A 72,089-nucleotide genomic window follows, 5' to 3' on the forward strand; every position below is an offset into this window, starting at 1 on the left:
CCATGGAGGATTACGTTTTAATACATGAATTTTTATGGGACACATTCAAATCATAGAACAGTGTCAATTGAAACTTTTGAGTAAGAATTGTAAACAGCAACATAAAGCCACAATAATCCAGTTGAGGCTTATTAGTTAGTTAAGATGATGATGGTTTGGGAAATATAGAAATGGGAAGGGTTCAGAAGGGTTCAGAAGATATATTGAAATTGATATATTGGAATTGGTAATTGGTTAGTTGGGGGAGACGCGGCATCAGTAGAACTAAAGAATGACTTCCGGCCCCCCTACTAACGCGGTCACGTTGAGCCAGCGCCCGGGCCTGGAATGGGGCCGCCAGCCGCCGCCCACTGACCACGGATCCCCGCAAAGTGAACAAGCTCCGGGCCTTCGTGAAGTTATGTAAGCAGGACCCGAGCGTCCTGCACACGGAGGAGATGCGCTACCTGAGAGAGTGGGTGGAGAGCATGGCAGGTAAAGTACCACCTGCTACCCATAAAGCTAAATCAGAAGAAAATATCAAGGAAGAAAAAACAGATAGTAGGAAGGCGGAGGAGACCATACAGACAGACCAGCCGTCAAGTGAGCAAAGTTATCTAGAAATTGACAATGAAGGTGTAATTGAACCAGACACTGATGCGCCTCAGGAAACGGGACATGAAAACGTAGAGATAACTGAGGAGATGATGGACCAGGCAAATGAGAAGAAAGGGGCTGCCATTGAAGCCCTAAATGATGGTGAACTGCAGAAAGCCATAGACCTGTTCACAGATGCCATCAAGCTAAATCCTCGCTTGGCCATTCTGTACGCCAAGAGAGCAAGTGTCTTCGTCCAATTACAGAAGCCAAATGCCGCCATCCGAGACTGTGACAGAGCCATTGACATAAATCCTGATTCAGCTCAGCCTTACAAGTGGCGAGGGAAAGCACACAGACTTCTGGGCCACTGGGAAGAAGCCGCCCATGATCTGGCCCTTGCCTGCAAACTGGATTATGATGAAGAGGCCAGTGCAGTGCTGAAGGAAGTTCAACCCAGGCCCTGGGGCGGGGGGGTGGCGGCTGGCACCATGGCACAGTAGGTTAATCCTCTGCCTGCAGTGCCGGCATCCCATATGGGCACCTGGTTCTAGTCCCAGCTGCCCCTCTTCCAGTCCAGCTCTCTGCTGTGGCCTGGGAAAGCAGTAGAAGATGGCCCAACCCAGGGCCCAGAAAATTGCAGAACATCGGAGAAAGTATGAGCGAAAACGTGCAGAACGAGAGATCAAAGAAAGAATGGAAAGAGTTAAGAAGGCTGGAAAAGAGCATGAGCGAGCCCAGAGGGAAGAAGAAGCCAGAGGACAATCAGGAGCTCAGTATGGCTCTTTTCCAGGTGGCTTTCCTGGGGGGATGCCTGGAAATTTTCCTGGAGGAATGCCTGCAATGGGAGGGGCCGTGCCTGGAATGGCAGGAATGCCTGGCCTCAATGAAATCCTTAGTGATCCAGAGGTTCTTGCAGCCATGCAGGATCCAGAAGTTACGGTGGCTTTCCAGGTTGTGGCCCAGAACCCTGCAAATATGTCGAAATACCAGAGTAACCCCAAGGTTATGAATCTTATCAGTAAATTGTCAGCCAAATTTGGAGGTCAAGCATAATGCCCTTCTGACAAAGCCCTTGCTGAAGGAAAAGCAGCCCAGATCACCTAATGGATGTCGCAATAATACAAACCAGTATACCTCTGACCTTCTCATCAGAGAGCTGGGGTGCTTTGAAGATAATCCCTACCCCTCTGCACCAAATGCAGCTGAAGCATTTGACAGTGGTTTGTCATTAGGGTATTCATTCAGATGTTTTCCTACTAGGAATTACAAACTTTAAACTTTTTAAACCTTAAAAATGTTTAAAACAAAAAAACAAACAAACAAAAGAATGACTTCCAGGTTTCTGGTTTTAGTATTATTTATAAAGTAGTGTCTTTCATTGAGATAGAATGTTGCTGTAGAGAAGAGAAAAAGAATTCTGTTTTAAATATCTGGAACTTAAAGTACATGTGAGACTTTTAAGACAAGTCCAAGTGGCTCTTGGAATATGCAGATTGAGAGCTCTGAAGAGAGATCTTTTTTTAGCTAGTGATTTTTAACAATTTTCCAGTTAATTTTTTTAGATTTTTTTGAAGCTGTCTCTATAGGCGTTGTTGTTTAAATTTAGGATTTATTGACCATACCTAGCACAGCTCATCAATGTCTTGCCAATGTGATAGTCTCCATTTGCCATCACCGAAACCCCTGTACACAATTAGAAGTATAGATGGAAAGGAGGATTTCACTTCCATTGACATTGTCCTTGATGTCCCACTATTCTTTTTTTTTTTTTTTTTAAGATTTTTATTTATTTTATTTGAGAGTTAGAGTTACAGACAGTGAGAGGGAGAGTCAGAGAGAAAGGTCTTCCATCCGCTGGTTCACTCCCCAGATGGCCTCAACAGCTGGAGCTACGCTGATCCAAAGCCAGGAGCCTCTGGGTCTCCCACGCGGGTGCAGGGGCCCAAGGACTTGGGCCATCTTCTACTGCTTTCCCAGGCCACAGCAGAGAGCTGGACTGGAAGAGGGGCAGCTGGGACTAGAACCAGGTGCCCATATGGGATGCCGGCACTGCAGGCAGAGGATTAACCTACTGTGCCACGGGGCCAGCCCCCCCCCCCAGTATTCTAAACTTCCTCACAACAGGATAGGATGTCCTTCCCTAAGAGAACCAACATTAATGTCTCAGAAACTTCCAGAGTACCATCACAATTCTTAAATAGTATATACTCCTAGGAGCCCTGAGTTATGTTATCATATTCTCCAAAACTTCATATTTAACATAAAGTAAAACTCTAGTTTTTTGTGCATATTTAGTAAATACTGCAAAATGAAAATTGTCCACATCTAATTTTTAGCTACAAAGTGTTGATTCTTCTAAAAGTTCTTGAATCACGTCTTTGCCATGACTATACCACTAACATTCATCATTTGGGTTTCAAATATAAAATTCCGTTTAATGCTTTAATAGTTACTTGATAAATGAAAAGAATGTTTAATGTCATAAGCTGATCTGAAATTTATGAACTACCTTGCTGTTGGCTTTTTTGACATGACATTTCATTAAATCTCTACTACATCCCTGCAAAAGAAGGTGGCCAGTCTCTCTTGTAATGCTTGGGAAAGTTTTGCAGGCTGTATTCCTGAGGAATCCCACTTGGCAGGTCTACTGACAACTTAGTTCCTACAGTTTCAAAAGTCTATGGCAGGCCGGCACCGCGGCTCACTACGCTAATCCTCCACCTGTGGCGCTGGTACACCAGGTTCTAGTCCCGGTCGGGGCGCCAGATTCTGTCCCGGTTGCCCCTCTTCCAGGCCAGCTCTCTGCTGTGGCCCGGGAGTGCAGTGGAGGATGGCCCAAGTGCTTGGGCCCTGCACCCCATGGGAGACCAGGAGAAGCACCTGGCTCCAGGCTTCGGATTGGCACAGCGCATTGGCCGTTTGTGGCCATTTGTGGGATGAACCAACAGAAGGAAGACCTTTCTCTCTGTCTCTCTCTCACTGTCCACTCTGCCTGTCAAAAAAAAAAAAAAAAAAGTCTATGGCAGCAGAAGCAGTCAGTGCTCTACTCAGATCCCCAGCTTGACTCCCAATGGCCAGCATCTGTCTTTTGTCCGATGGCTCTTTCTTGCTACCAGAGCTCACTTTATCCATGTCCATGCTGATACATGTACTTAGGAATATTTTCGATTGCAGCTGTTAAATAAAGACATTTCCCTTTATGACATAGCATGTGTCAGACATCTTGCAATTCCTTAATTTCATACAGATCAGTATTTTGTTCTTCCTTTTTGGTTCTCTCAGATATGAGAGAAGAAAATTCAACCTTAGTTGTAACATCAAACGAAAAAGAATGGTACAAAAAGAAACAAATTGATTATGGTTACTGAAGAACAATCTTATCATTGTTTTTGGTTGAGAAATGTGCTAAGGCTCTAAATTTGTTTTTTTTTTTATTTATTTTTTTATTTTTATTTTTTTTTTTATTTTTTGACAGGCAGAGTGGACAGTGAGAGAGAGAGACAGAGAGAAAGGTCTTCCTTTGCCGTTGGTTCACCCTCCAATGGCCGCCGCGGCCGGCGCGCTGCGGCCGGCACACCGCGCTGATCCAATGGCAGGAGCCAGGAGCCAGGTGCTTTTCCTGGTCTCCCATGGGGTGCAGGGCCCAAGCACCTGGGCCATCCTCCACTGCACTCCCTGGCCACAGCAGAGAGCTGGCCTGGAAGAGGGGCAACCGGGACAGAATCCAGCGCCCCAACCGGGACTAGAACCCGGTGTGCCGGCGCCTCTAGGCGGAGGATTAGCCTAGTGAGCCGCGGCGCCGGCCTAAATTTGTTTTAAAACATTGATTCATAGAAAAAGTATAACACACATCAGTGCTTGATGAGAACAATAAAATGGAAATGTGTATGCTGTATTTTTGAAACATCTAGTATAGAACATCTTGCTAGCAAAATTCAATGCACGCTTTACTTCAGCTTTTGGAGAAAGCAAAAAGTCACCAGATCTGATTGTTAATCTAAAAGGTTCCAGGGACCGGCGTTGTGACATATTGGGTAAAGCCACTACTTGCACTGCTGGCATCTCAAGTGGGTAGTTCAAGTCCCAGCTGCTCCACTTCCAATCTAGCTACTTGCTAAAGTGCCTGGGAAAGCAGTGAAGATGGCCCAAGTGCTTGGGCCCCTGCACCCCCTTGAGAGGCCCACCAGAAGCTCCTGGCTCCTGACTTTGGATCATCCCAGCTCCAGCCATTGCAGCTATTTGTGGAGTTTATCAGCAGATGGAAGACCGACTTCTCTCTCTCTCTCTCTCTCTCTAACTCTGCCTTTCAAATATACAAATCTTAAGAAAAAAAAAAAAAGTTCCAGAGAGGCATACCAGAGATATAAGAAAAGACGTCTGGAAATGTGATGAAAACAAAGCAGCTTTATGCATTTGTTTTTAAATCTAATGAATTTCAACACAGGTGCAAAACTTTATCACTTTCACCTTTCATTTTAATTAGTGTTTTATGCTTAAAATTTACTATATTAAATTGCTTGGAGAGAAATGGAGAAAAGCTTGCCCTCACTTTTTTGTAGCTATTGAGTTAGATGAAAGCTCTCTGGAGAGCTTCCATGCTGTTTTTAATAGCAACTGCTGCAAGTAAGCTCCCATAGAAGAAAAGACAGACAGCTTTTTCATGCCATCTCTTGATCTCGCTCAAATAAGTCCCATACAATTTCAGTCCTCAGTAAAGGATTTTTTTATACTCTTCATGAAAGTGTTGAACTCCCAGAAATATTTAATTTGTGAGGCAGGTGGGGACAAAGAAGATATTTGTTACTAATCACCAATAACTGCTTGAACAGAGCAAAAGCAGTAATGTTTAAAATATTGGCTGCTTTAGATGGCATTGAATCAAAATAAATATAGAAGCTGAAATTGTTGATTTCCATGACAACTTTTGTAGCAGTTAATATAATCATTCACAGTAATGCTACAGGTAGAGTACTTTCTGTGAAATCCATGTATTTGTTTATACCTGGCACTTATTCAAATAGCTTACAATCAGCTAACGTAAAAAGTCATTATTTGCAATGACAAAGCTATACTATTTAGTGTCATGTCTCTTTTATAATGATGCTATAATTTCATCTTGAATTTATATTTCTGATGCTAGTGATACCCTTGGAACTTACTGACAGTTTAGTAGCATGTGGTGTGGGGTGGTGTGATGGGATGTGGTCCCAAGGCCAGAGCCAGTCCTGGCTGTTCTGCTTCAATTCTAGATCCTTGTAAATGCTCCTGGGAAACCAATGGAAGTACTTGAGCCTCTTCTCCCTCTGTGGGAAACCCAGGTAGAATTGTAGGTTCCTGTCTTAGAAGTGAACCTCCATGCCCCATATAATGTGATGCAATGGGGTGGGAAGAGATGGGGTAGGAAGTGATCCCAGTACTTTTCCAAACTTTGGCTGTTCCTCTTCCAAACCAGCTTCTGTTCAGTTATCCCGGAAGACAGTTGAGAACGGTCCCTGTCTGGAATGCAACCTCAGCAACCACAGAGGAGAGCCAAGTGGAGTCGCAGGTTCCTGGCTTCCAACAGGACCCATCCTGAGCAGACATGTTCTGAACGAATGTGATCCCAGTGCTTTGTGGAAACCTGGCCCCTCCCCTCCCTTTCCAGCTCCACTTCCGTGTTCCTAGGAAGGCAGCTGATAATGGCTCCTGTCTCTGACCCTTACCCCTGACCCAGATGTGATAGAGGCCAGGCAGGCAGAGCTTTGGTCCTGCTTTGGCAAGATTGTGGTGTGATGTGATGTGATCTCTGTGTCTTCTGGAACTTTAAATCTGTTGGCTTTCCTTTCTGGTTAAGTTTCCATGTTCCAGATATGGCAGTCAATAAGTGCCCCTATCTTTGGCTCCGGGTCCATGCTTTCTGGAAGGCAGTCGATAATGGCCTCTGTCTTCCTAGGACCACGTGCCAAATGGCAGAGTCAGGGTAGGAGGAGTTTCATGCCCAGGATGGTCACAGGACCACCCAAGTAGAAAGTTGTGGAGGAAGCTATAAACAGGAGAATGTATTCTTGATGATTTAAGGTGAAGGTTTGTTGAAGTTCTGTGTGAGATTAGATTAAAATGAAACTCTTTGAACGTTAGCTCTTTTATTCTAGAAGTCAAAGTTTCTGCATTGCTGTAAATGTTCGAGGATCACCTTAACTAAAATGCTTAGATATGAGTCCCAGGAAACTGAGGCTTAAGTAACCTAAATAACTAGACAGCTGCTCTAGGTGCCAGAGAGAAAATTCAAGTGCAGATCTGTACAGATAAGGAAAGAAAAAAATTCTATAAAAGGACAAGGGAATTTGTGTGTGTGTGTGTGTGTGTGTGTGTGTTACCTCTCCCAGGGTGGGGAAGGGGAAGGTTGAAGGAAGATCCAAATAGGCAGTCATAAGCAGGTAAAACCAGAGTGGTGAAACTGAATCTTTGACCTTGAGGCTTCTAGTTGGATCCCTGGAATTCTCAAAAGATGAGGCTGTCCATTGGGAGAGATAATAACTGCCTCAGTTAACTTATATTGTGCAATATAAAGTTCTGAGACTCTGGCTTACTCACTGTTAATGAGACAGTTACAGAGCAGTCCCATTCCTCCCATGGCTTCATACCAGACATAGCTTGTCCTCTTGGTTGCATGATGGTGAGGGGAAGTGGGGATATATGCTTTCCTGTATCCCCAGCTTCTGACTGTGGCCCCGTCAGCACTGGGACAGGCAGCTGGCTAATATCTCCTCAACCACATTTCCAACTCTGCCCCATCCTCTCTCTATCCAGCCAAAGCCAGTTTATAAGATTAGGCTTAGGACTGGGCATAGAAGAGGGGGGAAATGGGTATCCTAACCCAAGAGGAGGAATGGTTTAGTGTAGTAGATTTAAAAGATGTATTTTGGGATGTTCCCTTAGACCTGGGAAGCAGAGAACATAGGAAGTTAACTGGAAGGAGACTGAATGAAACGGAGTTCCAGCTGAAGGCAGGCTGTAGGTTAATGTGATGAACTACAGTCTGTCATCTCACATCTTCGAGTCAGAGCTAGAGTAGCAGGTGGACTCTATGGTGTATATAAAGTGCATGGGAATCATGGGTGAGTGTTCAGTGAATGGTGTGCCGTAGAAAAGGAAATGTGCAATGGATTGCAGAGTGCTGGTCATCATGTGGATGTATGATATTTTGGAAGATGAAGAATATTATGCAGATCAGCTAAAGGACTATCTTTTACACAGGAGAACTGCAGGCCATGTGCAGGAAGCATGAGCTTATGTAGTGTGATTTGGAGATGGCTGCTCAGGAGTTAGCATGCACGAAGCAGGAATGTGAGGAACTGGCAACCAGGACTGTGAGAACATTCTCTTTGAAGTGAATGATTACCAAGCGCTTCGGACAAGAAATCCCAAAGCAGGGGGGAGCCAGAATAAAGGTGCTAGAACACATAAAGGAAGAACAACAGCTAAAGTCTAAAACTCTGGAAGGCAGAGAATCTGTGAAAAATGCATGGGCTGCTATGGAACACTTCAAGGAACACAAGAACTGTGACTTAAAGGAGGCCCTCATAAGCGATGCAGTCCTGCAGATCAGTATGTGCGTAAAGGGAATTCAAGTTTGGACCAACGCTAAGGAATGTTTTAGCGAGATGTAATCTTGTGATAGGCATTTCTCTTCAAAGTGCCCCCAAACAGGAGCACAAGTAAAAGACCAAATATAATTTACAACCCGTAATAGAGGGGTTAATCAGAGATGGATTCGGCCAAGAATTAAAAAAAAATGTCTTGGAAAAAAAAAAAGTAGAATACATGGAAATCTGTCTCTGCCAAAAACAAAAAGGGAGCTCAGAAAGCTTTGGGGATTGACCCGTTCTTGCAAACTGACATGACAGGATGAAGCTGTTCATGGGGGAAATGTGAATGTGGAAGATTACCTAGCAATTGGTCAGCCCGAATCTGTGCTCTCAACCAAGCTCTCAAACTCCTCGAGGGCCAAGAAGGTCTAAATCCTTCTGGGAAAATCTGGTTAGAAAGGGGCCTTATAGGAAATAGACTGGCAGAAAAAGGAATTATGAGGGACATAAAGGAAACTACTGGGGTCCCAGAGCTTTGTGTGATAGGATAAAGAAAACAAACTGCAGAAGGATGAGCTCCTGGGTGAAGGCCATTTCAAAGTACACCTAGATTTGGCCTCGCAGAAAATCGGACAACGCGACTCACTTTATCATACTCCCTGGCCTCCTTACTTTCAGGAAAAGGACTTCTTACTCAAGCTCTGCCTCTTAAATTTGCAGTTCATCACTTCCAATCAGGTGACTCGGTGTTGGTCAAGACAAGCTTTATCCCAGTTCCCAGTTGGGAAGGCCCCTATCAAGTGGTCCTGACCAACGAGACAGCTGTATGAACTGCTGAAGAGGGTGGCCTCGAGTCAAAGGACTGGTAAATGAGACCTTAAAAGGGAGTAGAAGACCAGTGGGAAGTGTATAGCTCCCCAAAGAGCCTGTCTCGTTGGTTAGGGAGGGAGATCAGCTGGGCCATCTTTATGAAATTGATACAGGGTATGGAAACAGGAACGTCCAAGTAGAATGGTCAAATTTTCAATAAAAGCCCTTAGCCAGACATTTTCAGGCACAGGTAGTCCCGTTTCCCTAGGATGGGCTAAATGCAATGCATGCTGACTCTATACCCGGATGAGGAGGTTGGGGAAACAAAACTTGCAGAGGCCTGTCAGTGCTTCTGCCTGCGCTGTGAAGGTCAGACTCTAGGGTAATTCCCTCTTTCTCCATAGGGAACGTGGAATATTCCTTTTGCCTCTTCAGGCAGGGGGCTGAGTTCAATAAACCCATGGGAGAACTGTCGACCTACATAGGCATCGTGAATGTTCCTGGTGACCCTGACAGCAGTAATTACTCAGCTCTCCTTATACCCTGGGGTTGATGATTGGTGCTATCATGGAAAAAGGACCCTCCATGTCCTGTTACTGTCCAATTGTACTGGGGCTGGCACTTGAGTTCAATTGGCCATTCCCTTCACCATAGCATTGCACAAAATTACCAAGAGAGGTCATCAAAATAAAAATGAAAATGAGACCAAGAATCGTAAAAAGAGAAGGGGTTGTGAGAACTGAAGACATCTGCTTCATTTTCAAAGGTATCTAGCTGTGAGTAGGCAACGAGCTAGCATTAACAGCTTACAGATGTGTAGAAAGTTACAAGTAGCTGGGTAGCATAACTAGGGTACATGCACCTGTTCTTAGGTAAACAGGCTGTTAGGCGTGGCCAAAACAGCTGAAACAAATGCCAAGGAGATTGTAAACCTCCCCCCAACCCCAACACCCTCCACCCCCCACCCCCGCCCACAGTACTCAGTAAGGAACTGGGAGCAAGGCCTGTATACTAGGAAATAAATTGCCTGATGAAACGGCACCTGCTGTGCCTGCTTACCTACCAGAAGCTCCATCTGGCAAGACCCTTAATAAAGGGTTACTTTCCCCACACTTCCTGAGTCTGAGTCCATCCTTTGGACGGGTGAAGCTATTTCTCACAGGAGGAAGGCAGTACATAACCGCCTCTGGCTTCTCGCCACGTGGCAGACTCGGGGTATGCAGAGCCTGAGTCGCCTGGTCTTGACCAGGCCCAACCAGGGCAGGATTGTGATGTGATGTGAGCCCAATGCTTCCGAGACCACTGGGGCACCCAGCTTCCCTCCCGGATCCGCCTCCATGCTGTGAGGAAAGCAGTTGAAGACTGCTCTGCCTGGCTCCTCCCCATCACGTGGCAGATTCCGGCTGGGTGGAGCCCCAGGCGCCTGGCTTGGGCCAGGACACGCCCCTCCTGGATTGTGACGTGATGAAACAGGAACCCAGGGCTTTCCGGAGCCGTGGTCTGCTCGGCCTCCCTCCTGGCTCCGAGACTTGCTGTGAGGCAGGCAGCTAATAGCCTCTGCTTCAGGCCACTCCCCGCCGCCGGTTGGAATGTGATGTGATACCAATGCTTTCTGCAACCACGCGGCCACTTGGCTTCTGTGAAGGTAATGGAGAAAGGCTCCTGTCATCTGTCCCCTCCCACCCACACTGACACCCTCCTGTCAGATTCAGGAGGGTCGGCAGTTCTGGCAACTAGTCCTGGCCAGGCTTGTGATATGCTGTGTGACCCCGTTTCGTTCTGGAACCCTGGGCTGTTTGGCTTCCCTCAGGTATCTGCCATCATGGATCTGGGTAAGGCAGTTGATAAGGGCTCTTGTCATGGGTCCCTCCCCCTGTGACAGAGTGTTGGGCACCTGGCTTCAGCCAGTCCCACCGCCAGCTAGATTTTGATACATTGTGACATAATGTGATCCTCATGTTTACTGTAACTCTGGGCTGCTCGGCTTCCATCCTGGCTCTGTGTCCAGGCTCTGGTAGGGCAGTACTTAATGGCCTCTGACTGTGGCCTACTCATAGTGGAAGGAATCTCAGGAGCTTGGCTTTGACAGGGACGGGCCCTGGCCGGGATGTGATGTGATGTGATGCCAGTACTTTCTGGAAGTGTGATCTACTTGGCTTCCCTCTGGATTCTGTGGCCATGCTCCTAGGAAGGGAGTGGAGAATGGTGCCGGCCATCCGACCTAACAGCTGGCAGCTTCAGGAAGGTGGAAGCTTCTGACACCGGGCTGTGGCTGGTTTGTAATGTGATGTGAACCGAGTGCTTTCTGGAACCTTGGGCCACTTGGCTTCCCTCCAGGCTGTGTGCCCATGCTCCGGGGAAGGCAGTGGATGACCTCCTCTGTCATCAGTCCATGCCCACCACATGCAGACTTGGGGGTGGGCAGAGTCTCAGGTTCCTGGCTTCGGCCAGAACCTGTGCTTGCCAGAAGCGATGTGTTTTCATGTGATCTGTGGGCTTTCTGAAACGCTGTCTGCTTGGCTTCAATCCCCAATCTGTATCCATGCTCTAGGGAAGGCAGTTCGCAACAGCCTGTCTGGCCCCTCCTCCCTATGTGGCAGACCCTGGTTAGGCAGAATCTCAGGGGCCTAGCTTGGGCCTGGACTGGTGCTGGCTTGATTGTGATGTGTTTTGATGTGATATGATCCAGTGCTTTCTGGAACACTGGGCTGCTCAGCTGCCTCCTGCTCTGTAGTACTCTGAGGAAGGCAGTTGATATGTTCCCCTGTGGTCCGACTCCTCTTCCCTACCCCCACATGGTAGACCTGGGGCAGGCAGAGTCTCAGGCCCATGGCTGTAGCCAGGGCACTGGGAAAGCTGTGGGCGATTCACCAAATCCTTAATCTCCCTGTCTTCAATGGGTGGATCTGGCTGATTGGATGTGATGATTCGGGGAGAAGGGCAGAGACAGTGAGAGGGCTTCCATCTTTTGGTTCACTTGCCAAATGGTCACAACAGCCCAGCTTAGCCAAGGTAAAGCCAGGAACCAGGAACTCCTTTCAGGTCTCCCATGTGGGTGGCAGGAACCCAAAATACTTGCAACATGCTCCTGTTTTTCCAGGCACATTAGCTAGGAAGCAGAGTTGCCATTGCTGAGTGTCAAACCAGTGCTATGAAGTGGGATGCCAGGATTATAGTTATGGGTTAACCTGCTACACCACTCCACTAGCAAACAGTTATTAAGTATTCACCCAATAAGATGAAATTTTGTATGTATACAAACTTGAAAACAAATGTTAATTGAAGTCATATACTTCAATTGGTGAGTGAATAAACAGACTGGCACAGATATACAATGTAGTATTTGGCAAAAATAATCAAAAGCAATGAAAACACATGTGAAAATTTTAAGTGGATAGTGGCCTAGGAAAGAAGCCAGTCTGAAAAGGCTACAATTTTTATGACTCCAATGATACAACATATGGTAAAAAGGAAAACAAAGATCTGTGACTATAAGGGTTTTGCTAGAGTAGGGAAGAATACATAGGTGAAGAACAGTGTTTTTATGACAATGAAAACAACTTGTATGAAATGTTAGGGCATACCTGATAGTATTTCTTTATTAGACTCATAGAATTTTATAGTACATAGGGTGAAGTTTAAGTGGGTATTTCAAAAAGAGATTTAGGGGATTCCAGGAAAGTTATTCTATGCAGACATAGAATAACTGTACTATCCATACCCGAAACACTCTCCCTGAAGTGGGTGGATGAACAAGATGGTGACCAAAGCAATTTAGGAAATGAATGGAGGCCAAAGGACTTGCCCACACTACTGTGCAATTAATAATGTTGCTTTCTACAGGGGTTAATAACTCTGATACTGTTGTACATGTATACTGACATTGAGTATTTAAGTAAATGGATAAGTAGATGGCGGGGGGGAGTCAAGTTTCTCACTATTGTAATGAAGTCAAAAGCAAGGAGAATAGGCTAGAATAATCCATATGGTAGTGAGTTAGAGTTGGATATGTCAGAAAGAACTCATGCTTAATTTAAAATAAATACAGATGGTTACATAGACACATTTGTTCATGTGTATATACACATAAATTATTATGCACACAAAGATTTATTTGATCCGTCAGCTGAGGGCCCAAGAAAAAAGAACGATACCTTAGAAGCAATGAACAAAATTTGGGTCCAGATGTTACTTTCTATTACTACTCTTCCTTAAAAGGAGCCAAGGCTCCTTTGAGAAATGGCTGATACTAGGACAGGGGTAGTAAATACATAAGATGAGCCTGGAGCATTCTAGTAGTCCCAGAATATGCATATTCAAAGATAACTTCAGTGTAAGTAGGCCAAAGGGAAACAAAAGTCAATTGAAAAAATTCCAAATCGCCAAACCATTCATAATTTGATCAACACAATAACAAAAGCAAAATAAAGTAGTTTAGATTTTGTCTTAAACTTTTCACTAAGATGAACATGTTTATACTGCAATGAAGGATTGAATAAGTGAGGAAGTGACAAATCTCCCATCCAGGACTCCAAATAATTCACGTAGCTATTTTACCCTTAAAGAAATAGAACATTACTCTCCACATAGTGATTTCATTCCAAAGTATAAAATGTTAGTGGGTTAAAATTTTATAGGGGAAAACCTCTGACAAATACTATTCCAGCTAGATAAGCTCAACATCACTGATAATAAATGAAGTATATACCTAAACATAAGATGTAGATTTTTTTTTGAAAGTCAGAGTTACACAGAGATAAGAGAGGCAGAGAGAAGAGGGGTCTTCCATCTGCTGGTTCACTCCCAATTGGCCCCAACAGCTGGAGCTGTGCCGATCTGAAGCCAGGATCCAGGAGCTTCTTTCGGGTCTCCCATGCGGGTGTAGGGACCCAAGGACTTGGGCCATCCTCCACTGCTTTCCCAGGCCATAGCAGAGAGCTGGATAGTAAGTGGAGCAGCTGGGACTCGAATCGGCACCCACATGGGTGCTATCACTGCTGGCAGCAGCTTTACCCACTACAGCACAGTGCTGGCCTCAATGAAGAGTCCATTTTATCCCTGGATCTTCCTACCCAGGATACGTAACATTAATCATGAGAAAACATCAGGCAAGTCCTAATATTAGGGCAGCCTACAGTTTATCAATGAGAAAGAAAAAATTATTCAGATAATTGTTACATTAGTATTAAGGGAAACATTTTGAAGGATTGGCTCATGTGATCATGGAGGCTAAGAAGGCCCATAAGCTACCATCTGTAAGCTGGAGGGGCAGGAAAGCTGGTGGTATAGTTCCAACCCAAGTCAAAATTGGGGAACCAGGGAAGCCAATGGTCCCTTCTGTCTTGAAGGCCCAAGAACCAGAAGTGCTGATATCTAAGGGCAGGCAAAGATGCATTTTTCCAGCTGTAGATGGAGAAAACTTGCCTTTCTTTTACATTTTTTGTTCTGTTTGGGCCCTTAATGTATCTGATGATGGCTGCCTATGTTGGTGTGTGTGATTTTCCTTACTTAAGTACTCTAAGATGCTAATCTTTTGGAAACACATTCAGACACTCAAATGCTTTACCTGCTATCTGGCATCCCTTAACTTAATCATGTTGACACATAAAATTACCCATCACACTTGTTAAATTAGTAGGACTTTATTCAGGGCTATTGCAATAGATGTTAAGACTACCACAATAAGGAAGAGGGAGAGTGCTCAAATACGTATATAGCAAAGAGAGCTGCGGAACATAGCCAACAAGCAAATTCAGAGGGGCAATGGATAGAACGTGACCATGGATTAGGGAGATTCTTGCTGAATCAACAGGTTTTTGCTGAAGGCAGGCAAAGGGGATCAGATATCATGGGTGAGAAGTTCTTCTAAAGTGATTTAGCAGTATTCTTGCTAAAACAGGACAATGTCGGCCTGGCAAAGACAGAGCCTAGTAGAGAAGAGGGCTAAGAGAAGCTTGACTAATGTTTTGTCAAGGAGCATCTTGGTCCTCAAAATCTAAGTAACCCAAAGAAAAATCAGACAATGTCAAACCCAAGAGGAGCCTAAGGAAACATCCAAATGTAATTTGGTATCCTGGATGGAATCCTGAATCAGGAAGAGTGTATGTGAAAACTGTTTTAATAACCGTTTAAAGATGCTTGTTAATAAAAACCTTAGTTAACAGTTTAGCAACTTTAGTTTAAAAAGCATATCAGTGTTCATTCATTATAAAAAATGTGCTTACCATTTTAAGGTAATAGGGGAAACTAAATCCAGGCTTAGGGAAGTATATGGGAATTATTGGTTCCATTTTTCCTGGAACTATATAGCTATTCTAAATAAGTCTGTTAGGAGAAGTGACAAAAAGCATTTGATTAACCTGATGGGTCTCCTAAATTTGGGTTTATTTTGTTCAACCGAGTAATTCATTTATATGCCTTACCCTATTCAAAATTTTGTGGAAGCTTCAACAGATGCAAACCATGGCTTCTGCCCTCAAGACTCTTGAAATCAATATATCTTCATTTTATACTTATGGATTATGGATGCAGCAACAGGCCAAAGAGATCTAAGAAATTTTGCCTCTTTGATGCCATACTCCCTCACACCCTCCTTCTAGCCTGTGTGCATACCTATTTTTTTCCCCTGACTTCCCATGTCAATGTTCATGTTAATTAACACCATCTGAGACTGGAATAGCTGGGATATGATACTCCCTTTCCCGCTTTTGACCTTCAACGCTGGATTATTTTCACTAGTGGGATGTGCTACTCTGTTTTAATGTTAGATAGGAAGATGGAAATTAGCTTATGTTTGTGAAAGGGGCCTCAGGCAAGGAAAAAGATATAGCGGTATACACATGGGGCTCAGGGCCCAGGACAAGCAGATCCAGATTGCCACAGGTCAGAGAATAACTCAGAGCGGTTTGTGGGTTTATATCTCCTTTACGCACAGTGGAGGTGAGAAATGTGCGAGGAACAGCCACTTGCCCTTGACGGTTGTGGGGCCACAGGAGATACCCACCTTTGTGTCAGGGGTGGCAGTCACACACACACACACACATACACACACATATCCAGAAGCAGCCGCATCTAGCCATTCCCTCAGTTGCTTATATGGGTTTATAGACAGTAGTGGCCCAGAGCCAAACCATTACCTAACAGGGCTATGGGCAGCTAGGCATGCAGGTGGGCCTGTTGCCGCAGCTCCTGGCTTTGGATCAGCCCAGCTCAGGCCGTTGTGGCCATCTGGGAAGTGAACCAGCAAATGGAAGACCTCGCTCACTCACTTGCTCTCTGCTTCTGCCTCTCTGTAATTCTGCCTTTCAAATAAATAAATGGATTTAAAAAAAATCTATGAGGAATTTTACATATTTAACATCTAGGAAACTCTGTCCAGGAGAAGAGGATGGGGGGGGGGGGAGGGAGGAGATATGGTGGGGAAAAAGGGGACCCTACTCCCTTTTATAAGCTCCAGTCTAAATGCAAACTGATTTCTCAGTTCTTTGCTGAGATGCCCGCCTGGCCTAGCAAGTGTATTCTGTCCATTACACTTTGTAACCTTGCTTACCCTAGTCTGAATGACTGGGTACTCTCAGATCTGTCTGGAGAGGTGCCCATCAGTTCTGATGGGTGCACTACCTCATTAAACCTTGCTTCCTTGCTTATTGCTACTGTGTTACACATCGGAAATTCTTTTCTTACAGAAAAACTGGAACTTCTCCAGCCACTTCCGCTAACATTACCTTCAGCATGCTAAATCTCAGTGAGTGTAAACACTTTCTATTCATCTCCATTTTAATTTCCCTCTATGTTGTGCTGCAGGGTCCCAAGGTCTAAGAGGACTCATGCATAATACTTACCCAGAAGGAATTTCTTGGAGGTCTGACTGGGAGACACGTGAATTTAGTTGACTCACCGAAGGATCCAAGGTGGCCAGTGAGTCAGCGATCCCCTCTGTCTTTGGTAAAGTGCATAGTATTAAACAGTAAGCAGTAAACAAGCACAATCAGCTTGTGATCAAAGTAGCCAGTGTGTTTCTCATTGCCTATAATGCTATCAACTCAAGGACATAAGCCACAGCTGTGTTGGGCTTACATTCGCTCTCCCCACCAGATTCTACCTAAGATGTTTACCCTGAAGTGGCAGGCTAGACCAAAGGCCACTCCTGGGACTAGAAGGGCAGCATTAAGGGCCTTCCCTACAATTTAGTATTGTTTTCCCTCTTTGCTAGACTCTGGGCCTTCAAACCTAACAGTGCCTTACTCTAGCTTCAACTGGAAGAAAATAAAACAGCAGAGGTGAATGTACCAGAGTAAAAAAAGAGAAGCTATTCTCTGACAAGTAACAGTGCAATTTAGGTAATTACTTTCGAGGCCTGTGGTATCTGGGTAGAGGTTATATCTTGGGTTAATTATACTTGTGTGGTGGCTTTTATATCCCCCACTTAGTTGAGTGCCTACTCACATGTGCACAGGAACAGTTCTTTATGAGTGGTGACAAAATTCCCAGATTTTCATATTAAGATAGATCAACATCTAAAAATATATGATAATCAGTGTTCTTCTAATGTTCAGGTTCAAAGGGAAAACAAATCATTTGCTTGGAAAAAACAAATCGTTCGACTTTTTTCTTTTTGTGAGTAATGTCAGCTTTTAGCTATTCCAGTTGCATTGACATTGAAATTTTTTTAAAAGAACTTACACTAGGAATATATAACTGAAGATATCAGGGTCATGGTGTTTTTAAAATACACAAAAATGGAACTATAAGTCTGGAGTTTCAGTATTGCTTTGTTACTGTGATAAAATCCTCACAGAAAGACTAAAACAGCTTCATCCCCATGGGGTCCTTTGAATGACTCTGCATGTGATTTTTATTTTCCTCTAGCTCTCAACCTAGCCTGGCAGGGTGTGTGTGTGTGTGTGTGTGTGTGTATGACACTGTGTATATATATATATATATACATATATATATATAGTAGGGGATACCTGAAACTCTGAATGAGACAGATTAGCCTTATCTCCAAGAAGGATGTCAAACTCGCAACATTGTCATATCTGCCCTTCCTGATGAAGCTGGATCGGGAAAACTATTTTAAGTCATATAATGAGGAAATTTTATCTAACATCAAACACCTATTGAGTCAGAGACAGATTTTCCCTTTGCTCTAAGAAAAGAAAAAAAGCTATACACCACAGCTGTTTCTCATGATAAGTAAAGAAGAAAATCCAAAACCATGAAGATAAATAATGACTAAGCCTCCAAAATAGCTAATGTCTAATTTATAGGTCAGTTTCTTCAAAGAAATAACTCCTCTAGTAATTACAAAATTAATGAAGAACTTTCCATTTTAAGAAACACTTTATTACTTTACTCCATTACTCTACTTGAACCCACATAATGAATCCACCTAGGGAAACTAACCTTAAAAAATCAGTTTTCTTACTTTCTCTTGAAATCATGGGTTGAAATATAATGAAAATAGAAAAGCTATAATGCATTGATTGCACAGTCAATGCAACCGTATATACATATTACTCATGATTCCAGTAATGGGTCATTTTCTCTGTCAAACCATCATTTGGGGGCTGGTGCTTTGGTGTAGCAGCACCTGCAGTGCTGGCATCCCATATGGGAGCCGGCTCGAGTCCTGGCTGCTTCACTTCCTATCCAGCTCTCTGCTATGGCCTGGAAAAGCAGTTGAAGATGGCTCAAGTCCTCGGGCTCCTGCACCTGTATGGGAGACCTGGAGGAGGCTCCTGGCTCCTGCTGCGGCCAACTGGGGAGTGAGCCAGCCGATAGAAAATGTCTCTCTCTCTCTGCCTCTCCTCTCTCTGTGTAACTCTGATTTTCAAATAAATAAATCGTTAAAAAAAATCATTCATTGTTTTGAGATCCTAAAGAAACTGCAGTATCCTGGACAAATGTCTTATGAGTACTTTTCTTATATTAGGTACAGGTGGTTTGTGGGGTCTTGGTGGAGAGGGCAGCACAAATGCAGGTGAATTGGTTGCAGGCCTAATTACAGACCTAAATCCTGTTACTCTCCAACTAGCTTACCTTACTGTCTGTTACTCACACATACTAAATTAATGAGCTTTCAGGAGCGAAAAAGGGTCTTTTAGTGTAGTGTAACTTAACTACTTGGATCCACATGTGGATTTCTAGGTAGCAGGCAGAGCACGCAAAAACACAAAATACCTCATATCTGTAAGTGTTATGGCACTGAATATTATAACTCAGATATAAAAACTGAACTTAGGTCTTCTTTTCTCCTCCTTATTTTGAGGTTTAAATACAGTGTAAGACCACATTAAAAAAAAAAAAAACTAATGTAGTGATTAAATTGAAATATGTTCCACAATCTTTCCAAAACTTAAAGGTAAGCACTTAAAAAGGCCACTTTCATCCAACTTTCCTTCTTGTCCCCAAGAGCAACCAAACCATTAATATGAAATATTTTAAAAAGCAGACTTTTAACAGCAGTGTTTCATGTTTCATAAAGTAGTTCCATATTCAGACCACACTCAGCACTTTTTCTCTACCTATTTTCCTCTCTTTCTTTTTTTTTAGACTTATTTATTTATTTATTTGAGAGTCAGCATTACATAGAGAGAGAAGGAGGGGTAGAGGTAGAGGTAGAGAGAGAGAGAGAGAGAGAGAGGGAGAGGGAGAGAGGTCTTCTATCTTCTATCTGCAATGGCTGGAGTTGTGCTGATCCAAAGCCTGGAACCAGGAGCTTCTTCTGGGTCTCCCATGCGGGTGCAGGGGCTCAAGGACTTGGGCCATCTTCTACTGCTTTCCCAGGCCATAGCAGAGAGTTGAATCGGAGGAGGAGCATCCAGGTCTCGAATCGCTGCCCATATAGGATGCTGGCACTGTAGGCTGCAGCTTTACCCGCTATGCCACAGTGCCAGCCCCCTATTTTCCTCTTTAAAGCTCACTAGTTCTATTTATGGATAGAATCTTCTATTAGATGTTAATTTTTTAAAAAAAATATTTAGTTATTTCAAAGAGTTAGATCTTCTATCTGCTGATTCACTCCCCAAGTGGCCACAATGGCCAGGGCTGAGCCAGGCTGAAGCCTTCATTCAGGTCTCCCACCTGGGTGGCAGAGGCCCAAACACTTGGGCCTCCTTGTGCTGTTTTTCCAGACCATTAGCAGAGAGCTGGATCAGAAGTGGAGCAGCTGGGACACAAACAGGTGCCAATATGGGGTTCTGGCATCACAGGTGTTAGCTTTACCTGCTACAGTCACAAGGCCGGCCCCTAAATGTTAATTTCTAAGGGCAAGACTTACATTTTCTTTATCAATACACCTTCCACAACTTGTAGTAGCATGGGAGGACCTCAGCACCAGCCTCTTAAGATAATTTTTTTTGAGATTTACATAATTTGACAGGCAGAGTTACACACAGAGAGACTGAACTCTCTGGTTCACTCTCTAAATGGCCACAATGGCCTCCAGCGGTAAAGCTGAAGCCAGGAGCCTGGAACTCCATCAGGGTCTCCCACGTGGATGACAAAGGCCCAAGTACTTGGGCCATCTTGGACCGCTTTCCCAGGCGTGTAAGCAGGGAGCTGGATCAGAAGGGGAGCAGCCAGTTCTCCAACTGGCACTCATATGGGATGTTGGCATTGTAGATGGTGGCTTAACCCATTGTGCCAACTCCATACTAAACATTATTGAAAAAGACCAACATATATTAAAAATATAATACACCCAATACTAATTAAAGGTGGAGACCAAGAAGAAAAAAAAATGCAGAAATGAAAGAGACAACAAGGATCAAAAACAAAGTTGGAAGGAAAACACATAGAATAGCACAAAACAAGATTAAAAAGGCAGAGGGATTAAGCCATTAGATGAAAAGAGAAAAAGAATAGGACTATTTATCAAAAGCTAGACTCTAGGAAGTGGACTTCCTTGTATTATCTCTTCATTTAATAAGTATGCACTTGCATGCTGTTCCTACTGAGTTCCACATAGTGTTCTAGGTACTAGTAATTAATTAGCTTTTAGCAGTTGCCATTTTGTGCAGGAAGGCAGGTAATGGGAAAAAAAAAAATAAGGAACTAGGAAAAAAATAGGATAGTAATAAATGATGTATAAAAATTAATAATGTGATATAGTAAAGATGAACTGGGACCCTAAATGTTAGTGATGGTCCCTCTGAGTAGGTCACATTTATGAGACATCTAAATGGCAAAAGGATCCAACAGTAGGACAAGCAGTGGGCCAGTCCAGGCAGAAGAAACAATTACTTCAAAGGAGATAAATTGGCACATCAGTTTGATATATTCTGATGGAAAAAAAGTCAGTGCTGAGATACAAGGGGTAAGGGAAAAAGTAGTTCAAATCAAAGTTGGAGAAGCAGGCAGAGGCTGATTATGGGGTCTGGGTAAATAATTTCTTGTTATTTCATAATGAAAGAAGACAACAAAGGGTTTACAAGGCCATGGTATTTACTTACACATCTCCTGGGAACATAATTCACCTAGTATTCCCTGTGAATGCTTTTCCCTGGACATGAAAGTGTGTTGGATAAAGGAGTCCAGAACACACCAAGGCAGCATAAAAATCATTTTGAGCCCAAGGCATGTGTGTTTCAGAAATCTCTTACCTGCCTAAAATCAGTCTCTCAAAAGAACACAAAAGAACTCAATTGTCATACATCCCTTCCCCGGAATCAGTGGGGGGTGGTGTGCAGACTGAGTCATCACTCGGGATAAGAAGTCTCTAAGCCACACCTAAACAGACAGCCACAAAACTCTGAGCTCCCATCTGCTCGCCTAAGGGCCCGTTTATCTTTCCTAAAAGTCAGTTGTTTTCCCATAAGTGCCTTTCTTTCTGCTCCCACCTTCCTCGTGCGTTAAGAAGTCATTTGTTTTCCTGTAAGTATCCTTCTCCCCCTCCACTTCCCCTATTAAGATGGTATAAAAGCCCTAGATTCTAAATGCTTTTTTGAGTCACATTTTTTCTGTGAACTCCCATGCAGAGTATATGATTGAATAGGTATTGTCTTGATCTTTTATCAGTCTAACTCCCAAGCCCTCAAGTTAAACCTAAGAGGGTAGAAGAAAAATTTTTTTCTTCTCAACACAAGTCTGCTAAGCTTAGGCATGACACTTGATTTATGACTGTGTTTTTTTTTTTTTACTTAAAATTTTCTCTTGCTGCTCTGTGGAGAAAGGCTTATAGAAGAAACAGACCAGTTAACAGGATGTTGTAGAGAGAAAAACATAATGACTTAGACTAGAGTGATCCCAGACCAAGAAGAAAGTAGAATTTTCAAATATATTTTGGATATAGAACTGACAGGATATCCTGATGCATTGGGTATGGAGAGTAATGAGAAGAAAAGAATTAAAGATGAATTCTTAGTTTTTTGGCTTGAACAATGGATAGAAACCTTAATGGGAAGAGAAATTGAAGCACTGCACATTTTGATATTTTGGACAACTTTTTACAGACTACAGAAAAATATCCCATTTTAATAAGACTTGTACATTATAACTTTGACAATTGGAAGCATTGTATCTTGAAGAACTTGATGTTTTTTTTTTTTAATTTCCTAATTCACAGAAAGGTACAGTAAGAGTTAAAATCAATAGTTTTGTTCTAATCATACTAAATATATCTAGTAGGTATTCGAGGAAAAAATGCCAGTTCTGGAACAGGTAATAGATAGGGGCTATCCTTCTAGACAGGGAATCCATAGCATATATAAAGCATTTAAAGCCTGGGAAACAGATGAGATTACAAAGGGAGAAAACATAGATGTGACATATCCATCAATTTTCATATTTCTTAACCTTCTCTAATTATAGAATAAAATCCTAGATGTAGAAGGAAGCCTAGAGGGCATCTCCATTCAACTCTGAAATGCTTGAATCGTCATCACAGCATCCCTGAGACGGAGTGATACTATCTTTGAGACTTTCACATTGCAAGGAGCTCACAACTGGTATGGCAGCCTATTCTAATTATTGAACTAGTAGAATTCTTAAGTTCTCTTCACTTTCAGGTTCTACATGTGTGGCACCAGATACTGCCTGGAATGTTGGATGAAATCAAAGGCTTTTGACTGGGTTTTAGCTCCTGTAGCCTGAATTAATGTTTGCATAAACTTATGGTCAGGGAGTAAGTGCTGTGGTACAGTAGGTTAGGCCACCATTTAGAATACCCACAATGCATATCAGTTCTGGGTTTGAATCCCAGCTACTGCATTTCTCATCCAGCTTCCTGATAATGTACTTCCTGGTAGGCAATAGGTGATGGCTCAAATAGTTGGTATTCCTGCCACCCACGTGAGACACCTTGAGTTCTCAGTTCTGGCCCAGTCCTGGCTGATGGAAGAAGAACAGAAGTTTTAGATTTATTTTAGTCCCCTGCCTATGTGAACCCAGACCCTGCTCTATGGGGATACTTCCCCCGTCATCCTTCTCAACCAGTGCAACTACATCCCTGCATTCCTGAGACACCTCCCTTGCTCTCTCCCGGGCCCTGCTCAGTCAGGATACCCTAGCTTGCTGAAGAAGAGACCTCTGACACCGCAGAAATGCTCTTTCCCTGCTATCATTTTTTTTAAAAAGATTTATTTATTTATTTGAAAGTCAGAGTTACACAGAGAAAGAAGGTGAGGAAGAGAGAGAGAGAGGTCTTCCATCCACTGGTTCACTCTCCAGATGGCCACAATGGCTGGAGCTGTGCCGATCTGAAGCCAGGAGCTAGGAGCTTCTTCTGGGGTACAGGGGCCCAAGGACTTGGGCCATCTTCTACTGCTTTCCCAGGCCACAGCAGAGAGCTGGATGGGAAGTGGAGCAGCCGGAATGCAAACTGGCATCCATATAGGATGCCAGCACTGCGGGCAGTGGCCCTACTAGCCCCTCCCCCTGCTAGCTTCTGCAAATACCAACCCCAGCGACTGAAGAAGTAGACCTCAGTCCTGGGCCCCCTGCCCCACTGAGATATTCTTGTCCTGCTCAACTTCAACCTCATCCAGCTCAACTTCCCCCTTGACCGTTGACCCCCCAGAGGAAAAAAGAAAAGCCCCCACAAGCCAGCTCAGCAGTACCCTCCCCTTTACAGCACTTAGTTGGCTTATATGATATAAACCCAGCCTGCAAATAAATTCTTGCTGTCTGCCACATGTTCGCCCTGTGTGCATGCCAGCTGTTAGCCCCTCTCAGGTTTATTTTTTCCCTTTATTAATAAATGTGTTCTGGCTGTGAATTTGTCTCGTGTCTCCTCTCTGTCCTGCTCTTATTTTCTTACCCCTGCCATTGTGGCTGTTTGGGGGGTGTTCCCGTAGATGAAAGACCTGTCTATATTACTAGGCCTTTAAAAAATACAAATAAACATTTACAAAAACCTCTCAGTAAATAATTAAGACTTTGGAAAGATACTGACTCACTGTGTCTTTTTATTAAAATCAAAGTTTACTTACTATTAATAGGGTTTTCCTATTAAGACTTTATTCAGGGGCCAGTATTGTGGTGAAATGGGTTAAGCTGCTGCTTATGATGTCAGCATAACATATCAGAGTGCCTGTTCCAGTCCTGGCTGCTCCACTTCCAATCTAACTCCCTTAATGCACCTGCAAAAGCAGTGGAGGACTGCCCAAAGTCCTTGGGCTCCTGCCACCATTGTGGCCATTTGGGAAGTGAACCAAGGGATGGACAATTTCTGTTTCTTTCCCTCTTCCCCTCCCTCCCTCTCTCTGTCACTTTGCCTTTCAAATAAATCTTAAAAAAAAAAAACTTGAGTCCATAAAAGTATTCTTGTATTCACTTAGTATATTTTAGAGCTGTGCTTTAGGATGAATCATACTGCCCAGCCTGGTATAAAGCACAACGTGGATAGGTAACAGTGTTCACTTTATTGCATAATGCCTTTTGGTATTGAGAGAATATACCGGCCTTAGAAATATCTAGCAAACTTGCTCTCTAGGTATTCAGATTGGGGAAGGAATTCATTTTATTTATTTATTTATTTTTTATTTGACATGCAGAGTTAGACAGTGAGAGAGAGAGACAGAGAGAAAGGTCTTCCTTTTCTGTTGGTTCACCCCACAGATGGCCACTATGGCTGGCGCTGCGCCAATCCAAAGCCAGGAGCCAGGTGATTCTTCCTGGTCTCCCATGCAGGTGCAGGGGCTCAAGCACTTGGGCCATCCTCCACTGCCCTCCTGGGCCACAGCAGAGAGCTGGCCTGGAAGAGGGGCAACCGGGACTAGAACCCGGCACCCATATGGGATGCTGGCACTGCAGGCGGAGGATTAACAAAGTGAGCCACGGCGCCGGTCCAGGAATTCATTTTATATAATTAAAATCATTCAGTGCAGGGCTTCTGGAGGCTGTCTCGGCAACTCCTGCTCTGAAATCAAACACATGACAAGAAATGACCCACACAGGGGTCTATGGCTGCCCAGACTGCCCTGTACAACTCCAAGGGTACCATTCTCATAAACTATGACAGGAGTGTTGACCCCAGAGTTTTGCAATGCAGCAGACCTGAACCCATAAAGTAATCAGTCTTTCTAAGCCCTAAATACAGGAAAAGACAGAAAAGTGGATAATAACTGGTAAAAAAGTTGAACTCTGCCTCAATTAAGGAAATGCTTTGCCTTGACATTTTTTATTTACTCCTCTCAGCTATCCTATAGGGTAGATGTTTTCTCAGTTTCACATGCAAGGTGAGAAACAGGTATCATATGACATTCCTACTGACAAATTGTTCACATTTGTGAGTGAAAAATTCCTTTCACAAATAATTACAGTGCAATGTATCTTTTCAAAATCTATTCATTTATTTTTGTGTGAATGCAGGGAGAGAGAGAGAGAGAGAGAGATGACAGAGACTGGAGATGGAGGTCTTCCATCTACTGGTTCATTCCCCAAATGCCCACAACTGTCAGGGCTGGACCAGGATGAATGAACCCAGAAAATGAGAGCTCAGTGTTGGCCTCCCACATAGGTGGCAGGGTCTCAAGTACCTGGGCATTAGAACCCAGGCATTCTGATATGGGATGCAGGTGTCTCAGGTGGTGTCTTTCCCCCTGCACCAAATGCCCACCGTGATGTATTTCCTTTCATCATAGCAGAAATTTCTAAATCATCTCTCTCACACATACTTAGTGAGTTCTTAGTTCTTATCAAAAGCACCCACATATTTATTACTTTCTTTCTCATCTCTCTACATTCAATGTCATTGCCACAGTTCTGCCTTTAAAAAAAATATTTATTTTATTTATTTGAAAGAGTTACAGAGAGAGGTAGAGCCAGAGAGAGAGAGACATCTTCCATCCCCTGGTTCGTTCCCCCAATGACCTCAATGGCCAGGGTTGAGCTGATCCGAAGCCAGGAGCCAGGAGTTTCTTCGAGGTCTCCCATGCGGATGCAGGGGCCCAAGGACCTGGGCCATCTTCTACTGCTTTCTCAGGCCATAGCAGAGAGCTGGATCAGAAGTGGAGCAGCTGGGACATGAACCAGCGCCCATATGGGATGCTGGTGCAGGCTGGGACTTTAACCTGCTGCGCCACAGCTGCAGCCCCTATTTTTGCCTTTTCTTAGTCCTTGTCTTATTGATGGTAGTGTAATTTTTTAGCATTCTAGTTCATTTCCTTGCCATTAATTTCTCTACCTGAATCTCATCTCATTACTCTCAATATGGTTGTTCAAATATCTGAATGTCAATTAAGTATGGTAGATCGACTACAGCATAAATCAGTGGTTTTCAAAGTGCAGTCTTCAAGAGCTAGGGGTTCCCCAAAGTATCTTGGAGAATCTTTGAAGTTGAAACTCTTACCTAGTACCACTGCCATGCTCAGTTATTGGCTAAGATCAGTCCAAAGAATACAAAGCATCAGGACAATATAGGTGGTAAATCGAGGGCCGGCAGCCGGAGAAAACAAGTAACTATGCTTAGAGCCAGCCATCTGAACAATGGATTTCCATGGTCACAACAATGGGAGAGGAAGAGTATGTATATGCTAGAGTCAGGAATAGGGAGCTTTCATGTTGTGATGATGGTGGTGGTGGTAAGTGAGCAATAGCCTTATCTTCTATAGAACGTAGTTAATACATCATCTACAGCACTGAAAACTCAAGGCTACCAGTATAAACATGCTACTATAAAATGTTAGCAGTACAAACCATTAAAAATATAGCTGAAAGTTTTTAAGTAGCCCTTCTAATGAATTTTTAAAAATATATCTATGGGGCCGGTGCTGTGGCTTAGCATGTAAAAGCTGCTGCCTGCAGTGCCCGGCATCCCATATGGACTACAGTTTGAGTCCTGGCTGCTCCACTTCTGATCCAGCTCTCTGCTATGGCCTGGGAAAGCAGTAGAAGATGGCCCAAGTCCTTGGGCTCCTGCACCTGCGTGGGAGACCAGAGGAGGTGTCGCTCCCCCTCTTCGTGGAGGAACGACACTAAACCCTGCCTAGGCTTTCTATCCGAGTCACGGCACCATTATGTCACTCCCCGTCTTCATGGAGGAACGACACAGGACCCTGCACTGTTCTTTCGTCTGCTCGGCCCTCCCCGGGTTTGCTGCTGGTTCTTCCCGGGTTGGCTACCGTCCCTCCACCTCCGTGGGGGGCAGGCCCCCTGCCACTTTCCCCACTTCCACAGGGGAGCGGCACACCGCCGGCCGGCTCTCTCGGGGGCTGCACAGGTGTTCCTTCAGATAGATGTTCCTCGGTGCATGTTGTCTCTCTCCTCCTTTATAGTCCTCTTCCACCAATCCCAACTCTGCTACCCACACGCCGAGTACGCTGCTCTCCTCCAATCAGGAGCAGGTCCTACAGTTTATTGGTTGAACTGGAGGCAGCTGTGTAGAAGCTGTTTCCTCCTCTCCCAGCGCCATATTGTGGGAGAGCAGATGCATAGAATAAGTCTTAATTCCAGTAACAGTCTAGTCCGAGTTGCTCCCAGTTGCTCCCCACAAGGAGGCTCCTGCCTCCTGGTTTCCCATCGGCCCATCCACTGTGGCCATTTGGGGAGTGAACCAGCAGATAGAAGACCTCTCTCTCTCTGTAACTCTGCCTTTCAAATAATGAGTAAATAAATTTATATATATATATGTATGTATCTATGCCTTAGGTATGAAATAAATGAAGCATGTATGTGACTGATGAGCTCTCAATGTTTCAGTGACTCTCCATCACTTGCTGGATAAAATCTAAACTTCTTGAAGGTGGTAAATGGGCATCTAGCCCCTGCCTCTCTTTTGAGCCATCATCACTCTCCATCCTCCTGTGACCTAAACACATGCCACTCTGAAATGTCCTAACCATCAAATCACACTCCCCTGGCCCCCAAGCAATAGTATCATTTTGTATATATGAGATTTTTTTAAAGATTTTATTTATTTATTTGAGAGGTAGAGTTACAGGCAGTGAAAGGGAGAGACAGAGAGAGGTCTTCCGTCTGCTGGTTCACTCCCCAAATGGCCACAATGGCTGGAGCTGTGCCCATCTGAAGCCAGGAGCCAGGTGCTTCTTCCTGGTCTCCAACGTGGGTGAAGGGGCCCAAGCACTTGGGCCATCTTCTACTGCTTTCCCAGGTCACAGCAGAGAGCTGGATTGGAAGAGGAGCAACCGGGACTAGAACCGGCACCCATATGGGATGTTGGCACCGCAGGCGGAAGATTAACTTACTGCACCAAGGCACCGGCCCCTATATGAGATTTTAATCTTGGTATTCAACTTAAAATATTTTTGTAGTTAACCATTAAACTCTTTGATAAACTGCAAACAAAACAAGGTTGCATATTAGCCTTTCAATATAGGAATGTGTAGTTTTAATTTTCAATCAAATCTGATATCATATTCTTTGCTTTGGTGCTGTACATCTTATACATCTTACATCTTATCTCTTCCCTGAACACCTGCTGGTGAAACTTATTTACACTTATATCAAATGTTGACCTTGAGGAATGGGAGCATTTATGTTCCAAAAAAGATCACAGTATGACTTAGCCACATAATTACAGTTACCATTTTAGAAAATGATGGATATTATACTATATGGGTCAAATGAACACAATCTTCCAAACAGCCTTATTTCAGATATTTTTAACCTATTTTTGGATGCATCAAAAAGTTGAATCTTTGATTTCAGTGTTTTCTTTTAGAACATTCAGATAACAAAATAAAATGAGGTCATTCATCTCAAATAGTCGTTCAGACTGATGCCTTTGGAATGTTACTTGAAAGCTCGTCACTATCTGAAAGAATCATAATCTGCTTTATGAAATGCTAATGTGGTATTCGTTTTTATAGAACTCAATTATTTGCTGATACCTTCTTCTTCACACTGCCAAAGCCATTTCCAGTATTCTCTAATTTTGTTCATTTAATAACACTATATGCAGTAACAACTCACATCCAGTTCGTTTACTTTGTAGGGAAGTTCAAACTTGCCCTCTGAAGGTTCCATATTTGAGTCTACTGAAATATCTTGGCAATAGACTAACAGGAGAAAGGCCTGTTATCAACTTATTTGATCATAGTTTTATGTGACACAGGAGCCTTCTGAAAAATCCAAAGATCCCAGGTGAACTATTCACCAGTATGCTTAGGTTTGAGGAAGCATGGACAGCTGTATAGAAATGATTGGACAAACAGGGATTAATCTTACAGTGATAGACTGAGGGGAGGGAGACTCAGCAAGGCCTCTCTGTTCAGACTTTTCTTGAACTCTCTATGCAGCATTCCTTTCATTTGAAGGAGACAGTACCCTCTCTAGAATGGGAATTTAAAGGCCTACATCAAACAAGGTAGGTCAGAGAACCGCTTTGTGTCGAACTCTTAACACAGTAAGACGAGGGAAAGTGAGAGTAATATTTTTAGGTGTTACGGTTGGCTTGAGGAAAGAGGGTCTGGCTTGGATGACCTTCCTTGGGAAAGAGGAATGCTAGTTTCTGTGACTCGACTCCTGGGAGAATGAAGGTAAGAGATAGGAGGGAAGGAGAAGCTCAAAGAAAAATTGTGCTTCGGAGGCTGCTTCTGAGCCCCAACAACTTAAACTGAACTGCAGAGACACGCTGTTTCTTCCGCTCTGTTTCAGCACACTCGAATTTCTGGTATTATTCAAAATCTATGGATCTGCCTACTTTGAACTAAAGGAATACAGTGTATTAAATCTACACTCTTGAAAAGGAAAAAACATTACCCTGTGGTGTGCCTGTTTTCTTCATAATGTATCCATTTAAATGCAGATGACCCAAGATAATAAAAAAATGCCTTTACCCAGATGGGTCATATATATGATAATGATAGAATGATTAAGATATTGCAACTTGTGCCTCATTGTGTCAAGCTTTTTTTTTCCCCAAAACCTATTATCTTTGTCTTTGGTGCTTCATTTACATTAAAACTAGTAGTTGAAAAGGGTTTTTATCTGATTTACAGTTTAATAGAATAAAGAAGAACTGAGCATCAGCTTAGTAGTTGTGGCTACAACTCTAACAATGGATAGAATGTAACCACAAATCCTATACTGCCTCCTACTATGTGTACAAGATCACCAAACTGCAAGATGAAGGCTTCTAGGAAGTATGACTATAAAAGAATAATGAGGGGCCCGCACCGCGGCTCACTAGGCTAATCCTCCGCCTGTGGCGCCGGCACCCCGGGTTCTAGTCCCGGTCGGGGTGCCAGATCCAGGCCAGCTCTCTGCTGTGGCCCGGGAAGGCAGTGGAGGATGGCCCCAGTGCTTGGGCCCTGCACCCGCATGGGAGAACAGGAGGAAGCACCTGGCTCCTGGCTTTGGATCGGCGCAGCGCGCTGGCCGTAGCAGCCATTTGGGGGGTGAACCAATGAAAAAGGAAGACCTTTCTCTCTCTCTCTCTCTCTCTCTCTCTCTGTCTAACTCTGCCTGTCAAAAAAAAAAAAAATAATAATAATAATGAGGATCAGTCACTGAGAAGAACCATTGATGCGATGTTGGAACAGCAGCAGTGTTGTCTGATACCCTTTTGTAGCACACGGTAATTTTTGGAAGTAAATATAATTTTTTAGTTCATGCCTTTTTCATTTGGTTATTCTTCTAAAAGCAAAAGCTACTCTTATTATTAAATGGTGGATATTTTCATCTATATCAATCAAAAACTATCAGCATATATAAATCAAATTGCTCTTTCATGTGTTACAGTCGAATTAGAGTTGAATTGCTCTTGCCACCCCAAAAACGCTCCAAGAGACCTTCTCTCATGTAATTAACAAAGGGTAAAGTTTATTGATGTTCCGACATGTCGGGGCCCCCGTCCCAGTACAGGCGAGCGGCCTCGAATAGTCTTGGGTTGGGGTTTTTATACACGTTTAAACAAAGAAAATCAATCATTGCATAGAGCAGACAGTGGTATAGAGTAAACAATTGATACAAGTTAAGTGATTTTACAACCAGTTGATTTATGAATACAGGGAGTGATACCTAGGAATGCAGCCGAATGGCGATAAGGGACACATGGTGGAGTCAGGGGTCCAGGAGGCAGAGATATATGGTGACTTCTTCTATCTCACTTAGGTGAAACTGAGGTTACGCTCACATTGGGGTAATTTACTGACTAATGGCTATGCAGAGCAAGTCTAACAAGGTCAGGAAAGTTCACCAGAGGAGGTTGGGGGGGAAGCGGCTTTTAACTTTTTAACCCTTCACATGTAGACGAGTTAGGAACCTAGCTATGATACCAACAGATAGCTGCCACTGGGGGAGACCCTTATCGATAATTCAAGAATAATAACGTTCATATGCCTACTAAGAAGAGGAAGTTCACCTTTCAAGGATGTTTCCATAGAAAAAATAGAACTCAGAGTAAATGTTAATCATTTTGAACAATTGTCCTCAAGTTTTTTCTTTTTAATATTCATTTATTTATTTGGAAGGAAAAGTGGGGTGGGGTGGGGGGAGACAAAGATCTTTCATTTGCTGGTTTACTCCCCAAGTGGTTGCAACAGGCAGGGCAGGGCCAGGCTGAAGCCAGGAGCCTGAAACTCCATCCTGGTTTCCCAAGTACTTGGACCGTCCTTTGATGCCTTCCAAGATGCATTAGCAGGGCACTGGATTGGAAGCTGTGCAGCTGAGACTCCAACTGGCACTCTTATATAGGATGCTAGTGTCACAAGCAATAGTCAACCTGCTGTGCCACAATACTGGCCTCATGTTTCCTCATGTTTTAAATGTTCTCTGGAATTGATGCTAATGACTTGTGGCTTTTTGTGTTACTTGTATCTTCGGTTTTTACTATTGGTCAAATAAATCCATCTGGAGGTTAGTTCTTTCCCTCAGTAAAACAATGTTCTATCCTGTTTTTGTATCTGTTTTAAGATTATTAAAGCGGGACCGGTGCTATGGTGCAGTGGGTTAAAGCCCCAGCCTGCAGTGCTGGCATCCCATATGGGCATTGGTTCAAGTCCTGTCTGTTCCACTTCTGATCCAGCTCTCTGCTATAGCCTGGAAAGCAGTAGAAGATGGCCCAAGTCCTTGGGCCCCTGTACCCACGTGGGAGACCCAGAAGAAGCTCCTGGCTCCTGGCTTCAGATCAGCTCATCTCTGGCCATTGCGGTCTTTTGGGGATTGAACCAGCGGAATGGAAGTTCTCTCTCTCTCTCTCTCTCTCTCTCTCTCTTTCTCTCTCTGTGACTCTGTCTTTCAGATAAATAGTTAGTTTAAAAAAAGATCATTAAAATTAATTAGTATTAGATTACGTTTGCTTCTATATTCTCTGTTTTTCTACAGCATCTTATGTTTATGGTACAAATTGTATATAAATGAAAAAATGCATTTCAAAATTACCTTTTAGGGCTAACATGAAAGAGTTTTCTGAGGTGATGGAGTTGCTATATAAAGACCCCAAACTGTGTTCGCTCACATGACATGCAGAAAACCTATCACTGACACTGGGGTGATGGAAGTATTAATTGCCAAGTGCAGAGAAAAGAGTTAGGCAGCTATCGCTTAATTCCCAGGCTTCCTGAATGCTTACGGGTGAAGGTTCTTTTAGATTGAAGTCAGGGCTGACAGGTGCACGTCCAGTTCATGTCCACATTCCTGGTTGGTTGGCGGTACTCACGGTCTTCTTTTGATTGGTTGGTGATACCATGTTCTTTAGGGAATTTTAATGGTGGCAAAGTGGGCACCAGTCAGTCTAGAGGCTACGTGGAGGTGGTAGTTACCTTTTGCCCAGGGTCTGTGGTTTCTGAGAAAGAAGCCTCTTGAGACAAGACTGAACATCAGGATGTGATCTATTGGAGAAACAAATGACCCCATAGTCCAGTTAGAACCTTGTAAGCCCAGTTATACCACTCCTTCAATTCAGTGAGTTCATTTTAGTAAATGGTTGGTATGCTATCAAAAAAGACAGTGCAAAGGTACTTGGAGGGAGGGCGATTAGGAGCTTAGGACCTAATCAAATCCAACATCTGTTTTCAAAGTGCTGTAATAGGGTATTGATTTCAAAGATGGTACTGTTCTTATTATAGAACACCCTCAAAATGTGTTGGACTATTGCTATAAAACCCTCAAAACTGGGTCCATTCACTTGAAATGTAGAAAGGCAATTGCTGACACTGGGGTGGTAGAAGAAATTAGGTTTTTACTGCAAAGCATAGAGCAAGAAGCCAGCAAGTATTCCTTACTTTCTGGGCTCTCCTGGGGGTTAGGGGTAAAGCTTCTTAGAGATTGAAGCAGGGGCTGAGAGGTTCATGTTTAGCCAGCGTTCAAGCTCCTGACTGGTTTCTTGTGTACATGGCTTTCCTTAGATAGGTCTGTGATAGCATTTTCTTCAGGGAACTTTGACAATGGTAAAGTGGGCAGTCTAGGGGCTATGTGCAGGTGGTAGTTACTTTTGGCTCAGGGCCTGGGGGTGCCTGGAAAAGAAACCCCTTAAGACAAGACCAAACATCAAGATGGTATCTATGGGGGAGATAAATGACTTCATGAGTCTTGTGCTCAGGGAACCTGTAGGCCCCTCTCAATTCAGTGCTTGATTTGCCATCAGGACAGCAGGGTGAGGAAGCTTTGAGCTAAGGCAGGGAGCCTGAGAGACTGTGAGAGTCTAGGACCTGAAGATGTCAACTCTCTGCATCCAAGGCATTTGTATAGGGGCTCCCTTTCATTCTGTATCCATCCTGATTGTGAAAATTTATAGATAGGGAGCAGAGAGGGTGGGATTGGTAGATGGAAACTAAGAAGCATCAGGGTTGGGGGAATTCTGGCTCAAAGTGCCCAACAGGGTTCTTGCTGAAGGCAGGCCAGGTGATCAGATGTCACAGGAGGACAATAAGCACTTGAAACCTAATCAGATACACAGGGAGGGGGGTTCTGGGTAAACTGATTTAGCAGGATCCTTGCCAAAATTACATAATGCAGACAGAGAAGCCCAGATGTGAAGACCTAGTTGGGAGGACGATTCAGAAGGGCCTGACTAAAGTTTGGTCAAGGTGAAACTGTCAATATCAATAAAAGATCAATATTAATTGTGATAATTTTTTTAAGGATAAAATTTCCTTTTTTTTTAACTTTTATTTAATGAATATAAATTTCCAAAGTACGGCTTATGGATTACAATGGCTTCCCCCCCATAACGTCCCTCCCACCCACAACCCTCCCCTTTCCCACTCCCTCTCCCCTTCCATTCACATCAAGATTCATTTTTGATTCTCTTTATATACAGAAGATCAGTTTAGCATACATTAACTAAAGATTTCAACAGTTTGCTCCCACACAGAAACATAAAGTGAAAAATAATAGATGATTTTTTAAATGATGATGAAATCAGATCAGACCTATTGTCATGTTTAATCCCAGCGAGAGTCAAGTTGGGAATTGCTAATTTCTTTTTTTTTTTTTAACAGAAGATCAGTTTAGTATACATTAAGTAAAGATTTCAACAGTTTGCACCCCCATAGAAACACAAAGTGAAATATACTGTTTGAGTACTCGTTATAGCATTAAGCCTCAATGTACAGCACATTAAGGACAGAGATCCTATATGAGGAATAAGTGCACAGTGACTCCTGTTGTTGACTTTACAAATTGACACTCCTGTTTATGGCATCAGTAATCTCCCTATGCACCAGTCATGAGTTTCCAAGGCTATGGAAGCCCCTTGAGTTCTCTGACTCTTATCTTGTTTAGACAAGGTCATAGTCAAAGTGGAGGTTCTCTCCTCCCTTCAGAGAAAGGTACCTCCTTCTTTGAAGACCTGTTCCCTGTTCTTTCCACTGGGATCTCACTCACAGAGATCTTTCATTTAGGTGTGTGTTTGTTTGTTTGTTTGTTTTTTCTTTTTTTTTTTTTTTTTTGCCAGAGTGTCTTGGCTTTCCATGCCTGAAATACTCTCATGGGCTTTTCAGCCAGATCAGAATGCCTTTAGGGCTGATTCTGAGGCCAGAGTGCTGTTTAGGACATCCGCCATTCTATGAGTCTGCTGAGTATCTCGCTTCCCATGTTGGATCACTCTCCCCTTTATTTATTCTATCGGTTAGTATTAGCAGGTACTAGACTTGTTTATGTGCTCCCTTTGACTCTTAGTCCTTTCATTATGATCAATTGTGAACTGAAATTGATCACTTGGACTAGTGAGATGGCATTGGTACATGCCACCTTGATGGGATTAAATTGGAGTCCCCTGGTATGTTTCTATCATTTGGGGCAAGTCAGCTTGAGCCTGTCCCAGATTGTACATCTCTTCCCTCTCTTATCCCCACTCTTATGTTTAACAGGGATCACATTTCAGTTAAATTTCAACACTTAAGAATAACTGTGTATTAATTACAGAATTAAACCAGTCATATTAAGTAGAACAGACAAAAAAAAAACTACTAAGAGGGATAATGTATTAAGTTTTGAAAAACCTGTTTTATAACCCATTTTCATTTTTGAAGGAATATAAATACAACTTACTCCCCTGAATCTGTAGGAAATTGAGTATTTAGGTTAATTTAATATTCTCACATTTAGCAGTAGCTAGATAACTCATCTATAGCCAATTTCTACTGGTCTCAGCATTTCTTAGGAAAACTTAGCTTAATTTTGGTTTTGGCAAATTATATTATCAGGTAATATCTCTGTTACTCTTTTCCTAAGAAAATAGCCAGGATAAGTGGTGACTTAAATTGTCTTCATCTCTGTAATTGCAACTATACTATATGTGTACATGTATAAGTATATATGCACATATGTATGCAGCCACTCTAATAATTTATATTATCTAAAATATTCAGATAACAAAAATAAAGAATATTATCTGAAAATGAGTAAAATAATTTTTATCTCAAAATAATTTAAAAAATGAATTTGAATATTAAAATAGCTTAATTGATTTATCAGTAACCAAATGTAAAACATCACTGCCTTTTCTCTATTTCATCAATTATCAATGGAAATGGTAATTGAAGGGGCCAGCATTGTGGTTTAGTGGGTTAAGCCACTGCCTGTGATGCTGGCATCCCACATTGGTGCCAGTTCAAGCACTGGCTGCTCCACTTCTAATACAACTTAATGCTAATGTGCCTAGGAAAGCAGCAGAAAATGGCCCAAGTCCTTGATTTCCTGCATTCATATGGGAGACCTAGAAAGAACTCCTGGCTTTGGCCTGGCCCAGCCCTGGCCATTTGCAGAGTGAACTAGCTGGTGGAAGATTCTTTCTCTCTCTCTTTCTCTCTCTCTCTCTTTCTCTCACTCTCTCTGCAACTCTGCCTTTCAAATAAATAAAATTTTTTTTAATTATTCTTAATTCATTTAAGTGCAACTTTTTTTTTTTTAAAGATTTATTTATTAATTTGAAAGGCAGAGTTACAAAGAGGCAGAGGCAGAGAAGAGAGAGGTCTTCCATCTGTTGGTTCACTCCCCAAGTGGCCACAGAGGCCAAAGCTGGGCCTCTTGATCCAAAGCCAGGAGATAGGAGCCAGAAGCCAGGAGTTTTCTCCAGGTCTCCCATGTGGGTGCAGGGGCCCAAGCACTTGTGCCATCCTCTAATGCTTTCCCAGGCCATAGCAGAGATCTGGATCGGAAGTGGAGCAGCCAGGCCTCGAACCGGCAACCATATGAGATGCCAGCACTGCTGGCGACGGCTTTATTTGCTTGTTACGCCACAGCGCCGGCCCCTTAAAAAAGAAATTTAATTGAGAAAATAGCACATTGGCATTAAGAACTAAATTTAACTGATTAGGTGTAAGTATCATCTTAAAGAGAAATATAGGGGCTGGCGCTGTGGCGTAGTGGGTAAAGCCACTGCCTGCAGTGACGGAATCCCATGTGGGCGCCTGCTTGAGTCCTGGCTGCTCCACTTCTGATCCAGCTTTCTGCTATGGCCTGAAAAAGCAGTAGAAGATGGCCCAAGTCCCTGAGCTTCTGCACCCACATGGGAGACCAGGAAGAAGCTCCTGGCTCCCGGCTTCATATTGGCCCAGCTCTGGCCATTGCAGCCATTTGGGAAGTGAACCAGGGGATGAAAGACCCCTCCCCCTCCCCCTCCCCCCCTTTCCCCTCCCCTCCTCTCTCGTCCCCTCCCCTCTCGTCCCCTCCCCTCCCCTCCCCTCCCCTCCCCTCCCCAATTGTCATCAGGATTTCATTCCTCTTGCTTCCTTCTCTTTGTTATGGGGTTTTCAAGGACACCAGTCTCATAGCTCTATAGTTCCAGAAACAGCAAGGAGAGATTTTCAGCAGCAAGTTCAGTTTGTAAAATGAATGGAAATTTGACCCACCTTAATAGATTTCCTAGGGGCTGGCACCATAGCTCACTTGGTTAATCCTCCGTCTGCGGCGCTGGCATCTCATATAGGCACCGGATCTAGTCCCGGTTGCTCCTCTCCAGTCCAGCTTTCTGCTGTGGCCCGGGAGTGCAGTGGAGGATGGCCCAAGTCCTTGGGCCCTGCACCCACATGGGAGACCAAGAGAAGCACCTGGCTTCGGCATACTGCCAGCCGTAGCAGCCATTTGGGGGGTGAACCAATGGAAGAAAGACCTTTCTCTCTGTCTCTCTCTCTCTCTCACTGTCTAACTCTGTCAAATAAATAAATAAATAAAAATAGATTTCCTCATGAAGTTTTACTGAGCCAGAATGGCAAAGTTACATAAAGCAATGGAAAATTCCACTCAAATGGAAAGTCTACCAAAAGGATGAAGTAAAATACACATGGCTACTAGGAGGATTGTGGTAAGCTAGATAACCCCCCAGTTTCTGATTATTGTATACAGAGAAGTTGCATATTATGAGTATGTAAATGCTTCAAAATCAATACTTTAATGCAATTTCATCAGATATTTGTGGCAGTAAGAAAAGGATTTAAAACATGATCCTATAGCGCATTTGGAAGAATATACAATGTGAACTTTTGTATCATAAGAGCAGATCATTACTTTTTCAATTCTAGGACATGAGAGCAACTAATATATGACAAATGCCACGGCTGAATTTAGCAAAGATAAATGCTTCTATGCAGTGTGATGCCATACATGAATTTCTACCCACAAATAAAAATGAGCCCCTCGTCTTATAGAGGAAACAAAAATGAACTCCAGATGTACTGAAAATAAAAATGTAACATTTTTTAAGTCTTGCAAAAAGAAACTGAAAGATTACATATAAAATTAAAGGATTATGGAGACTCTCCTATCCAAGATAAGACTCCAGGAGATAATAAAATTAAAGGGATATTTGTTTGATTAAAAAAAAAGACACCATAGTTTTCTTCTCAGATAATTTACTCCTCAGCTGTCTCTCTATTTTGGTCTGTAAACTCTGATTAGCCTGGAGGTATTGGCTACTCAGACTGTGTGAATTTTTCAGAGCCAAAGACAGACCTGGAGTGGGGAAGTTAACAAGTTATACGGTGAATAGCCCAGATTCTATAAAACAGAGTTAATCACTCATCTCAACAGGCAATTCTTCAGGTTTGGGTTTCACCTTCAAACCCTCAGGAGATAATTATAATCCACCACTTCCCTTGGAGACTGGGAGGGGCAAAGCAGAGGCTGGTAAGTGCACACCTGTTTCTTGCAACCCTTCACCTCAGCAAGGTTTTTTTTTCACCCTGCTCTGATGTTAGCTCTGTAATCAGAATCATCTGATAGGCTTAGTATAAACAGTTTACAGAGTACCACTACCAGAGTTTCTGGTCTACTAAATCCGTGGTGAGGTCCCCAAATTTCCATTTCCAATAATTTTCCAGGTGACCCTGATGTTGCTTCTCTGGACCCACATTTTGAGAAATATCACTGGATTTTATACTTTTTTATTTATTTTTATTTTTTAATTTATTTGACAGGTAGACTTACAGACAGAAAGGTCTTCCATTGATTCACTCCCCAAATTGCCTCCACGGCTGGCGTTGCACTGATCCGATCTGAAGCCAGGAGCCAGGTGCTTCTTCCTGGTCTCCCACGCGGGTGCAGGGGCCCAAGCACTTGGGCCATCCTCCACTGCCTTCTCGGGCCACAGCAGAGAGCTGGACTGGAAGAGGGGCAACCAGGACCAGAACCGGTGCCCATATGGGATGCCAGCGCCGCAGGCGGAGGATTAACCAAGTGAGCCACGGCGCCAGCCCCCTGGATTTTATACTTTTAAAGCTGCTGGCTATAGACAAAGCCCTCCTTCCTACAGGTAAGGTAAAACAAGCTTCTGTCAGCCCAGGGACTTTCCTCTTTGTTGTTGCTGATTATCTCATTTCAGATTCTGTCTACAGTTCACCACCAGTGTTGATTTTTTTGTGGAGGGAACCAGGAGCTCAGGCTAAGATACTTTTTTGTCAGATATCAAAACCGCCCTAGAGAGATAAAAGCTTAATTCTATAATGTAAAAGTACTTCTTAAAAATTAACAAGAAAATATTGAAAAGGCTCAACAGAAAGAGAAATGTATAAGCATACCCTTTTCACATGAGCAAATCAAAATGTTAAACATTCACATGGAAAGTGCTGAAGAAGTCAAAGAACTACAAATTGAAGTGATAATACATAATTCCATTACCTCCTTCCAAGATAAAATAGTAAAAATAACATCATAGTATTGAGCATTTGCCTTAGCAGTTAAAGAACAGTTTGGGGGGGCAGCGCCGTGGGATAGCAGTTAGAACTGCTGCTGGTGACACCGGCATCCCATATGACTGCCCGTTCCTGTCCCCTCTGTTCCACTTCGGATCCAGCTTGCTGCTAATGGCCTAGGAGAAGCAGTGGAAGATGGCCCAAGTGTTTGGACTCCTGCCATTCACGTGAGAGACCTAGATGAAACTCCTAGCTTCTGCCTGGCCCAGTCCCAGCCTTGGCAGCCATCTGGGAAGTAAACAAGTGGATAGAAGATATGTCTTTCTCCCTGTCTCTCCCTCTCTGTAACTCTGACTTTCAAATAAATCTTTAAAAAAAAAAAAAAAAAAGGACACAGCTTGGGACACCTGTATCTTATAGAAGAATGCCTGGGTTGAAGTTCTGGTTCTACTCTTGATTCCAGCTACCTGGTGTTTTTTTTTTTTTTTTTTTTTTTTACAGGCAATGTGTACAGTGAGAGAGAGAGAGAGAGAAAGGTCTTCCTTTTCCGTTGGTTCACCCCCCAATGGCCACTGCGGCCAGCGCACCGCACTGATCTGAAGCCAGGAGCCAGGTGCTTCTCCTAGTCTCCCATGTGGGTGCAGGGCCCAAGCACTTGGGCCATCCTCCAAGGCACTCCCAGGCCACAGCAGAGAGCTGGACTGGAAGAGGAAGCAACAGTGAAAACTAATATAGTTGGGTCCTTGCCACCCATGTGGGGCATCTGCCTGTGAGTTCTTGGTTCCTGCCTTTGGGTTGGTCCAACTCCAGCTGTTGTGGACACTGAGAGAGTGAACCAGTGGAATAAGGTATCTTCCCCTCACTTGCTCTCTCTGCCTTTCAAAAAAAATAAAATTTAAAAATAAATAAATAAACTAGTAATGCATTTATCATTGGCAGAGATGTAGGACTCTCTGAATTTTAATATCTTGTTAAAAATTTGAAGTTAGGTACCAATCTGTAAGAGCATATATACAAAGATATTTATTGCAGTATTGTTTTTGGGAGCCAAGAACTAAAATAAAATGACTATATTTCCAAGATAAAGCATGTAAAATAAAATTAGGGAGTAAAAAAAGCTTAGATATATAGAGACCAAATAGATTCTGATTGCTTTATACTTCTTAATTAAAACAATTCATCTAATTTTTAAGTTCATATAGAATTTATTGAGTTTATAGTATTCGTTGCTACTTTTCTTCAAAACTGGTTTATGAAACAGGCTTCATTGTACATACTGAATTCTTAGTTCTCACATCTGATAGATACCCCCAGCCTCACTAATGTGGACTTTCTAACCATATAAATAAAAGTAAACAAAGATATTTTGAAAAATTTTAGAAATCAAAATTTTATGTTTTATGTCAGAGGTCACTGTGAACTAAAACCTCAAAGAAGGAAATGAATAAAGTTTAAATATTATATATCTCTATTGGTCATTTGTATAGTAAAATCAAGAAACTGGACATTGATGAGATCAACTTGAACGATGTTACATACATATGATAAAGTCATAGAGCTTGAAATGTAATTGATCAAAAATAAGTACATTCATAGGAAAAAGGAAATGTAATTGATCAGAATTAGGAACTGTTGAATCTAAATTGAGTGCTATGGGTGTTTCCAATAATTCCAGAAAATGTGATAGCATTATTTATACAAATGAAAGGATTGTATAATTAGCTAAATCACTTCTTAAACATTTATTTAAGCTTTACTTAAATCATTAGATACAAACACCATGATGTTTATCCAGGGATTGTTCCTCCTCTTTAATTCTGTTATGGAAATGGCGAGATTTCTCTTACCTTTTTCCCCCTCAGTCATTAAATACAGAAAGAAAAACTTGCCTGAGAAGACAATTCTCTGAAGTCACAAACATTACTGAAGACACTGTAGGACTGAGACTTCAGCATAAAAAAATATAGTCATGAATTCAATTTTACTAGTTAAGTGTACCTGCAAAATTCCCTAGGCTGAAAATGGACATCTGAATTTTCCAATGATTTCTGTTCTTTAAACAAAAGCAGCATGTAGCGGTAATTGCATTATTATAGAAAAAGTCATCTAAACTGAGTCATTAAATAGTAGTAACTATTGCTTGGTTGCATTTAGCTTCCTATGAAAAGATACAATTTGAATTAAAAAAAAGGAAATTATAAACAATTATCAATCAACTTCTGATGATACCAAATTCATGCTTTCCATAGAAGAGAAAGGCAACTCCAATTCTAAACCTAGATAATTATGTTGATTAACTTTGTCATTCAGTTGATCTAGAAGGAAGAACATTCTGAATTATATATAATTGTATGAGTTAAATGTGATTGTTATGCCTCTGTATCTACCTCTCCTCACAGTGAGTGAATTGGTTACTTTTAATGACCTTTAAATAAATAAGACAACTAGAAAGAGTTGAAACTTTTCAACCAACCTCATAGTCAGTTCCCAAGTGTCTGTCCATCAGAGAAATTGAGAAAATTGAGGCAGCCTCTTCAGGGATAAAGAATGTTCACCATCTGGCTTGTGACTTGAGGCTTTGGAATCAATTCTAATAAATTGCATTTACAGTTAACTAACCATTTCAGAAAGAATTGAATTTTACCTGTCCTTCAATTGCCTTTTACTTATCAACCTACTTTGATCTAAAGTGAATATGTGTTGAAGAATATACAATGTTTCTAACTTTCATCTCTCAATTGCCTCACCTATAGATGGGATAATAGTAGCTAACACTACAATATCTATGTAAAAAACGTAACACTGGGTCTAGTACGGAGTAAGCATTCAGTAAATGCTGGAATATTGTTGTACATTACAGTGTAGCACAGCAAGGCAGTTAAAGGACATCCAAGGTTCTTCCCCAGCATTTAACGGACATCCAAGATTGTTCCCTTAAGCCAGAAAGGCTCGTCCTGGGATCAGATCCAATTAAAATAGTCAATAGTGGCTGTCGTTTAAATCAGAATGGGAAATACCTAGAACACTTGCCACTGCTAGCCACCTTCCCAATCATCTGAATGTGCATAGAGCGCTTTGCTATTCAGCACAGACAGGATCTCCAACTCTTCTCTCAACTTAGTATGCCACTATTTGGAGGTGCAACACAAAATGAAATTATTCTTCAACTCCTGCTTAAATGATGCCATGGTAATATGGAAAGTGAAACCCACAAAAAGGAAGACAGCTAGCTAGCAAATATTAATGAGCTATTAATAATGAATACTAATGATGAATTAATAATGGATCCATTACAAGAGTCTTCTCACACACTCTAATGTAAATGTTTTAAAGCCTATGGGGAGGAGAAAGCTTAAGATCGAACAAAAGGAGGATAAAGAGAAGACAAAAAAGAAATAGCAGATTAGCAAGAAGTGTAAAAGAAAAGCCAGAAAAAATTTCTTGGAATAGAATGTCAGTCTTCTGTGATATTCTAGGGGGTATTTCAACTGGATTGAGATGAAGAGTCTAAGAGTAAATATTTCAAAGGAGTTCATATTTTATTACCTGGCAAAATATTCTTATTGTGTTTTCTTATTATGTGAAATAATTATCTTTGGGACCTGCATACGTCTATTTTATGTTAGTTTATTTTTGTTTGGGTTTTCATGTCAATTTGCCAAGCCTATCTCATTATTGCAGGCTTCAGTGTGACCATCTGGGGAGTGAACCAGCGGATGGAAGACCTTTCTCTCTGTCTCTACCTCTCTCTGTAACTCTTTCAAATAAATAAAATAAATCTTTTAGAAAAAGAGAGCTCTTTAACATAATTGGCATAACATATTCAATATAGTATATTGGAATTTTTATTGTTCAGTATTTGGATTATATTTTTTAAAAGATTTTATTTAAGCCAGTGCTGCGGCTCACTAGGCTAATTCTCCGCCTTGCGGCACCAGCACACCGGGTTCTAGTCCCAATCGGGGCGCCGGATTCTGTCCCGGTTGCCCCTCTTCCAGGCCAGCTCTCTGCTGTGACCAGGGAGTGCAGTGGAGGATGGCCCAAGTGCTTGGGCCCTGCACCCCATGGGAGACCAGGATAAGTACCTGGCTCCGGCCATCGGATCAGCGTGGTGTGCTGGCCTCAGCGCGCCGGCCGTGGCAGCCATTGGAGGGTGAACCAACGGCAAAGGAAGACCTTTCTCTCTGTCTCTCTCTCTCACTGTCCACTCTGCCTGTCAAAAAAAAAAAAAAAAAAAGAGTTATAGAGAGACGTAGAGACAGAGAGAGAGAGGTCTTCCATCTGCAGGTTCACTCCACAAATGGCTGCAACAGCTGGAGCTGAGCAGATCCAAAACCAGGAGTCAGAAGCTTCTTCCGGGTCTTCCACAGGAGTGCAGGGGCCCAAGGACTTGGTCCATCTTCTACTGCTTTCCCAGGCCACAGCAGAGAGCTGAATAGGAAGTGGAGCAGCTGGGTCTTGAACCAGCACCCATATGCGATGCCAGCACTGCAGGAAGCAGCTTTAGCAGCTATGTCACAGCACAGGCCCCACAGACTTTTTTTTTTTTTTTAAGATTTATTAATTTATTTGAGAAAGAGAATTACAGACAGAGGGAAAGACAAAGAGAGAGGTCTTCCATCTGCTGGTTCACTCCCCAAATGGTTGCAAAAGCCAGAACTGAGCTGATCCAAAGCCAGGAGCCAGGAGCTTCTTCCAGGTCTCCCATATGGGTGCAGAGGCCCAAGCACTCGGGCCATCCTCTGGCAGAGGCTCATCCTACTATGCCACAGCACCGGCCCCCACAGGCATTATTTTTAACTTAAAGTTTTGTGAATATGAGCCTGAAAATGGGAAATATTGGTGAATGGGGCGTGGTAGGTTGGTATAACAGGAGAAAGTATAGTTAATATTTTTAAATCAGAGAATTACATAGTGACTTACTCCATTAGAAATTTTGGTTTTTGTTATGTGACATATTTCCAATGGAAAGATGACCCTCATAAGAGAACCAACCTTACTTGTTCCCTCCCTCCCTCCTTCCTCTTCTTCCTTCCTTCCTCTCCTCCTTTCTCTTCTTCCTTTTAGAAAAGAGCTTGGACATTGGCATTAAAGAGACTTAAGTAAGCATTTAAGCCCTAGCATTTAAAAGCTCAGTTATTTGGATAAATTGTTAGCTTCTTGACTAATGTCTCTACGCACTAGGGATAATTATTCCAATCTCAGAGGGTAGTTATGAAATTTATATAAGACATAGTATACACAACATGTTACAAATTATAGGTGGAAAATTAAACATTCCTTCTTGTTCTTTTGAAATTAAATTTTGGAAGGGAGCAGAATCTAGGATACTTCACTGATGATAATTAGAAAAGTTTGGCTGCTTTTCAGCATGGTTGTGAAGAATAATTTTGCTTCACAGTCATTTGGCATTAAAAGGTAATGACCATCCCTGCCTGTGTAAAATTTCCGTTAGACTCAAAAAACATTTGTTAAATATATAGTGTGGACGGAGCACTTTCTTAGATAACTGGGGGAAAAGAAGACATGAATAATAGCTCCTCAAAGCTTGCTCCCATAAACTCTATAAGCTTATGATTTTAAAAATCTCAACCACTCACTCATACTAGAGCTTCTGGAATATATATTTTCAATTGACTCAGCTTATAATAGCATAAAAAATAATCCAGGTTCCTAACTTGTATATCATATATATGTACGTGTGTTTATAAGCAGTGTATGTATATATATATATAGTTTTTCCTTTGTATACATACCCAAACTTTCATGTCTATAATTTATTCATATATATGTATATGTATACAGATTGTGTCTAACATTTTGGCATTATTTTACTAAGATAAAGTGTTTTTATAATTATTATAGTGGATGACTAGTTCGTTTCATGTATTTTTTAATAATAAAGCAATTTTTTAGAACTTTGACATAGGATTATATGTCCTTGGACCTCTTTCATAGTAGTTCAGATAATATTTTCTTTTTTTAAGGTTTATTTATTTGGCCATTTGGGGAGTGAACCAGTGGATGGAAGATCTCTCTGTCTCTACCTCTCTCTGTAACTCTGTCTTTCAAATAAATAAAATATTTAAAAAAAAGATTTATTTATTTGAGAGGTAAAGTTACAGAGGCAGGGAGAGATGAGTGAAAGGTCTTCCATCTCGTCTAGCTCACTCACCAGATGGCCTCGATGAGCTGATCTGAAGCCAGGAGCCAGGAGCTTCTTCCAGGTCTCCCATGCCAGTGCAGGGGCCCAAGCACTTGGGCCATCAGCAGGGTGCTGGATTGGTAGTGGAACAACCAAGGCTTGAACCAGTACCTATATGGGGTGCTGGCACCACAGACAGAGGCCTAACCACAGTGTCGGCCCCTCAGATAATTTGTGTGTTAGAAAGGATGTGAATATACTGAGTTTTAGAAACATTCATAATTGTGTGTTCAATAATTTCTAGGATGATGCTACATTATATGAGAATGTTAACTAGCATTATGGCTGTCTTTAATTTACTCATGCATTATTTGTTACATAAAGTTATAGGATCAAAACCAGTTGACAAAAGCACAAGCAAGCAGTGAAAAAATAAATAAGGCTTAATCAATATAGAAACCATTTGTAGTGTATACAATACCATCATGAAGTCAAAAGACAACATTTGTAAGCCATGTATCTTATAAATGTCTAGTGTATGGAATATACAAAAAATCTTTATAACTCAACAATAAAAAGCCAACCCAATAAAAATGAGCACTTTTTTTCTGAGAATAAGATGTGCAAGTTGATGGAATAAAGACATAAACCTCAGCCATTCTTGCTCATTGCCCAAAAGATAGATAAACTTTGGAATGTATTCCTTGCCCTTGAATCTCAATTGGGTCTCATACCCTGTTGCCTTCATACCCCACCCCCTAAGGCCACTTGAAAGACCAGTTGCTGGAGTTCTAAGAATTCACCTCAGCCTGCTGCTCCCTACCCCCACGCCCACCCCCAGCCCTCCTAAAGTATAAAAAGGCCAGGCTCCTGGGGGTCGGGGCCTTCTGCCATGTGTTCCATCAATGTGTATGCGGGCAGTTGGTCACCCACCTCTACAAATTTATTTTCTCTGAATAAATTCGATCTGGCTGTAAATTTGTACACTGGATCCTCTCTATTCTACGCCTCTTTTTCTAACACAAATAAGCCAGTATCCAAGAAAATAGTCTCAACATCATTAGTCATTAAGAAAATACAAATCAAATCTACAATGCAGTGCCACTTCACAGTCATAATGATGGGCATAATTTAAAAATACAGAAAGTAATATGTTGACAAGGATGTACAGATGTTAGAATTCTTATGCATTGTTGGTGAGAATGTCACATTTTGTAACTGCTTTGGTAAACAATTTAGTAGTTCCTCAAAAAGTCAAACATAGAGTTACCAAATAGCCTAGCAATTATACTCTTGGGTATATACCTAAGAGAACTGGGAACGTATTTCTACCCATAAAATTTATACATCAATGTTCATAACAGCATAAATTTATAGTAGTCAAAAGCAGAAACAGTCTTGGTGTCCATCAACTAAATATTGATAAACAAATATTTTGTTATACATATAATGGAGTGTTTTTCAGTCATACAGTTGAATGAAGTACTAATAACATGCTACAACATGAATGAACCATGAAAACATGCTAAATGAAAGAACATAGACATAAAAGGCCACATATTATAAGACTTCATTTTCTCACTTACATGCATGTATGTAATCCATAGAGACATACTTACACGCAAGTATGAATCCAGAGAGACAGAAACTGGATTAATGGTTACCAGGGACTAGGTGAGGAAGAGGAATCATACGAACAGATACCAAGTTTCTTTTTGGAGTGACAAAGGTGTTCCATACTTACATAGTAGTTTGTGAATATACCAAAATCCACATAATTGCACAGTTTAAAAATGTGAGTTATATATGTACTATACCTCAATTACTATAAAATAAAGTGGTAGCTTTCAAAATTTGTGGCAGAAGGCATCTCATTTTAAATAAAATTTTATATAAGCTTCCAATATATTCATGAACAAATGATAACTGAGCTGTTTCTTTTGAAGTGGGAAATGAAGGAGTCAGAACCATCACAACTGGCTTTCCTTTTACCCTCTAATACACTCTTTTAAATAATTACATCAAGTCCTGGAGTCTCACCAAGTTTGAAAACTACTGGGCGAAATGTCTTTCCAGGTTTCTTCTAGCATTCAGAATACATTTACAAAAATGTTATGTTGGGGCCAGTGCTGTGACTCACTTGGTTAATCCTCTGCCTGCGATGCCGCCATCCCATATGGGCGCCAGTTCTAGTCTCGGTTGCTCCTCTTCCAGTCCAGCTCTCTGCTGTGGCCTGGGATAGCAGTAAAAGATGGCCCAAGTCCTTGGGCCCCTGCACCCGCATGGGAGACTGGGAAGAAGCACCTGGCTCCTGGCTCCTGATCAGTGCAGTTCTGGCCATTGCGGCCAACTGGGGAGTGAACCAATGGATGGAAGACCTTTTTGTCTCTCTCTCTCTCTCATTGTCTGTAACTCTACCTGTCAAATAAATAAATAAAATCTAAAAAAAAAAAAAAAAGAAATCTTATGTAACTATAATCTAATTTCAACTTAGTTGACAAGTCACTTAAATTGCAAAGTTCAATTCACAAATTGCCTAATTTAGAAACAACAGCCAACAATTTTGTGTTTGAAAAATAACAGAAGAAATTCAAAGTGCGATCTAACATTGTTGCTAGTTTGAACAATTCATTCAGGGAACACTAAACTTCTTCCAACTTCATGAAACATTCAAAAAGATTCTCTCTCTTGCTCTCGCTCTATTTGTGTGTTGTGTGTTTTAAATTATATGAATGTCTTAGAAAATGTATGTGGAAGAAGAGGTGAAAATATTCATGAAATGCACATTAATGGAGTTGAAGAATATAATAAAAATTAAATTCATTAATATCCATTTAAAAATGGACAAAAGATTTAAAGAGATTTTTATCATAGACATGATACAAGATGCCAATAAGGACACTAAATCACTACATACCCAATAAACTGACAAAAATACCAAAAGATCTGAGTATGCAAATCCTGGTAAAAACGTGGAACCACTGGAATTCTCACATGCTGCTGATGGGAGTATATAGAGTGCAATTACTTTGGGCAACTGTTTCATGATTTCTTTAAAGTGAACTTAAGTATGCCATAAAATACAGAATTTCCTCTTGAAGAGAAATAAAATGTAAGCTCACGCAAAAACTTTGAAGGAGATGTATGTAGCAGCTTTGTTAGTAACACTCAAAAACTGAAAATAAGCTAAACATCCACCAAAAGGTGAACATATAATCCTGCTGTAAGTATTTTATATTTGTGCAAAGGAATATTGCTCAGCAATTAAAAATAAGAATGAACTCCTGGCTGATATAATCCCATGAATAAATCTGAAAAGTATTTTAATTAGCTAATGAAGTTAGATGCAGAAGATACAAACTGACAAAGCCATTTTTCCCTGGCTAGTCAGACTCCTCTGAACCCTAGTCTCACTTGGGCCTGTCAGTCTTGCTCGGTAAGGACTGTAGATCTGCAGATTCTTAGCACAAAGGTTGGCATCCACCCACTCCTCCCCTCTCTTCCCACACAAGTAAAGCTGCTGTAGCAGACTCTATCACGATTTCTTCAATTGACACATAATACTTGTATATGTTTATACATTACAGTGTGATTATTTAATATGTGTATATACTTTATAATGGTGGAATACAGGTGATTAGGACTTTGATCTCCTTAAACATTTATCATTTGTGTTTGGAGCCTTTTAACTCTGGTCTTCTAGTCCATTATAAAATATACAATAAATCATTGTGAACTATAGTTATGCTATGTAGGATATTTTTTTTTAAGATTTTTAATTTTATTTTATTTGAAAGAGTTACAGAGAGAGGTAGAGAAAGAGAGAAAGGTCTTCCATCCACTGGTTCACTCCCCAGATGGCCGCAACAGCTGGAGCTGCACCGATCCAAAGCCAGGAGCCAGGAGCTTCCTCCGGGTCTCCCACGTGGGTGCAGGGGCCCAACGACTTGGACCATCCTCCACTGCTTTCCCAGGCCACAACAGAGAGCTGGATTGGAAGAGGAGCAGCTGGGACTCGAACCTATGCCCATATGGGATGCCGGCACTTTAGGACAGGGCTTTAACCTGCTGTGCCATATTGCCGGCGCTATGTAGGATATTAAAATATACTGCTCCTATGTAACTGTATTGTGGTATCCATTATCCAACCTCCCTCTATCTCACCTCCTAGCCTCCCCAACCTCTAGTGAGCATCATTAACTCTCTTTCCTATAAAATCAATATTTTTAACTTCCACATATAAGCAAGAACATTCAGTATTTGTCTTTCTCTGCCTGGCTTAATTCACTTAACATAATGTCCTCCACTTCTACCCATGTTGCCACAAATAACATGAAATCATTCTTTTGAATGGCTGAATAATTTTCCATTGTGTATATATGACATATTTTCATCTACTGGTGAATAGCTCAGTTGATTCCATGTCTTGGATATCAGAAATATTGCTACAATAAATATGGGCATGAAGTTATGTCTTTGATATAATTTCATTTATTTTAAATGTATACCTGGTAGTGGGATTACTGGATCATAAAGTAGTTCTATTTTCAGTTTCTTGAGGACCCCCCATATATACTGATTAACACTTACACCAACACTGTATAAGAATTCCCCTTTCTCTACATCCTTGCCAGCATTTTTAAAAAATTTTTTTCACCTTTATAATAATCTTTAAGTGACTTGAGGTAATATCTCATTGTGGGTTTGACATTCATTACTCTGATGATTTGTAATGTTGAGCATTTTCTCATATACTCATTGGACACTTGTATATCTTCTTTAGAGAAATAGCTATTCAGATTATTTGTGCATAGTTGGATTATTTATAATTCTTGCTTATTGTTTGAGTTCTTTATATATTCTGGATATTGATCAATTGTCAGATGAATAGCTTGCAAATATTTTGTCCCGTTCTGTAGGTTGTCTCTTAACTATGTTGATTGTTGCATCTAGGTTTGATATAATCCCAATTTTCTAGTTTTGCTTTTGTTGTCTATGCTGTTGGGGGTCTTAGACAAAAAATCTTTGACCATACCAATGCCATGTAATGTTTCCTCAATGGTTTGTTCTAGTGATTTCATAGTTATATGCATTATGTTTTAAGTTCTTGGTCAATTTTGAAATGATTTTTGTGTACGGTGAGACATAGGAGCCTAGTTTCATTCTCCTATATATGTATATCCAGTTCCACCTGTGCTATTTATTTGGGAGTTTCTTATCTATTGTATGTTTTCGCCATCTTTGTCAAGGATAGTTGGTTGAAATACCCAGATTTATTTCTGGATTCTCTATTCCATTTGTCTATGTGTTGGTTTTTGTGCTTGTACCATGATGTTTCAGTTATGATAACTTTGTCATATGTTTTGAAGGCTTGTATTTAATGCCTCTAGCTTTACTCTTTTTGCTCAAGGTTAATTTGGCTATTTGGGGTCTCTTCTGGCTATACCTAAACTTTGGAATCTTTTTTCCCTAGTTTTGTGAAGGATATCCTTGGTATTTTGATGGAATTTTATGAAACCTACTTTGGGTAGTTGGTGCTTTTTTTAAAAAAAATATTTATTTTATTTTATTCAAAGGCAGAGTTACAGAGAGGGAGAGACAGAGACTGAAGGATCTTCTGTCTGCTGGTTCACTCCCCAAATGGCTGCAATGGCCAGACCTGGGATCCAGGAGCTTCTTCTGGGTCTCCCACATGGTTGCAGGGGCCCAAGCACTTGGACCATCCTCCACTGCTTTCCCAAGCCATTAGCAGGGAACTGGATCAGAAGTGGAGCAGCCGGGACTTGAACTGGCACCGACATGGTGTGCCCTTGCCATAGGGGAAGGCTTAACCTACTATGCCACAGCACTAGTCCCCTAGTAGGTACATTTTGACACTATTAATTCTAGTCCATGTATGTGCTATGTCTTTCTATTTTTGTGTGTGCCTTTTTCAATTTCTTTCATCAGTGTTTCATAGTTATCATTTAGATCATTCACTGCCTTGGTTAAATTCATTTCTAGTTATTTGTAATAGCTATCTATTGTGAATCAGATTGGTTTATTGATTTCTTAGCAAGTTATAATATATAAACATAGTACTGATTTTTTTTCACATTGCTTTTGTATCTTACAACTTTACTGAATTTATTAATTTTTAGTGTTTGGGTGGAGTCTTTAGTTTTTTCTACACATAAAATCACATTTTCTGCCAATGGGATAATTTGGCTTCCTCCTTTCTTATTTGGTTGCCATTTATCTCTTGTTCTTGCATAACTGCTCTGAGGAAGACTTGAAGTACTATATTGAATCACTGTGGTGATAATGGATAACATTTTGTTCTACATCTTAGATGAAATGCTTTTAGTTCTTCCCCACTCAGTATGATGTTGGCCATAGGTTTTTCATATACAGCTTTTACTGTGTTGATTTATGTTATTGTATATCTAATTTGTAAGGGCTTTTGACAGGAAATGATTTCTTTGCATTTATCAGATGCTTTTTTGCATCTATTGGGATAATTATATGATTTTTGTCCTTCATTCTGTTTATGTGATATATTTACTGATTTGCATATGTTGAATTCTCCTTGCATCCCTAGAATATATCACGCTTGATCATACTGAATGATCTTTTCAATGTGCAATTGGATGTCCTGTAAGTATATTCTTACTTTTTGCATTTATGTTCATCAGAGATTGTTTAGTAGTTTCTTTTTTTGTTATGTCCCTGTCTGCTTTGTTATCAGGAAATGTTGATTGTATAGGATGAATTTGAAAAGTTTCTTTTTTCAATTCTTTAGAGTATATTAAGGAGAAGTGATGTTAGATCTCTTCTAAAAGTTTGAGAAAGTTCATCCTGTAGTGAAGCAATAAGTCACCCTGGCCTGGGCTTTTCTTTGATGGGAGAATTTTTATTACTGATGAAATCTCATTATTTGATATTGCTCTGTTTAGGTTTTCTATGTCTTTGAGATTTAATTTTGGTTAGTTATATGTCTCCAGAAATTTGTCTACTTATAGGAGTTCCAATTTGTTAGCTTATAGTGGTACATAGTGGTCCCTAATGTTTCTTTGTATTTGAGATGCTAGTTCTTATGTCCCCCTTTTAATATCTGATTTTATTTATTTTTGTCTTCTCTATTTTTGATTTTTAGCCTGGCTAAACATTTGTTGCTTACGCTAATCTTTTCAGAAAACTAACTTCATTTTGCTGCTTTTGTGTATGTGTTGTTTCTGTTTATTTCTGCTTTGATTTTTCTTATTTTTTCTAATAATTTTGAGTGTTTTTTTTTCCCTTATATTTCTAAATTCCTGAGTTGCCTTGTTAGGTTGTTTATTTTAAATCTTTTTTTTTTTAATGTAAGCATTTAGTACAATGAACCTTCCTCTTAGGACTGCTTTTGCTGCATTCAGTAACATAGGTTATGACCTAATGTTGATAAATTGTGGGGAATGTTGCAAGGCCTGATTACTCAGATTCTTCTTGGCATCTCTAACTGCACTGCTTTCATTCAGGTTTAGGAAAGGATGACTGTCACGTGGGAGTCTTATCGCCTGCTTGCAGGGAAGATAGATCAGATTTTTTAAAAAGATTTATTTTATTTATTTGAAAGAGAGTTACAGAGAAAGGTAGAGGCAGACAGAGAGGGCTTCCATTCCATTGGTTCACTCCACAGATGACTGCAACGGCCGGAGCTGAGTTGATCTGAAGGGAGGAGCCAGGAGCTTCTTCTGGGTCTCCCTCATGGGTGCAGGGGCCCAAGGACTTGGGCCATCTTCTACTGCTTTCCCAGGCCACAGCAGAGAGCTGGATTGGAAGAGGAGCAGCCGGGATTAGAACCGGCGACCATTTGAGATGCTGGCACTTCAGGCCAGAGCTTTAACCCGCTGCACCACAGCGCAGGCCCCAGATTATTCTTTTTTTAAAATAATATTTCTTTGAGATCTTCCATCTACTGGTTCACTCCCCAAATGGTCACAACAACCATGTGAAAGCCAGGAGCCAGGAACTCCGTCTGAGTCTCCTATGTGGTTGGCAAGGGCCCAACCACTTGGGTTCTCTTTCACTGCCTTCCCAGGTGCATTATCAGGGGTCTTTCACAGTGGAAGCAGAGCAGCTGGGACTCATACCAGCACTCCAATATGCAATGCTGCACCACAAATCTGCCCTCCAGAGAATTCTTTTATGGCCAACTCTTGCACAGAAATGTGGAAGCAGGTCAGAGAATATCTTTCTTGGATTCCGTGGTCTTTTTCATTTCCTTCAGCTTAAATTACTCAGTATGCCAAAGTGCTGTATTTTGGGGTATTATATTCTGAGCTCTGACGATGCCTAAACATTAAACAATTCTGCGTGGGTTTGCCTGACTTAGTGTAGCGTGGCAAAGTGACTTTGGCAGAAAGATACGACACTGGAAAAGGTCAAGGTAGCTAGGTTACAGGGAAGTGGCCAAGCCTCTGTCACCATGAAATATGGCAAAGAAACTTTGATTGCTGCTAGACAAGGCAAGGGGAAGGGATAGAAGAAGGCTAGACAGGCAGCATTCCTCAGGGCAAGGTTGCTCAGGACTTACAGCTGCTCTACCAATTATGTTACTGAGGGCAGATACTCCGAGGTTCTGGTCTCTATGCAAGAGAGAATTCAAATGTGAGACAATAGCAGTAAAGCATACTAGCTAAGCTTAGGTGGGCAACTAGGAAAGAACAGAGAGCCTCAATATCCACTTTTAATGTGACTAGTCTAAATACACCAATTAGAAGTTAAAGATTGAGTAGATTAAATGATGTCACCTACATGAGAACTCGACTTTAAAGTCCCAGGTAGGTTTACAGAAAAGTGAAGAGGAAGATACACTATGCTAGAAGTTATCAAAGAAAGCTGGAGGTAGCTGTATTAATTTCAGTTAAAGCAGACTAGAGAATAAGATAATAAGCACAAAAAGTGGGTGGCCATTATATGATGACAAAGGGATCAATTCTTTATGAAGACATAACCATACTACACATGGATGCACTTAATAAAAAACCATCAAAATGTGTGAGGCCACAGCTGATAGAACAGCATGGAGAAATACATAAATACAACATAATTGGAGATTTCAACAGCCTTCTCTCAATAGCTGATAGATGTGAGGAATGTCTTCAAGGAGGTAGTAAACTGCGTAGCACCATCAGTGAACTTGATCTAATTGATGGTTCAGAGACAATTGTCCTCTAATTGCTTCATCAAACAATTAGAAGATTTGGATTTCTTTTTTTAACTTTTATTTAATAAATATAAATTTCAAAAGTACAGTTTATGGATTACAATGGCTTTCCCCCCCATAACTTCCCTCCCACCCGCAACCCTCCCATCTCCTGCTCCCTCTCCCATTCCATTCACATCAAGACTCATTTTCAATTCTCTTTATATACAGAAGATCAATTTAGTATATATTAAGTAAAGATTTCAACAGTTTGCACTCACACAGAAACACAAAGTGTAAAATACTGTTTGAGTACTAGTTATAGCGTTAATTCACATTGTACAACACATGAAGGACAGAGATCCTAAATGAGGAGTAAGTGCACAGTGACTCCTGTTGTTGACTTAACAAATTGACACTCTTGTTTATGGCATCAGTAATCACCCTAGGCTCTTGTCATGAGCTGCCAAGGCTATGGAAGCCTTTTGAGTTTGCCCACTCCAATCTTATTTAAACAAGGTCATAGTCAAAGTGGAAGTGCTTTCCTCCCTTCAAAGAGAGGTACCTCTTTCTTTGATGACCTGTTTCTTCTTTCCACTGGGATCTCACTCGCAGAGATCTTTCATTTGGGTTTTTTTTTTTTTTTTTTTTTTTTTTTTTTTTTTTTTTTGCCAGAGTGTCTTGGCTTTCCATGCCTAAAATACTCTCATGGGCTCTTCAACCAGATCAAATGCTTATGGGCTGATTCTGAGGCAAGAGTGCTTTTTAGGACATCTGCCCTTCTATGAGTCTGCTGTGTATCCCACTTCCCATGCTGGATCATTCTCTCCCTTTTTAATTCTATCAGTTAGTATTAGCATACACTATTCTTCTTTATGTGATCCCTTTGGTTCTTAGTCCTATCATTATGATCAACTGTGAACTGAAATTGATCACTTGGACTAGTGAGATGGCATTGGTACATGTCTATTTAGGCCCTTGGCCCATCTCTTAAGTGGGTTGTTGGTTTTGTTGTTGTGGAGTTTCTTGATCTCTTTGTAGATTCTGCTTAGTAATCCTTTATCTGTTGCATAGTTTGCAAGTAATTTTTCGCATTCTATCGGTTGCCTCTTCATTTTCCTGACTGTTTCTTTTGAAATACAGAAACTTCTCAATTTGATGTAATCCCAAATGTTAATTTTAGCTTTGACTGCCTGTGCCTCTGGGGTCTTTTCCAAGAAGTCTTTGCCTGTGCCTATATCTTGCAGAGTTTCTCCAGTGTTCTCTAATAATTTGATGGTGTCGGGTAATAGATTTAGATCTTTAATCCATGTTGAGTGAATTTTTGTGTAAGGTGTAAGGTAGGGGTCTTGCTTCATGCTTCTGCACGTGGAAATCCAGTTTTCCCAGCACCATTTGTTGAATAGACTGTACTTGATCCGGGAATTCATTTTAAATCCTTGATCACATATAAGTTGGTTGTAGATGTTTGGGTTGATTTCTGGTGTTTCTATTCTGTTCCATTGGTCTATCCATCTGTTTCTGTACCAGTACCATGCTGTTTTGATTACAACTGCCCTGTAGTATGTCCTGAAATCTGGTATTGTGATGCCTCCGGCTTTGTTTTTGTTGTACAAGATTACTTTAGCTATTTGATGTCTCCTGTGCCTCCATATGAATTTCAGCATCATATTTTCGATATCTGAGGAGAATGTCTTTGGTATTTTTTTTTTTTTGACAGGCAGAATTAGACAATGAGAGAGAGAGACAGAGAGAAAGGTCTTCTTTTTTCCGTTGTTTCACCCCCTCAGTGTCCGCTATGGCCAGTGTGCTGTGCAGATACGAAGCCAGGAGCCAGGTGCTTCCTCCTGGTTTCCCATGCAGGTGCAGGGCCCAAGGACCTGGGCCATCCTCCACTGCACTCCTGAGCCACAGAAGAGAGCTGGACTGGAAGACGGGCAACCAGGACAGAATCCGGTGCCACAACCGGGACTAGGACCTGGTGTGCCGGCGCTACAGGCGGAGGATTAGCCTAGTGAGGTGCGGCGCCGGCCATGGTATTTTGATTGGTATCACATTAAATCTATAAATTGCTTTTGGGAGAATGGACATTTTGATAATATTGATTCTTCCAATCCATGAGCATGGAAGATTTTTCCATTTTTTGGTGTCCTCTTCTGTTTCTTCAAGATTTTGTAATTCTCGTCTGGCGCTGTGGCTCACTAGGTTAATTTTCCGCCTTGCAGCGCCGGCACATCGGGTTCTAGTCCCAGTTGGGGCGCCGGATTCTGTCCCTGTTGCCCCTCTTCCAGGCCAGCTCTCTGCTGTGGCCCGGGAGTGCAGTGGAGGATGGCCCAAGTGCTTGGGCCCTGCACCCCATGGGAGACCAAGCACCTGGCTCCTGGCTTCAGATCAGCGCGATGCGCTGGCCGCAGTGCACCGGCCGCGGCGGCCATTGGAGGGTGAACCAACGGTAAAGGAAGACCTTTCTCTCTGTCTCTCTCTCTCTCACTATCCACTCTGCCTGTCAAAACAAACAAACAAACAAACAAACAAAAAAAACAAAAAAAGATTTTGTAATTCTCATCATAGAGATCTTTAACGTCCTTGGTTAAGTTTATTCCAAGGTATTTGATTGTTTTTGTAGGTATCCTGAATGGGATTGATCTTAGCAGTTCTTTCTCAGCCATGGCATTGCCTGTGTATACAAAGGCTGTTGATTTTTGTGCATTGATTTTATATCCTGCTACTTTGCCAAACTCTTCTATGAGTTCCAATAGTCTCTTAGTAGAGTTCTTTGGGTCCCCTAAATAAATAATCATGTAATATGCAAAGAGGGATAGTTTGAGTTCTTCCTTCCCTATTTGTATCCCTTTAATTGCTTTTTCTTGCCTAATGGCTCGGGCTAAAACTCCAAGAACCATATTGAATAGCAGTGGTGAGAGTGGGCATCCCTGTCTGGTACCAGATCTCAGTGGAAATGCTTCCAACTTTTCCCCATTCCATAGGATGCTGGCCGTGGGTTTTTCATAAATTGCTTTGATTGTATTGAGGAATGTTCCTTCCAAACCCAGTTTGCTTAGAGTTTTCATCATGAAAGGGTGTTGTATTTTATCAAATGCTTTCTCGGCATCTATTGAGATAATCATATGGTTTTTCTTCTGCAGTCTGTTAATGTGGTGTATCACATTGATTGTCTTGCGCACATTAAACCATCCCTGCATACCAGGGATAAATCCCACTTGGTCTGGGTGGATGATCTTTCTGATGTGTTGTTGCATTCTATTGGCGAGAATTTTATTGAGGATTTTTGCATCTATGTTCATCAGGGATATTGGTCTGTAATTCTCTTTCAATGCTGCATCTTTTTCAGGCTTAATGATTTAGGTGATGCTGGCTTTATTGAAAGAATTTGGGAGGATTCCATCTTTTTTGATTGTTCTGAATAGTTTGAGAAGAATTGGAGTCAGTTCTTCTTTAAATGTCTGGTAGAATTCAGCAGTGAATCCATCTGGTCCTGGGCTTTTCTTTGTTGGGAGGGCCTTTATTACTGTTTCAATTTCTGTCTCAGTTATGTGTCTGTTCAGGTTTTCGATGTCTTCCTGGTTCAATTTAGGTAGGTTGCATGTGTCCAGGAATCTATCCATTTCTGATAGGTTTCCCTCTTTGCAGGCTTACAACTCTTTGTAGTAATTTATGATAATTTATGATAATTCTTTTTATTCTGATTTTAATTATTTCTCTTCTTCTACTAGTTTTGGGTCTGGTTTGCTGCAGTTTTCTAGATCCTTTAGATGCATTCAAAGCTCATTTACTTGGTGCCTTTCCAATTTCTTGATGTAGGCACCTATTGCTATAATCTTTCCTCTTAACACTGCTTTTCCCTGGTCCCGAGCTGTGGGCACCTGTGCCCTCCACATAGGTCCACCATGTCCCACTAGTTCCAGAAAAGTTTCCTCTGTAATTTTTCCCCTAACTCTTCCCTCCACTTTTATTAAACTATATTTTCCCAGACTATCAGTGCACTCCCTCCCTATTCCGCCATCTTGGAGCCACCTCTGCATACATACCTATGGACTTACTTCTTCTTCTTCTTCTTCTTTTTTTTTGACAGGCAGAGTGGACAGTGTGAGAGAGAGAGAGACAGAGAGAAAGGTCTTCCTTTTGCCATTGGTTCACCCTCCAATACCCTCCACGGCTGGCGCATCGCGGTGAATCGAAGCCAGGAGCCAGGTGCTTCTCCTGGTCTCCCATGTTGGTGCAGGGCCCAAGTACTTGGGCCATCCTCCTTGCACTCTCGGGCCACAGCAGAGAGCTGGCCTGGAAGAGGGGCAACCGGGACAGAATCCGGCGCCCCAACTGGGACTAGAACCCGATGTGCCGGCACCGCAAGGTGGAGGATTAGCCTATTGAGCCATGGCGCCGGCCCTGGACTTACTTCTAATGGCACAGTTTAAAAATTTGCCTTGGGACCCCAAATCCCATTAAGCTGGCTGGTAAAATGCCGTCTGATAGATTGGATTAAGTGCAATTGCACTGCAATACCACTTTGAGTCCCATTTGTTCCACTTCTGATCCAACTCCCTACTAGTGTGCCTTGGAAAGCAGTGGAAGATAGCCCAAGTGATTGGATTCCTGCTACCCATGTTGGAAACCCAAATGGAGTTTCTGGTTCTTGGATTTGACAGGGCCCAGCTTCTGCTCTTGTGGCCTTTTGGGAATTGAACCATTTGGTTGATGATTTCTCTTTTTCTGTTTCTCCCCCTCTCTGTAACTCTGCCTTTCTCCTCTTCCCATCCAGCTCTCTGCTATGGCCTGAGAAAGCAGAAGATGGCACAAGTCTTTGGGCCCCTGCATCCATGTAGGAGACCAAGCTACTGGCTTTGGATTGGCCCAGCTCTAGCCGTTGTGGCCATTTTGGGGAGTGAATCAGCAGATGGAAGACTTCTCTCTCTCTCTCCTTCTGCTTCTCTGTAACTCTACCTTTCAAATAAATACAAAAGCCTTTAAAAAAAAGTAAACTGTTTAATAATTGGGAAACAATTAAAAATAGGGCTAAAAATAAAAGGAGATATACATATGGAAAATAAACATGTACAGAGGCTCAATATAATTCATTACTTGGGAATTTCAAATTAAAAGAATAATGAAATACTACTACATGCATATTAATATGACTAAAGAAAAATCACAATATTGACATTTGAAGAGGATGTGGAGCAACAGGAATTCTCAATATTTGCCAGTGGAAATGTACCTTGAATGGTTATTTGGCAGATTCTTAGAAAACTAACCATAGGATTACAGTATGATTCAACAAATTATGCCCCTAGCAATTTAATCAACTGATTTGAAAAAATTAAGCCTGTGTCAAAACTTGCATGAAAAATTTTATAGTATATTTGTTAATATTTGCAAAAATCATTCAAGATTATTCTTTCAAAAGATAATGGATCAGGGGCCGACACTGTGGCACGGGGGTTAAAGCAGCACTGCATTGCTGGTATCCCATATGGGCACCAGTTCCAATCCTGGCTGCTCCACTTCCTAACCAGCTCCTTGCTAATGTGTCTGGGAGGGCAGCTGAGGATGGCCCAAGGACTTTGGCCCTGTACCCACTTGGGGGACCTAGAGGGGGTTCCTGGCTCCTGGCTTTGGATCAGATCTGCTCTGGTTGTTGTAGCCACTTAGAGAGTCAATCAGTGGATGGAAGACTGCCCCCCCCCCCTTTAAGATTTATTTATTTCACTTGAAAGTCACAGTTACACAGAGAGAGGTAGAGACAGAGAGAGAGGTCTTCCATCCGCTGGCTCACTCTCCAGATGGCCGCAATGGCCAGAGCTGTGCCGATAAAAGCCAGGAGCCAGGAGCTTCTTCCAGGTCTCCCATGCGGGTGCAGGGACTCAAGGACTTGGGCCATCTTCTACTGCTTTCCCAGGCCATAGCAGAGAGCTGGATTGGAAGTGGAGCAGCCGTGTCTCAAACTGGCACCCATATGGGATGCTGGCACTGCAGGTGGCGGCTTTACCAGCTACGCCACAGCACTCCCCCCCACTCTGTAACTCTGCCTTTCAAATAAATAAAATAAATCTTAAAAACATGATACATGATAATGGATCAACAAGCTCCAGTACACCCACGCAATGGGATACCATTCACTGGCAAACATAAATAAAGCATCAAGCCATATAAAGATATGAATGAATCCTTTTTTTTTTTAGATTTTATTTATTTATTTATTTATTTATGAGGTAGAGTTACAGGCAGAGATAGGGAGATACAGAGAGAAAGGTCTTTCATCCGCTTCATCAGGGTCTCCCACGTGGATGCAGGGGCCCAAGCATTCGGTTCATCTTCCATTGCCTTCTCAGGCCATCAGTAGAGAGCTGGATTGGAAGAGGAGCAGCTGGGACACGAACTGGTGCCCATATGTGATGCCGGCACAGCAGGTAGAAGCTTAGCCTACTACGTCACAGTGCCGGCCCCTGGACAAATTTTACATACACATTGAGAAGTTCAAATGCAAGTCTCAGACAGTTGCATGATTCCAGTTATACCGCAGTGTAGAAAAGGGAATATTATCACAGTAGGAAGCAAATCATGAGTTTCTACGTATTCAGTAGGATGAGGGACAAAGATGCATAGGTGAAGCAGGAGATTGTTTTAGAACAGTGAAAGTTTCTATATTTGTGCTAGGCTGAATGATGCCCTATTTAAAATTGTCCAGGTGTAAATATGCATAAATTAACCTTATGGGGAAGCAGAATTTGATTAAGTATCTTGTTATAAGGAGATTATGTGTGGTCTGTCTGGGTGGGCTCAATGTAATTGTAAGTGTCTTCATAATAGAGAAGACAATATGAGAAACAGAGACACACACAAGATACTTCCTTGCTGGCTTTAAAAATGAAGGAAGGGGGCCGGCGCTGTGGCATAGTGGGTAAAGCCGCCACCAGCAGTGCCGGCATCCCATATGGGCACCAGTTCAAGTCCTGGCTGTTCCTCTTCCAATCCAGCTCTCTGCTATGGCCTGGGAAAGCAGTGGAAGATGGCCCAAGTCCTTGGGCTCCTGCACCTGCGTGGGAGACCCAGAGGAAGCTCCTGGCTCCTGGCTTCGGATCAGCACAGCTCCCGCCATTGCAGCCATCTGGGGAGTGAACCAGCAGATGGAAGACATCTCTCTCTCTCTCTCTCTCTCTTTCTCTCTCTTTCTCTCTCTTTCTCTCTGCCTCCCTGTAATTCTGCCTTTCAAATAAATAAATAAATCTTAAAAAATGAAGGAGGATCCAGGATCCAAAGAATGCTAAATGCAGCTCTAGAAGGTAGAAAAGACAAGGAAAACATTTTCCCCTTGAGCCTATGGAAAGACACCTTGATTTTAATCCACTCAAACCTCTTTCAGATTTCTTATCTCCAAAATTATACAATAATAAATGTGTTGGTTAATTTTTTTGACCTACACTGTAAATTTCTGGTTTTTTTCCCTTTTTAGTTGATTTTCCTTTTTAGAAAAAAAATTTCACTTATAGACAAATTGAGGCAATATTGCATAGAATTCCCATATATCTCACATTTAGTTTCCCCTATTATGTATGTCTTACATTACTAGGATACATTTGCTAAAATTCATGAGCCTATGTAATTCATTATTCTGAGCTAAGATCCATAGTTTACTTAGACTAGCTTGGTTTTAACCTGATATTCTTTATGTGTTCTGAAATCCTATCCCAGGATACCACCTTATATTTAATTATAGTGTCTCCTTGGGCACCTCCTGGCTATTATAGTTCCTTAGACTTTCTCTGTATTAGATGGTCTGGATAATTTTGTGGATGACTGGTCAAATATTCTGCAGCATGTCCATCAATTTAACTACTTAGTATTAACTGCTTTTTATTTTCTTGCTGGGTTGTATTCAATAAGAGAAAATCTGTGTGTACTGCAGTCATGATTTTTCCCCCGTAACTCCTGAAGAGTTATTTTCATCTACCATCAATATGTTCTCCAAACATGAATGCATTTGCATTCATCTAAAATTAGTCCTGAGTGTTTATTAATTTGCCTTTTAAATTGGTTGGTGTTATATTGACACCATCTTGTTATTTCCACATTTGATGACAAATATTTTTGAAATAATTCCTAAAACAAGTTCTAAAACTTGCCATATTTATTTAATCACTCTGTACTCTCTCCTTGAGCTCTATAAGAGTCCTGAAGAGTTTCTCATTTCAGTTTTCTTCCTCCTTATAAGTACACATCAGTGTCATTTTTTTTCCCTAAGTTCTACTTGGCAAGAAACTCCATAATTTCTATTTGCAGTTTTCTTAAACATTTAATCCTTGTATTTATAAGTTGAATGATGTTCTATGGCAAAGAATTAGTACCTATTCCCAGAATTTGGACAGAGAATATAGTATATAGCATATATCCTCCACAAGAAACTCATATTGGATTAACATTGTTAAATTTTAAAGAATTATAAGAATGTTTCATTATTTGGAAACTTAAAAATGTTATCAAGTAATTGTGCTTTCTAATAGTACCATTTTATTGAAAAGTTAATTATTAAAAAAATTTTCAGTAAATGTATATGAATAGGAAAACTTTTCTGATTTTTATCTTTTTCTCTCTTTCTTTGACTATATATCTCCTCAAGTTTTCAGTTTATAAAAATCACTGTATTTGCTAGTATACGATCTAATCTTTCATTTTTATCAAAACCAAATTCCTAGAACAAAGATATATGTGGTATCATATTACTATATAATTTTTAGAGGTTCCCTAGGATTTTTTTTTGAAGATTTGTTTATTTACTTTGAGAGACAGAGTTACAGAAAGAGAGAGAGGTCTTCCATCTGCTGGTTCATTCCCCAGGTGGCTGAAACTGTTGGAGCTGGGCCGATACAAAGTCAGGAGCCAGGAACTTCTTCTGGGTCTCCCACATGGTTATAGGGGCCCAAGGACTTGGGCCATCTTTCAGTGCTTTCCCAGGCCATCAGCAGGAAGCTGGAATTGGAAGTGAGCAGCTGGATTCAACCAGGGGCACATGTGGGATGCCAGCACTGCAGGCGGCGGCTTAACCTGCTATCCCATAGTGCCAGCTCCATGGGTGGCCAATTCTTACCTCCTTCAGAAAAAGAGCTCTTCTTCCATATTACTCAGATATAAAACTGAGACATATAAGTTTTTCCTTAGTGATTTACTGCTTCAAGCAAAAGTAGATTTCATATCGACTAAATCAAGAAAAAATTATAGAAAACTTTAAAGTAAATAATAATAGTTAAGTAGCTTTTTGCTAGTCTTCATACTTAAGTGTTTCCACAATTGTCTACATACTCAACTTGTCTTACTTATTCTCAGCCTATTCTGATATAGACATTATATTAGACCTTTTTTTTTTTTAAAAAAAAAAAGAACTCCTCACAACTACACCAAAATATCTGTCTGCTCTTACTCCTTATTAAATACTCTTATTTTCCAAGTCTTCCTCAATTTCCAGGTCTAGTTTAGGGCCTTTTAAAATTTAACTCATGGGGCTGGCACCATGGTATAGTGAGTTATGCTGCTGTCTGCAGCGCCAGCATCCCATCAGTTCAGTCCCATCAGTTCAAGTCCCTACTGCTCCTCTTCTGATCCACTCTCTGCTAATGCACCTAGGAAAGCAGCAGAAGATGTCCCAAGTGCTTGGGCCCCTGCACCAACATGGGAGACCCAGAATAATGGCTTTCACCCATTGTGGCCATTTGGGGATTGAACCAGTGAATGGAAGACTTCTTTGCCTCTGCCTTTGTCTCTACCTCTACCTGTAACTTTATCTTTCAAAGAAATAAATAAATTTTTTTAAAAAAAATTAACTCATTCCTAGGACTCATTGTAGCATTTACAAGTTGATTGCTGCTAAGAAGTCCTAAATTTATTTTTTTACCCTTCACATATCTATGTACCCTCCTTTATCCAGTTATATACATCCAATCAATTATTTGATGTACCTGCTTAGATATCTCATAGACATCTTAAATTTAACACATCCAGGAGCCGGCGCCGTGGCTCACTTGGTTAATCCTCCGCCTGTGGCGCCGGCATCCCATATGGGCACCGGGTTCTAGTCCCGGTTGCTCCTCTTCCAGTCCAGTTCTCTGCTGTGGCCCGGGAGGGCAGTGGAGAATGGCCCAAGTGCTTGGGCCCTGCACCCCATGGGAGACTAGGAGAAGCACCTGGCTCCTGGCTTCGGCTCATCAGTGCAGCTCGCTGGCCGTAGCAGCCATTTGGGGAGTGAACCAACGGAAGGACGACCTTTTTCTCTGTCTCTCTCACTGTCTGTAACTCTACCTGTCAAATAAATTAAAAAAAATTTTTAAAAATTTAACACATCCAAAAGAATGTGCAATGTCATCATCCTAGCTTAATCAAAGAAGGCCCACTTCATTCAAGAAAAAATAATCTAAGAATATTTATTGATAAACTGAAATTATAAATAAATATTGGAATTTTGAAAAAAATATATTTGCCATCCTACATTTGCCAGATTTCCAATATTTTAGGACATTCCAGATTAATTTTTTAAAGGTTTATTTATTTATTTGAGAGGTAGAGTTACAGCCAGGAAGAGAGAGAGAGAGAGACAGAGTAAAAGATCTTCTATCTACTGGTTCATTCCCCAAATGGCTGCAAGGGCCAGAGCTGAGCCAATGCAAAGGCCTGAGCCAGGAGCTTCTTCCAGGTCTCCCACGCAGGGCAGGGGCCCAAACACTTGGACCATCTTCTAGTCGTTTCCCAGGCCATTAGCAGAGAGCTGGATTGGAAAAGGAGCAGCCAAGATAAGAACCAGTGGCCATATGGGATGCTGGTACCACAGGCAGAGGTTTAGCCTGGTAGCCACAGAGCCAGCCCCTGGATTAATTTTTGATAATCTAAGCAAATGTGAATTTTTAATATCATCTGGCAAAATGAGTTGAAAGAATTGCATAAGCAATTGAATAAATATTTTCTGACCAATGTATTATCTTATAAGCACATGAATGACAAAAGATGTACTCTAAGGGCAAAATAGACCAATGTGTTTTTATGCACCAGAGTATGAAAATTTAATTCACTTTAGATTCTACATTGCAGCTAACCTTTAATAAATTGTATCTTTTTTCCTTCCAGCTGCATAAGTGTGTGAATTTTTTCATATGCTTCAAACAAAACATTCTGCAACAAATTGAATGCAAAAGCAGATATGAGATTCTAACTCTATTCTGTTAAGCCAGATGTTAGAACTTTGCAAAATAATGGAAAACAATGTTATTCTCTTTTTTTGTTTTAAGGAATGTATTTATATTTAACATCATTATATCTAAATGAATTAATACATAAACATGTACATTTAAACTTTATTGATGTTATTTCTAATGTAAATATTTTATACAACACCCCCAAATCATGTTGGAAGAATTGATATAGAACCCTGCAAAACTGGGTTCCCTTGCCTGATTCACGCAAGCCAATTACTGACACCAGGATATTGAAACAAAGTAGGTTATTTATTTCAAAGCACAAAGCAAGGAGCTAGATATCTATTGCTTAATTCCTGGGTTCCCTCAGGGTTTAGGAGTAAAGATTTATACAGATTGAAGTTGGGGATATAAGGTGCGTGTTGAGATGGTGTACAAATTCCTGGTTGATCTGTAGTGCTCTTAGCCCTCAATTAGTTGGTTGACAATATTGTGTTCTTTAAAGAATTTTGATAATGACAAAATGGGCTTCAGTCAGTCTAGGGGCTATATGTAGGTAGTAGTTACTTTTTGCTTGGGGCCTGGGGTTCCTGGAAAATAAACCCATCAAAATAAGACCAAACATCAAGATGGTATCTACAGGGGAGATAAATGACCTCCTGAGTCTTGTGTTCAGGGACCCTCTAGGACTGGCTGCACCACTCCTCTGATTCAGTGAGCTAATTGTAGTAAGAGGTTGATTTGCAATCATAAAAGCAGGGAAAGAAAACTTTAAGCTAAGGGAGAGAGACTGGGAGATCGTGGGAGACCAGGACCTGATGTAATCTAGCATCTGCATCCAAGGCACTATATCGGGGTTCTGTTTCAAATATAAAGATAATTCACAATAAGGTCACAAGCTTTGAAAGTATACTGGATGACTGCTTCCAAAAGCTTGAGATCTGCTGTTTCTTAAGGATTACAAAAATGTTTTTACTCTTAATGGCAATTTTTTTTCCTTAAAATTCTTTGCCTTACAAACTGCTATTTATTTTTCAGGTCTTAGCTTAAACCTAATTTACTCAGCCTTCCTTTCATCCTGAAGATAAATCTGTAATCTCAAATTTTACATCATAATATCCTGGTTTCCCTCAGTGTATGTAACATTTTTTTAATTATATAAGCCTCTGTGTTTATTTGTTTAATGTTTTCCCCCAATGTTTTTCTGAAGTCCACAAGGACAGGAATCATGTCAATTTTATTAGTGTGCCTGGTACATTGCAAACTCAATAAACATTTAATAAATAGCAAAAGGACATATAGGTACACATGGAGGGATGGCTGCATAATCTCACTTTAGACTTGATCTTTTTGTAGTGCTGAGTGGTAGAAAATCATAGACAAAGATCATTCTTCCTATGGAAGCGAAAACACATTTTGGTCTAGTTTAAAGAAAGGACCCTTTTCCTTTTTGGAACTATTCAATACTATCTCATAAAATCTGAGGACTATAATGCCAGTTCTCAAAGACCTGTAAAGAAAACTGGCGAACTACTAGGTATAAATGAGCTGCTTGCTTTTCATGTATTTCTCTTTCATACTTCTCACATGGGGGCTACATTTTCTAATTTCTGCCTTTCTGCCTATGGGCTTCTTCTATCTCTTAGGTTTTCTCATTCTGGTTCTTAGCAGATCACATTTTACTTCCTTTGTACTCACCAAATCATAAAAATAATAGAGTCAATTATTGTAATTATCAGGTGCCAGCTCTACCTACCCAGGAGAAATAATCTAATTCAGTTTGTTCATTTTCACGTAGGCATCCTTCTCTGGCCAACCAACTGTTCTCATGAAGTCCAAAAGTTATTGTGAGAAGTCTAACCCTTTACAGGGAGTATTTCTCAAAGAAGTCTGAGATCCAAGATAAGTAAATAACCCTAAAAGTATTTACTGTTAAGAAATCTGCATTTTTTTTTATAACAACGGCTTCATTTTCTTATCCTTGGCTACAAGTGATCATTGAATCACTTCCCAACTTCCAGCATTGCAGGATTCTGTGAAATGTGTAGATTCAATTTACCATGGATTTTTGGATACCACTTTGGAGGAGCCATTCAATGCCAATCTTGTATCAAAAGATAATTTTCATAAATTAAAATATGACTCTCATATGTAAATAAAGTGAATGTGTCAACGAGTTATTTCATTGATTTATTGATGAGAAATCAGCAGAAGGGTGGGAATCCAACATCATTGAACAGAAGTGCCTAGCATTCACTTTCTCCACAAAGGAGAACCAAAACAATTGAGTCTGCATTGTGAAGTAAGTGGATCAGGGAAGACACTGGAATTCAAGTAGGGAGAGAAGGAAATTCTGTAGGACACAGAGAATTTGGTGTGTGACAACAAACAATATTAACATTATGTTGAATCTTGCCCCTCTATTTTGACCTACTTTTCTCATGAGGATGCTGACATCTGCAAATCTAGTTGGCACCACCATGAAGTTCAAGCACTATCACAAGTTTTCTGATAAGGTCAAGTAGACCAGCATGTGCCCTGAAAGGCTGACCTCTAAAAGTGTACACAAAGGGATGCTGGAACATGAGTTTCTACCCTGGTTCCCAATTGATTTATAAAAATATAGATTCTTGTCCTTCTTTTGCCCAGTGCAGAAAAATCCTTGCAGGAACTTTGCACAGATTGCCAGCCAGTCGCCATCTGGAATCTCCAGGATAAACTGTCATAATAAAGCCTTTTATGCATAAATGGAGCTTCTTTATTTTTCTCTTGTCTCAGAATTCCTTCTTGGTTCAGTGGGATTATGGACTTTGCCAACCTTTAGACAATTGATGAACCAGCCAGGCGACTAAAGGTGGAGACAACGTGATGAAAAGAAAGGTCACAGAGGAAATCCCATGGCCTGTCAAGTAATCCCAGGTTGGTCCACAACCTCAATGTGGACAAATTCAATGAATGAGTACAGGGACACCTTCAAAACACCATTGGATTTGTAGCAATTGTTTGCTAAATGTTGCCTAATCTACTGTGGTAAGAAAAGGTGATGTATTGCCATCACAGTGGGTTGGCTGTTCATGTGGACTGTTTGGCTAACTACCAGTGCACAGCCATCCACAGAGCTTAAGAGAAAACAGCTAAGAAAAGATGATACTTAGATGATTGAAAAGGAAAACTCTCTCGTCTATGAGTATTGCTTTTCTACCTAGCCACTTAGAAAACGGCCAGTTTAAGGTGGAGGCCCCCTTTTATTAGGAGAGAAGAAAGCCAAGGTACTCTGAAGGAACTGGAAATGCAACAGGTTCCTTGAAATTTCAAGTATCTGATAAGAAACTCTTTGCTATGGGAATGAAAGTGTGTATTTGTATACTTCAGACATCCCTGGGAGCTTGGTATAGAATTTTAGTCTGTTTTAGCCTAATGCTGTGCCCCTCAGATAATAATAATTCACTTTAATAAGACTGAGAAGGCTTGGCATGGAAAAAATAGAGTGATAAACAGAAAAGAAAATATAGATAAATGGCTGAATGCCATACTGCTAAATTTCTTGAAGATCCTCCCTAAAGAATTTTCCTCATTGTCACCTCCATTCCAAAGATCAAGAGCATTTTGCTTAGTAAAGTCTTCCTGATAGGAAAGGTAGAGATCACGACTGGGTGTCTCTACTATTCCTGGGCGAGGACAATGGCTGAGTTTGCCCCTTTGTGCTAGCCAGTATGGGTGAATGGAGGCCCCATGTGCAACTATTACTGGTGGCACGCAAATCATCTGTATTGACTTAAGCATAATGTAATCCATCTCAGTTTTCCAGGAGGGATATGCGCTACAGATGGATATGATGACCTAATCATTAGACTGAAACACATGGCTTTATATTTGCGAATTGGGAAATGCCTCCATGGATGGTTCTGAGATATGTCTGTGATTCCTAAATATATCTTGGTGGTAGATACCTTACATGACTTAAATATTACTGGGAAATTTCATCTATATATTCTTGTCGTAAAACCAGTTATGGTGGGTGTGGTGGAATGAAAAGGCCATGCCAAGATGGCTGCTGGCAGTAGAAACTGCCTGGCAACAGGCTGTGATTGGATGGCTTTGGAATCCACATGGCAATGGAGCTTGACTGACAACAGGCTGTGATTGGATGACTTCGGAAACCACATGGCAATGGAACCTGACTGGCAACAGGCTGTGATTGGATGGCTTCAGAAACCACATGACAATGGAGCCTGCCTGGCAACAGGCTGTGATTGGTTAGGGCATAAACCGCCCTTTGTCTGGATTGGCTGCTTTGGCCATTTAAGCTTCTGTACCAACTGAAATAAACGAGTCTGCAGGCTGCTCACTTCTGGCCTGCTTTCACCCGACTCCTGGGGTCTGTGTGGTGACTCCACGCTTCTTGCTCCCACCACGCTCCTCCTCTCAGAATGAATCCACCTCAACAGGTGGGGGCATGTTAAATTCACCCTTGTGGTATGACTGCCCCTTCAGTGGGTGGCATCTGTGAGGTAATACCACCTCTCTTGGGGCAATGAAAAAATAGCAGCCACTATTAAAGAACTAGAAAAGTTCTCTGTAATTCATACAGCTCAAATCCCTTCAAATAGTTCTGTTTCTCTCTCTCTCTGAAAGTCCAACAGGATATGGAAAATGATGGTAGACTATCAGGAATTTAATAACATGGCTCTTCAAATTCATGCTGCTGTTCCTAATATGACCATTCTCCTCGAATGGATTTCTAGCATGCTGCAGTTGTTTTGTTATATACTGGACTTGTCTGGTGCATTTTTAGAATTCCCTACTTGCTCCTAGTTGTTGCTTCTTAGGACCAATTTGCCTTCACTTGAGAAGGATGACAGTGGACTTTTCTTGTGTTTCCCCATGGCTATTTACATAGCCCCATCATCTGTCCTGAAATGATAGAACACAATGTAGTAGGACAAGTGAGTCAACTCTCATAGCTGTGGTGTTTTTTTTTTTTTTTTTTTTTTTTTACCATTACATTAATAATACTGTCTTAACAAGAGATGTCTTTTCTCTACCAAGCTGCTGCTTCATTGCAGGGGTATTTTCTTGCAGATGGAAGGTGAATCATGACAAGATATTATACCCAGGACAATGGGTTAAATTTCTGGCTGTCATTTGGTCTGGTAGGACAAAGATTATGTGTACTGTGGTTATTGATAAAATTCAAACCGATTCCACTCCAACTAACAGTAGATTTGTCAGCCAACTGTGGTACTGACATGCTTATATTCTGCCTCTAACTAACGTGTTAAGACTCTTGTACCATTTGACAAAGAAAACAAGATGGGATTGGTCTCCTGAACAGCAAGAAGCATTTCAAAATTCTAAGCTTACATTAAAACAGGTGCAGGTACTGTTTTGTAGGCCCATCAAGGTGACCTTAATGCCAGGTGTAAGTTGTAAATCGGACAGGACTATGCTAAAATATTTGGATAGGGTTGTGATAGTGGTGGCTCAGACACTCACTTTATAGGACATGCTGCTCAAGATTGAGGTCACACACATGATATATCACGATACTTTCATCTGTCATATAACCCCAGGCAGCAGGGTTGGTGAAAGGAAAAAAAAAAAGCAGCCTATTGAAACAACAGATATGGGTTGGCCAGCTAACTGAAATCT

General features: G+C 41.4%; 1 protein-coding gene, 1 long non-coding RNA gene and 1 pseudogene across 2 annotated transcripts; all 3 read left to right on the plus strand.

Annotated features, from left to right (window-relative positions):
• Positions 1–364: 364 nt before the first annotated feature.
• On the plus strand, positions 365–1,729 carry LOC100356839 (hsc70-interacting protein-like). The gene is made up of 2 exons (XM_089324784.1): positions 365–1,036; positions 1,320–1,729. Exons 1-2 carry the CDS (start codon positions 438–440, stop codon positions 1,630–1,632), a joined length of 912 nt encoding a protein of 303 aa, XP_089180910.1. The 5' UTR covers positions 365–437; the 3' UTR covers positions 1,633–1,729.
• Positions 1,730–7,581: 5,852 nt separating this feature from the next.
• Positions 7,582–8,228, plus strand: LOC100349100 (sorting nexin-4 pseudogene; annotated as a pseudogene).
• Positions 8,229–10,465: 2,237 nt separating this feature from the next.
• On the plus strand, positions 10,466–52,713 carry LOC138847577 (uncharacterized). Its single transcript, XR_016228245.1, has 3 exons — positions 10,466–10,602; positions 22,770–22,906; positions 52,657–52,713. It is a non-coding gene; the product is annotated as an uncharacterized LOC138847577 (long non-coding RNA).
• Positions 52,714–72,089: the final 19,376 nt, after the last annotated feature.

This window comes from Oryctolagus cuniculus, chromosome X (genome assembly GCF_051225735.1).
Source record: "Oryctolagus cuniculus isolate XC-2025 breed Fujian yellow rabbit chromosome X, ASM5122573v1, whole genome shotgun sequence".
In the NCBI taxonomy this organism is placed as follows: Eukaryota; Metazoa; Chordata; class Mammalia; order Lagomorpha; family Leporidae; genus Oryctolagus; species Oryctolagus cuniculus.

Bases quoted from the DNA above. Each gene is read 5' to 3' on its own strand.
- LOC100356839 (XM_089324784.1), top strand. From the start codon at position 438: ATGCGCTACCTGAGAGAGTGGGTGGAGAGCATGGCAGGTAAAGTACCA. The intron at 1,037-1,319 runs GCCCTGGGGCGG...GCGAGCCCAGAG, and splicing joins CTGAAGGAAGTTCAACCCAG to GGAAGAAGAAGCCAGAGGAC.